The sequence below is a fragment of the Musca autumnalis genome, unplaced genomic scaffold, assembly GCF_047663935.1.
Source record: "Musca autumnalis isolate F117 unplaced genomic scaffold, ASM4766393v1 scaffold_3, whole genome shotgun sequence".
In the NCBI taxonomy this organism is placed as follows: Eukaryota; Metazoa; Arthropoda; class Insecta; order Diptera; family Muscidae; genus Musca; species Musca autumnalis.
The window spans coordinates 207,624,868-207,696,956 of record NW_027411866.1 but is presented as its reverse complement, the minus strand read 5'-3'; the positions used below and the strand labels follow the sequence as shown (position 1 = coordinate 207,696,956).

At 36.7% G+C, this 72,089-nt stretch overlaps 1 protein-coding gene across 1 annotated transcript; it reads left to right on the top strand.

Moving 5' to 3' along the window:
- The first annotated feature begins 31,199 nt into the window (after positions 1-31,199).
- Positions 31,200-55,115, top strand: LOC141397014 (very long chain fatty acid elongase 7-like). Its single transcript, XM_073972799.1, has 4 exons — positions 31,200-31,348; positions 54,059-54,393; positions 54,452-54,557; positions 54,736-55,115. Exons 1-4 carry the CDS (start codon positions 31,288-31,290, stop codon positions 55,050-55,052), a joined length of 819 nt encoding a protein of 272 aa, XP_073828900.1. The 5' UTR covers positions 31,200-31,287; the 3' UTR covers positions 55,053-55,115.
- The last annotated feature ends 16,974 nt before the right edge of the window (positions 55,116-72,089 follow it).

The window sequence follows — 72,089 nt, the reverse complement described above, 5'->3', positions numbered from 1 at the left end:
CTGTAACGATTCGTTAGATAACAGAATTCAAATTTTATATTTTTTGGAGATACTTCCAATTCCGAAGCTATATCTCCAGAGCGACCAGGAAAATCAAAAATTCATATAGCTTATTTCACTTTCATGCGATGTTGCAATATACCCTCAAATTTTCAGGAAGATCTTTTCAGCGGGTTTCGAATCCATAAATTACAAACAAACAAACAAATAAACGTACAAACATTTTTCTATTTTAATATCTAGATTATAATTAGAGATCGGATTTTTGAATATTTTTGAAATTTCAACCAATTGTAACTTCGTTATTATATAGAATTATCCAATGATAGAAATTCCATATCATATTGAACATAATCAATAATACGTACAAAGCTCCAGCTTCTATTACAATTATTTAATAACCGATGTATTTGCATTATAATTTTCAAAAATATGCAAAAATCCTATATTTAATTATAATACTAAAAAATTAAGTTAATAAAATTATAGCATTCCATTATATTTTATGTTAGTCGCGCTAGCGAAGCTCACCGGGTTCAGCTAGTACATTTATAAATATACAGTTATACATTTATTTATAAAACATTTATTTGCATCAACAAATCATATCCTTTGTCACCATAATTTGATACACGGACTCCTTCCATTTGCATAGCTTCACACATTTTCTAATTTTGACAATGACTTGCACATTCCGAAATAAAGTTAAAATACCGAACATACATATTTCAAAGCAAAAAGAAGAAAAAATCATCTACAAATAGTTATGACAATGACATTTTTAACCCAACATAGCATAAATGTTAGTACATTTACATATGTATGCATGTAATACATACTAACATGCATAGAAATGTACATATATTAACGAAAAAATACCGCGCGAATTTTTCCAGCATGTCGTGCACAACATTTTTAACATTCTTTACAGGGAAAAATATCATAAATCATTGTTAATGTAAATCAAACGAACCCTCCGTGCAACGACAAAAATGTCTTATTGAAAAATATTCAAAATAGGAAAAAAGTTTATATCCATATTTTCTTTGTGTCGGGTTAAAGGTCTCCGCGGCTTAGATACAAATAACAACAGTAAAAATAACATTTACCAAAAATCATTCACTTTTGATGACAGTTAAACAAAATATTATAATTTTATATTCTACAAAACCGGCACAAAGGTGAAAACGAAAATGCAAAACGATCCCAAAGCAAGAATACATTGGCTTCTGTGTTTTGTTGGTTGTGTTAAAAATTTGTTTGCAAACAACATAGTGGGCACATGGGAACAGAACGAAAACGAAAGGTGAACAAATCAAAAAAAAAAAAAAAATATGTCAAGGTAAAATATTTCAATGAATAAATAAACAGTTTGAATTTTGTTCATTTTTAAGAGTTCTCCAACCAGTAACAAGGTAGGGGGAACAAGTCTTGTTCAATATTTAAATTGTAATAATTATTTATATATGGGGAATTCTGAGTGAAATCGGACACTTTGAAGAAAAGTAGTTTTTTGAGTTCCTTTATTTATTGCTGTACAAGCCCTAACAACTATTAATTCGTACACAGAGCATATTTCAACAATGTGTTATTAAAGTATGTGTATTAGGGCGACCGGAAAAAAATATTTTGGAGCTCCTACTCCCTAAATTTGTTTTCATTTTATCCAAAATCCTTATATATAAAATTTTACGGCGATCGCTTTACGTTAACCCGTGTCAATCGAGTGATCTTTGTTTCCATAGTAATTTGTACGGGACCAAATGTACATCTCCACAAAAATTCTCTAAAGGCCGCAATTATGGTCCAATCGACCAAAGAACTTTACCACTTCATTGCTGTGACTAAAAAACAATTTCTACTCCACTACATACATATATATACATATATACGCCGTCATTACTGGAAACTTAAGGTGTTATTTTCTGTATTTTATAATGACCAATCCGGGTGCCACCGTGGTGCAATGGTATGCACACCCGCCTTGCACACATAAGGTCGTGGGTTAGATTCCCCGGTCAGGCAACATCAAAACACTTTTCAACGGTGGTAAAATACCCCTCAGTAATGTTGGCGACATTTCCTGAGTATTTCAGCCATGTAAAAAAGTGGTGTCTTAGACACGCCGTTCGGATTCGGCGACAAACTGTAGGTCCCATATCATTGAGCTAATATGAATCGGGGTGCACTCATTGATATGAGAGAAGTCTCCCTTGTCCCTTATGGGATGTATGTGGAACAATTATATATATTATATAATGACCAATCGGGGATTTTTCGCAACATATGATTAAAACAAGTTAGAAAGTATCAGCGAAAAATGTGGAACTTTTGTGGGGATAATTAAAGGAAGGGGTAGACCTTTTGTTTTTTTCAAAATAGTCTGGCTTAATCCCATTGTTGTTGTTTTAATATTTTAAAACAACTATTTTATTAGTGGAAAAGATTTGGCATTGTTCGCCAAGGGGTAAGGCAGGGAATACAACAACAATGGGATTAAGCCAGACTATTTTGAAAAAACAAAATTGCAAACGCTATCCCAATAAAAAAACGCCACAATGCTTCAAATTGAAGACACTGGCACGACGTGTGTTGTTTTTGCTGTAAAGCAGACCAACCAAATTTTGGTGTATGCATTCGTCAAAATTCGACGACACATACAAGTGGAAGAGGTTTGAATTGTTTTCGCAGACACTTTCGTCGGAGTTGTATGAGGTTGCCAAGGAAAAACTTCTCATTGAACTTTTTTCTTTGCTTACCTTTATACTTCGAGCTGACGATTGATGTTTGGGTATAAAAAGTTTCTTGTTGAAGAAGTTATTGAAAAATAACTTCGGTGGAGAATATCCACAAACAAGAAACAAGGGAACTGATGAGATCCAGTGGCGTGGATCGAAACTATAGTATTCCCTGCCTTACCCCTTGGCGAACAATGCCAAATTTTTTCCACTAATAAAATAGTTGTTTTAAAATATTAAAACACCAACAATGGGATAAAGGGGTAGACCGATATGGCTTCCCTTCGAATTTAAAGTAAGTTTGGACAAATTTTACGAAACCTAAAATTTGAACCAAATAGGTGGATTCTTCGAGAGTTATCGTGTGCACAAGCCCGCCAGACCGACGGCCGGACATGGGTAAATCGTCTCCAAATTTTTTGAAATTGATTTCGTCCAAACATACTCGGGGTCTAAAATCATTATTTCGATAATCTCGTTGGCCTAAATGTTGAGGGTATAAACAAATATTAAAATAATTTGTGTTTTAGGTATCGTTCGGCTACAGGCTTTTTTTAAATAAAACTAGTTGTTTATTTCAATTTTGTTTTTATTATCCAATATTTCGATTGGAATCTCCAATCATCTTCAGGGAACTACAAATAATAATTATGTTAATGGATGTAATTACAAAATTATTGGCCGTTAAATTACTTGAAAGAGAGTTTGGTTTAATTGCTTCCAAGAGCTTTCTTCAACTGAAGTTTGTCTCGTCTGTATTTGTTTACCGTGTGTCTATACATTTGAGCACAATTGTCTGTGTCTGCTTTGTAGTTCATTCTAATATCATTTGGAGTGTTTATGATGTGCAACATCTTTAGAGTGTAACGTTTGTTATAATTTGTCTCTTGAGCTAATATATTAATATTGTTAAAATCAGGTGTGTGATTTGTTACGGCACAGTGGGCTGCTAATGCAGTTTTTTGTTCCAGGGGTTTGTTAGTGGATTTTTGGTCTGATCTGTGTCCCGATACTCGGGTCTTAAGCTTACTTTTGGTGGTGCCAACATATACTTTCTGGCATACGTTGGACTTGTCCCCTTTACAGTTAATTTGGTATACTATATTGGATTTATCCTCGTTCTTAATTTTATCTTTTAATTTACTGAAAACATTATGGAGGGTGTTATGGGATTTAAATGCCAGTTCATATCTGGAATCGTCATATATATTGGATGCTTTTATTCTTTCCGAGAAACCCCTTGTGTATGTCATTGTTTTGTAGATTTTTTGCTCCTTCTCTGTGGCTTGCGTTCTGTCTCTTTGTATTGCACGTGCAATCAAGTTGTCAATTTTTTTTTGTGGGAAAATTGTTTTTCCTAAGAATATTTTTAATTATTTTGATGTTCTCGATGTGGAAGTCGTCGTCGCTGATGTCTAGTACTCTCGTTATAAAATTCGTTGCTGTATTAATAATGGTTCTCCTAGGGTGTTTTGAGGTGAAGTTAATTAATCTACCCGATGCGGTGGACTTTTGGTACCAGTTCACTTTAAGTTCATCACCATCTCTTATTACTATTGCGTCTAGGTATGGCAATCTGTTATCTACCTCAGTTTCCATCGTGAATTGGATTTGCGTGTTGAATGCATTTAGGGTGTCCAGGGTTGCCGTTATGTCTCTTTTCTTTATTATAGCGAAGATGTCGTCGACGTATTTAGTGAAAATTCGTGGCTTCGTCTCCATCTTTTGTATTGATGAGTCCAATAACTTTTCCATCACGATGTCTGCCAATACTGGTGAAGCCGGAGAACCCATTGGCATGCCTTTGTTTTGTTTATAAACCTTGTCGTCATAGCTGAAGTATCGTGTATCCTTTATACACAGTGTCAATATTTCCATAAAAAGTTCCTTTGGTATCTCTGTGTGAGTCCGTATAATATCCCATTTATCTTCAATAGCGTTTAAAGCTATATTTATCGGAATACTGGGGAACAAAGATACCACGTCAAATGATATTAGGACTTCGTCCGAGTTGATCTTAATGTTCTTGATTTTGTTATTAAAGTCCTTTGCATCCTTTACATTGTATGTTGAATTGATTGTTAGGTGTTTTAAGATATTGACAATATATTTACATAATCCTATTGCTGGGGAGTTCACTGTTGAGCATATAGGTCTAAGTGGAATTCCGGCTTTGTGAATCTTGGGCAACCCATAGAATCGTGGTGCCACTGCCGTTTTAGTAGTCAATTTATATTTTTCCGATTCAGTGATGATGTTTAATTTAAATAATTTATCAACTAGCGTGTTGTTCTTTGTTTGTAAGTTATATGTAGGATCTTTAGTAAGTCGTCTATACGTGCAAAGATCTCCTACAATTGCTGACATTTTGGCTTTATTTTATATATTATATTATTTTATTATATTATATATTATTATATTAATTTTAGAAAAAGTTTTCAGTGATTTATATCGAATCGATCAATGAAACAAGTAAGCAAAGGCTATAGTCGGACGGGGTCAACCATGTGATACCCTACACCACAACCTCTAGGAATTAGATATGTGCAACCGCCTTGCACGCTGAATGTCCGGTTTCGATTCCCAGGCCTGGCCAAATCAAATTTTCAACGGTGGCAAAATACCCCTTAGTAATGTTGGCGATATTTTCTGAGTATTTCAGCCATGTGGCAACTGAGGGCACGCCTTTTGGCGACAAAAACTAGGTTACATTTCAATGACCTAATATGAATCCATTGATATAAGAGAAGCCTCCCATGCGATGTTTGTAGAATAATTATAAAAATTATACATTTCTAAAACATATGCCAAAATTTGAAAATTCACTTTGATTAGAATCTCCTTCTACATCTTTAAATTGTTTTTAAATATCAGGTTCCTTTTGGAGTAAACCTAGTTTATTGAAGATCTATCGTCCAAAAATTGTGAGTTGTACCTAACATATGCGTGATAATGCACGCAGTTTTGTGATTTGATTTGATTTTCAGGGCATTTCGAAAATAGTTCATTGTGGTTATATATTGTGATATCAAACATATCGTACCGTGTAAAGAACCTTCTACAAATAGACCCTAAAAGGGTCCTCAAACTGCACTTTTCAAAAATTTTGTGTGGGAGTTACTCGAAGGACATAACTGAATGAAATAATAGAATGTGAAAAGTTTGAACAATTTTAGTTAGGATTCTTGTTTGTTTTTCAGGAATTGTCATTGCAATTGTACAATCGTAAAGGGGACCGCAAGGCCAATCTGCTGAAAAAATTCAAAACGATTCCAGAGGACTCTTAAATTTCACTTTTTCGAATTTTTTGATCTATATCTGGAAGGAATAATAATATATGGAAAGTTTAAACCAAATCGATTGCTGATTTCGACAGTTATCGTTCACACAATTTGACAGACAGATTTTGAACCTTTGTTCGGAAGGTGCCAGAAGGAGTGAACCGATATAGCCCATATTCGAAATTAAACTAAGTTTGCGCAAAATATTAGGAAGTGTAAAATTTGGTTGGAATAGGTAGATACGTTCGGGAGTTATCGTGTGCACCAGCCAGAGAGACAGTAAGAGAGCCAGATGAACGGATGGGGCTAAACCGACTCCCAATTGTCTGAAACGAATTTCGTTCAAACATACTTGCGGTCCATTTTCATTGTATGATTTTCATGGGATATTACTTCAGTGGTTTCCCGTTGCCTTCTAAAGGGTTTGGAGTTTTCCATCTCCGTATTCAGCCGCTCCACTGGAGTACAGACGCTGTTTGCAGTCGCCCAATGTGGGAACAGACACTGCAATTTCACTTTTTCTTTTTTTTTTTTTTGTTCGCCCCACATATTTTATTTTTTGCGGTACCCATGATGAGCGTTCCCCTATCCAACACCTGGGGAGGCGTCCGATGGGAGAAAAAAAAACGTGAAAAAAACAACTCCAAACCATTATTCAAACTAATATCGAAGGAAAAAGACCCAGAAGAAGGAAAGAAACAACATGGATAAATAACATTAAAGAATAGACGGGTCTGCAAGAAGAACGAAGCGTTTAAAGCTATATTTATCGGAATACTGGGGAACAAAGATACCACGTCAAATGATATTAGGACTTCGTCCGAGTTGATCTTAATGTTCTTGATTTTGTTATTAAAGTCCTTTGCATCCTTTACATTGTATGTTGAATTGATTGTTAGGTGTTTTAAGATATTGACAATATATTTACATAATCCTATTGCTGGGGAGTTCACTGTTGAGCATATAGGTCTAAGTGGAATTCCGGCTTTGTGAATCTTGGGCAACCCATAGAATCGTGGTGCCACTGCCGTTTTAGTAGTCAATTTATATTTTTCCGATTCAGTGATGATGTTTAATTTAAATAATTTATCAACTAGCGTGTTGTTCTTTGTTTGTAAGTTATATGTAGGATCTTTAGTAAGTCGTCTATACGTGCAAAGATCTCCTACAATTGCTGACATTTTGGCTTTATTTTATATATTATATTATTTTATTATATTATATATTATTATATTAATTTTAGAAAAAGTTTTCAGTGATTTATATCGAATCGATCAATGAAACAAGTAAGCAAAGGCTATAGTCGGACGGGGTCAACCATGTGATACCCTACACCACAACCTCTAGGAATTAGATATGTGCAACCGCCTTGCACGCTGAATGTCCGGTTTCGATTCCCAGGCCTGGCCAAATCAAATTTTCAACGGTGGCAAAATACCCCTTAGTAATGTTGGCGATATTTTCTGAGTATTTCAGCCATGTGGCAACTGAGGGCACGCCTTTTGGCGACAAAAACTAGGTTACATTTCAATGACCTAATATGAATCCATTGATATAAGAGAAGCCTCCCATGCGATGTTTGTAGAATAATTATAAAAATTATACATTTCTAAAACATATGCCAAAATTTGAAAATTCACTTTGATTAGAATCTCCTTCTACATCTTTAAATTGTTTTTAAATATCAGGTTCCTTTTGGAGTAAACCTAGTTTATTGAAGATCTATCGTCCAAAAATTGTGAGTTGTACCTAACATATGCGTGATAATGCACGCAGTTTTGTGATTTGATTTGATTTTCAGGGCATTTCGAAAATAGTTCATTGTGGTTATATATTGTGATATCAAACATATCGTACCGTGTAAAGAACCTTCTACAAATAGACCCTAAAAGGGTCCTCAAACTGCACTTTTCAAAAATTTTGTGTGGGAGTTACTCGAAGGACATAACTGAATGAAATAATAGAATGTGAAAAGTTTGAACAATTTTAGTTAGGATTCTTGTTTGTTTTTCAGGAATTGTCATTGCAATTGTACAATCGTAAAGGGGACCGCAAGGCCAATCTGCTGAAAAAATTCAAAACGATTCCAGAGGACTCTTAAATTTCACTTTTTCGAATTTTTTGATCTATATCTGGAAGGAATAATAATATATGGAAAGTTTAAACCAAATCGATTGCTGATTTCGACAGTTATCGTTCACACAATTTGACAGACAGATTTTGAACCTTTGTTCGGAAGGTGCCAGAAGGAGTGAACCGATATAGCCCATATTCGAAATTAAACTAAGTTTGCGCAAAATATTAGGAAGTGTAAAATTTGGTTGGAATAGGTAGATACGTTCGGGAGTTATCGTGTGCACCAGCCAGAGAGACAGTAAGAGAGCCAGATGAACGGATGGGGCTAAACCGACTCCCAATTGTCTGAAACGAATTTCGTTCAAACATACTTGCGGTCCATTTTCATTGTATGATTTTCATGGGATATTACTTCAGTGGTTTCCCGTTGCCTTCTAAAGGGTTTGGAGTTTTCCATCTCCGTATTCAGCCGCTCCACTGGAGTACAGACGCTGTTTGCAGTCGCCCAATGTGGGAACAGACACTGCAATTTCACTTTTTCTTTTTTTTTTTTTTGTTCGCCCCACATATTTTATTTTTTGCGGTACCCATGATGAGCGTTCCCCTATCCAACACCTGGGGAGGCGTCCGATGGGAGAAAAAAAACGTGAAAAAAACAACTCCAAACCATTATTCAAACTAATATCGAAGGAAAAAGACCCAGAAGAAGGAAAGAAACAACATGGATAAATAACATTAAAGAATAGACGGGTCTGCAAGAAGAACGAAGTCTTCTGAATGCCGCCAGAAACCGAAGCCTTTTGATAATTGAATAAAACATGTCATTTAATTGTGTAATAATATAAACAATTAGTTAAGTTAAATGTGGTAACACTAAATTGTAATTGTATGATCGCTAACGTCCGAATACGGATTGGCAAATAAAGAAGAAGAAGATACTTGCGGTCTAAAACCATTATTTCGATGAGGCACATCTTTGGCCGTATTTTGTATATATTCCCTTTACCCTAAAGGCTGAGGATATAAAATAGTTGGCGAAGCGACCCCATGCTGCAGTATTTGTATAAAAAATCCAATTGGCAAACTGAACTGAAAAATTCTCTGTCATGATAGAGACAATTTGTAGTGTGGGAGGAAATTGTGGTTCTCTACACAAAACCCATTATATTTTACGCAGTAGGCCCGTTATCTAGCAGACATATTATTGCAATTTGCATCAGGGGAAATGTCAGTAGTTATTTTTCCATATACAAGCTACTTTTCCTGTATATGCCCTCCAGGATTTAAAATATGGACCACAATTAATTGTTTTATACATACAAAAGTAATGGTCCATTTCACCCGCTAAATAATATCAGATCATCATGAAACATTGTAGGCATCTTCTTCGACGTAAAGTCTTACCTCGCGCAAAATGTCGTGACTATTGAGCTATAACTGCGACCGTTAGCGTGCTAATGACAACACTACAAACAAATAACTGGATATATTAGGCTGTAACTCTGTTATCTGACCACGTAAATCAACATAATTGGCATTAATGGAAAGGTCAAGAGTTGGCCTTCCAAATATTATTTACAGAGTCGGAATGTGTCTTAAGAGAATAAGGATATAAGCTATATATTAAAATTTTTTTTCACACACAAGTTGTGGTCCATTTAACCAATTAAATATTGTCTGATCACCATCTCAAATTGCAAGCTTCTTCTTTGTCATATACTCTTACCTTATTTAAAATTATTGACTATTATTGCGACCTACAGAGCAGCTACAAAATCGGGTAAAAATTTTGTTTTTGGTACATTTCACCCGCTAAATATTTCACGATCATCACCAATTAAAATAGCGATCTATTCTGATGTGAAACCGACCACCATACCAAATTTCGTGACGATCGGTCTATAATTGCGGCCTGTAGTTTGATTATAATTTATAATGGACAGACGGACACACGGACGGACTGAAACACATCGCTACATCGCTTTATCTCGTCGAGATATGAACAATGGTACGCCACATTGGGGGTCTGCGACCAATATTTCGCTGTGTTACATGAATTTTTCCGAAAACAATCTTATAATACACTTTCCACATAGTGGTGTAGGGTAAAAAAACACTAATATTTCGAGGTACTATTACATTACTTTTTACCAAAGGTATCACAAAAACTTCAAGACCCTATACTGAATTGTAATTTGTAACAATTGTAAAACCTGGGAATCCTTCTTTCATGATTTGATAAGGTTTCTATCATGATTGCGACATTTTGTAACATATAATGTAAATGTAGTTCTATGCAAGAAAATCACAACAATAAAAACAACCTAACCGCTATATTCATGTTGGATTTATTTTCGTAGATTGCCGAAATATGTCTCCTAGAAATAAAATATAGACCAACAATTGAATTTGGATATTTTTCCCACAAAAGTTCACATAAGTACAAATTTCCAAAACTACCTTCATATCTCAATCTTATACTCCAACAGTAATCTTAAATCCAAATTTCAGGATTTCAATTCTATCCGTTTACCCAAATCCAAGTTGTGCAAAATGCAGTACCATTTAGTACATTTCGTACACATAACTATGAATTTTCAAAACTGCCTACATATCTCAATCTTACACTCCAACAATAATCTTAAATTCAAATTTCAAGTTTATAGCTATATCCGTTCATCCAAATCAAAATTGTACCATTTAGTACTTTCCGTACTCATAAGTACGAATTTCCAAAACAATTTTCTTATATCAGCATCACTTCTCATCCTTTGTTCCCTTACCAAATTTCACGATTCTAGCTATAACCTTTCAAAATATAAAATTTGTACTAAATTTGGTAACTTTTAGTACTTTTCATACACTTATAGGTCGAGTTTCCAAAAACCCTTTGGTACAACTTTCTAGCACTCCATCGGTGACCCTTATACCGAATTTCAGAATTCTAGCTCTACCGGTTCACCAAATACAAATGGTACCACGTTTAATACCTTTTAGTACTTTTCGTACCGTTCTAGTTCGAATTTCCAAAAACCCAGCCATATCTGACACCGTTGGACCAAAAGTGACCCTCGCCCAAAATTTCACGATTCTAGCTCCAGCAGTTTAGCCTGAGTGTTGATTATCAGTCAGTGAATCAGTGAGTCGACATTACTCAACTCTTTTCACGGTGCTCTTGAATCAAATTAAAATGGAAGGTGCTTACACCCAGGAAGTTTCTGCGGATTCTGAAACTACAATGTTCATAGATGAGAAAAATCAAAAAAACAAAAAAAATCGCAGGAGCGCTTTTTAAATAAATCGCGATTCAAGTTGACATTTTCAGGGGTTGTTTAAGTTTTTGCGATTTTGCTTGGAAACCGCCTCTACAAGATTGACCTTAATGATATTTTCGTAGGTTTTACAACTTTTTAGATATAGAAGTTGAAATTGGGACAATTCAAATTCAAGTCAATTCTGTATCGTCTCCTTATAAAACAATGTCATGACTGCAGTTTCCCAAATTATACTTATATTTCTAAAAAATGGTACAACCTAGGAAAAAAATACATAAGCCAGTCTTGTAGAGAATTTTCACAGCTATAAGATTTTCTCAGGTTCCATGCCGATAAGACTTGCCGTATTCGAGCAAAATCGCGAAACCCTAACAAAAAAACCTAAAAATGTAAACTGAGCTTCTTTATCTCAATAATGGTACAGCCTGAGAACAAATCATAAACTTCAATCCTGTAGAGAATTTTCACAGCTAGAGCATTTTCTTTAGCTCCATTTCGATTGGACTTGCGGACTCCAAGCAAAATCGTGAAAACCTAAAAAACACCAAAAATGTGAATTTTGACCGCGATTTATTTAAAAATCCCCACAGCGATCTTTTCTTGTTTTTGGATTTTTCTATGAACATTGCTGTTTCAGAATTCACCAAAGCTTCCCCTGTGTAAGCGGTTTTCATTTAAAGTTAGTTAAGGCGCACCCTTCATGACATTGTTTTAAAAGGTGGCGATACAGTCAGTCAACTTGAATCGCGATTTATTTAAAAAGCGCTTCGGCGTTTTTTTTTTGTTTTTTTGATTTTTCTCATCTATGAACATTGTAATTTCAGAATCCGCAAAAACTTCCCAGGTGTAAGCACATTCCATTTAAATTTAATTCAAGAGCACCGTGTTTTATAAGTATATATAATATTATATACCAAAATGTGGATCTATGTATATATAATACATATAATTGTTCCACAACATCCCAGATGGGACAAAGGAGACTTCTCTCATATCAATGAGTGCACCCCGATTAATATTAGCTCAATGGTATGGGACCTACAGTATATCTCCGAGTCCGAACGGCGTGTCTTAAGACTACCACTTGTAGAAAAGTTTTACATGGCTGAAATAATCAGGAAATGTCGCCGACATTATTGAGGGGTATTTTGCCACCGTTGAAAATTGTTTTATGTTGTTTGGCCGGGGAATCGAACTCACGACCTTCAGCGTGCAAGGCGGGTGTGCATACCATTGCACCACGGTGGCACCCGTCTATGTATATTGATTAAATTATGTGAGTAGGTTTCTACCCATTGGGAATCTAAAACATAAAGTTGCAGAACCTTCTATTGGGGGTTACATTGAAATGTACACCCATACCCACAATTCTCTTTAGGAATGTCTTGAATTCCTGTCGACGGTCAAATATCAAATTTCAGTCTTTTAGGTTGCAGAAATACAGAAATTAGTGCAGTATCATTGTAGACTTATAACGACAAATCCTTGTAGGAATGTTTTATACCCGAAGACTAGGTACCTTATCGATACCGAAAATCGAGAGGTACAGTTTTATGGTAACTATATCAAAACCTTTACCCATATTATCCAATTTTGGTGGAGGATATAATTACAAACAGTTCAAGGGCCAGACGAACACACTTAGCTTGTACACTTTATTTAGTCGACAAATGCAGATTGGTATATGAAAAGAGGGGGTATATGACGAATATTTCGCGGTGGTACAAGCATTTTGGGTACATTAAAGTCATAAAATCGTTTCCACACAGTGGTTATTATTATCAGTGTGTCAGTTGGATGAATTTTAAAATTGACGAAAAGAACGGATATTGACGCCATACCATTGATTCCATAGATTTGATCTGCTGATCGTGTTGTGAACTTTGTTAAACTTTGATTGACACCAATATCCATTATCATTCCGATATTGGTTTAACAAATAAAAAACATATCATCACCACCAAATAAATATCTATACAACAAACGTTTTTACTAAGCATTCATATTATTCAATATTCATAAATTCTTAAAGCATTAAAAACGAGTTTTTTATTAAGCCGTTGATTGGTTGTGGGACAAGAAGTGCGTCATTTGAAGGTCAATGCGTAAGCGATACTGTTTATGTTTGATACGAACGATTATGTTAATCAGGTTTGTGTTGCATTGAGTGATTAAGTTTAAGAGTAAGTCAGTCGTGTTAATGTTTAAGCATTAGCATGTATGTTACAACCAGGGCTTCGGAGTCGGAGTCTGGAGTCGGAGTCTAGCAAATTTTGCAGGAGTCGGAGCCGGAGTCGTGAAAAAAAGCTCGACTCCGGGCTACAATCTGTTCTACATTTATCAAAATTTGTCAAATCAATTTAATTTATTTAAATGATCATAGTTTAGAAAAACTCTTAATCTCTATTTTGACTACAAAATGCGAATCGGAAGCATTTTTGGGTCAATTGATTGGAATAATGTTTGCATGCTCCAAATATACTTGGGGAAGATCTTGTAGAAGATTTACAAGTCATTTTAAGGAAGACTCACCGGTCATCTCTTGTTTTTTTTTATTAGAAGCCATTTATGTCTGCTATAAAAGAACCTGTTGGACTTCTATGAAAGACCTTGTAATAAAGGGAAATCATACGGTGCCACTTAACCAAATTTAAATGGAAGGAGCTTACACCTGAGAAGTTTTCGCGGATTCTGAAACTGCAATAGCCGGAGGGCTTTTTAAATAAATCGCGGTCAAACTTCACACTTATAGGGGGTTTTTAAATTCTCACGATTTTGCTTGAAAACCGCAAGTCCTATGGAAATGGGTGTAAAGAAAATGTTGTAGCAGTGAGAATTTTCTACAAGAATGTCCTTCACGATATTTTCGTAGGTCCCATTTCGATACGACTTGCCGTCCTTAAGCAAAATGGTGAAAACCTAACAATAAAAACCTAAAAATGTGACCTAAACTTCTATATCTCAAAAATGGTAAAACCTACGAACAAATTATAAAGGTCATTCCTCTAGTGAATTTTTGCAGAAACAATATTTTCGTTAGACCCATTTCGATAGGACTTACCGTTTTCAAGCGAAATCGTGAAAACATAAAAAAACCCTAAAAATGTGAACCTCAAGTAACCTTAACCACGAAAGTGTATGTTAAGGGAAAATAGGCTATTTTGGTCTTCTATCACGATGCGGTGTTAAAATATCGTTAATTTTCCATAACTCAAAAAATTACAAAGAGTGTTACCGGACAGCAATAATGGTAATTTGATATTTCGAGTCTCATTGGGTACATAAGTCAAATTCGGAAAATTGTAATTATACTCGTATGTTGGTGTTTAGGTAGAGACACCTTGTAACGATACCGTCATATTGCAGTTGCTTTGAAGGGTTTTGCTACATGTTCTGAAGTGTGAAGTATAGTGAAGTGCTTGTTACTTTGTATTCCGTATTGTCAACGAACAATATAGGTCTATGTTTTGGTATCCTCCCAATGTAATGTATCTTGAAAGTTCAAACTGAAATGACTATAATTTAAGGTGTGAATTTATTTTATCTATTTTCGGAGTCGACTCCGGAGTTGGAGTCGGAGTCGAAGTCGAGAAAAAAATTGGACTGGAGTCGGAGTCTGACCAAAAATGGCTCGACTCCGAAGCTCTGGTTACAACAACAATACATAGTTTAACATATTACATAGACCTAATAAAATTTGAAAATATTGATATATAAAATGTCTGAAAAAGACGCAAAAGAAAATGGGAAAATTTGATTCACTTTTTATACAAATTTACATATATGCTATACTAGCAAAGTGTCTACTACTTCGTATACGGAAAGGGAATAAAAATCAAACAAAACAATATTTGATATGGGAATGTTGAAGTATGCAAATTTTGTTGTTAATTGATATTTAATTTCTGTTTAAAATAATTTGAACAGAAATTTTTAGCTGTCATCTCTTTGCGAGTGGGCAGCAGAATGTTGTATGTATTTTCTATTTATTTGGTAATTGAAGATAAGACTTGAAGATCTCACAGGCAGAGGTAGATATTATCACTAGTTGGTTTTGTGTGCGCTGCTGCGGAGTTGCACTTAAGATTTTATGACCCTTTTAATGACACATGCATTGTGGGAAAATTCTTCAATTACACTGTGAACACAAATTTTGGGGCTGAGATAAATCCTTTTGGAGATGAAAGCCCTTGGTGAGTATATTAAGAACCCCGAAGGGCAGATCCGCGTGAGTCGAACTTCCGCGTTATGGCGTGATGAAGTTTTTGCTAGGTACCCTGTAAGCCATCAGGAATTAGCGTTATATTTTTATTCACTGTTGATTTTGCTTATTTTTGAGATGAAATGTCTTCAATCAAATCGAATGAGGATTATTTTCGTAGAGCACTTCGACCTTCTAACTCGCTTCCTTCAATGCCCTTTTCTTATTTTAAGAGCCGCTATAAAAGTACCACAAGATGACGTTTTTCAGCTTCGAAATGATCTTCAAAAATGTCGCTCAGAAAATTTTAGGTACGGCTCTTATTGACAACTAATCGATTTTGTCGCGTTTTCGTGGTCATCTCAATGATAAGCTAAAGCGATTTTTGGTACAGAGGTTAAGGAAAAAATTTTGGTTTCAAATTTTAAAGTATAAGTATCATAGAATATGTGGTAAAACTTTTAAGTCGATCGGAATAAAACTGACTGAGATGTGAGTGTTGGAAGCGAAAAAAATCATTGTGATTTGTATGTAACATGGAAACTAAAAACGCATTTTTCTCGAAAAGACATTTTGAAAACGGTACCAACTATAGCTCAAAAACTAATAAACCGATTGTCAATTAATTTTGTGGGCTTATCAATGACATCAAAAACTAGCTCTTAATTGATCGATTTAATTTTTAAAAAATCTTTTGCCCGTTTTTTGAGCAAAAAACCTCAGTTTTTTTAGCAAAATATTGAAATTTCGATTTTTGGTTCCTCCGTTTCCCTAAAACCTAATATTTTTTTAAGAACAAATCGATCCATGAAGGACTCGATCTTTATGTTCTTAATAAGCATACACAACTGTATAACGATCGGTTTATTAGTTTTCGAGCTAGAATTGGCACCGCAGAACGCGGTCACAAAACTGTGGAATATTTTTCAGCAAGAAAAATTCTGAAAGTAGATTAAGATGTGCTCTTTCAGATGAAAAAAAAACATCTACTAAAAATTTTTCATATTTTTCTTGGAAAAAAATTCATGAAAATGACTTTAATTGGACCTGGTAAATATTATCTGATCATCATGTTAAATTACAAGCTTCTTCTTCGTCGTAAACCTAAACCTTACTTAAAATTTCGCGCCGATCAGACTATTATTGCAAATTTGTAGCATCAAAACCCATTATATAATAGGCAGTAGGGCCGTTATGTAGCAGATACATTATTTGCAATTTGCATCAGGGAAAGGTCAGTACTTCTTTTCCATATGTAGGCTATTTTGCCGGTATGTGGCCTCCAGGAATTTAAATATGAACCAAAAATAAAATTTTGATATTTTTCATAACAAAGTTATGGTCTATTTCACCCGCTAAATAATATCAGACCATTATCCAAACTTGCAGGAATGTTCTTCGACCTAGACTCTTACAACGTGCAAAATCTCGTGACTAACGAACAAAAAAAAACAAAAAAGAAACTCTTACCTTAGTTAAAATTTTGAGGCGATCGGACAGTTATTTCGACCTACAGAGCAGCCACAAAATCGGATAAAATTATGTTTTTGGTCCATTTCACCCGCTAAATATTTCACGATCATCATCAATAACAATATGTATATATTCTGGTCTGAACCCGACCTCCACGTAAAATTTCATGACGATCGATCTATAATTGCGGCCTGGAGTTTGATTACAGTTAATAATGGACAGACGGACGGAAGGACACACATCTCAAAACCGCTTTATCTCGTCGAGATATGATTGGGTGTCTAGGACCGATATTTCGCGGTGATACATGAATATTTCCCAAAACAAACTTATAATACCCTTTCCACATAGTGGTGTAGGGTATAAATAGCACTAGCATCTAAGGCTATCGGCTAATCTTTGGGAGTTATCGTGATCACCATTTTAGGGAAATGATTTGAACTTTTGTGGGAGAGGTACCTGAAGAATTGGAATGATATGGATCATCTTCTAACTTGATCTAAGTTTGAACAAAATATTGCGGGAACCAAATATTGGTCCAAATCGACTGATCCGTTCATGGTTACATAGGGGTTTTTTTGCATCTTTCGGGCTATTTTCTCAGGAAGTATAGACTTTCCATTGATAAAACTTGTAACGTCGTAATGATGTCTGCGAATACAAGTTGTTGCAACAATCAAAGCGATTCAAGAACTGTTGCTAAACTGAACTTTTCCGAAATTGTGTGTGGCAGGTAACTAAAGGAGCGGACCGATATAGTCCACACGATCAATGTCCAGAAGGGAAATGTGATGTACAAAGTTTGGACCAAATTGATTGCTTTCTTCGAGACTTATCGTTCACACCATTTTACAGAAAAAATTTTAGCTTTTGTGGGGGAGGTAACTGAAGGAGTGGACCGATATGACCCATCTTCGAGCATAAACTAAGTTTGGACAAAACATCACGAAGGCCAAATTTTGGACCAAATCGGTTTATCCGGTCGAGAGTTATCGTGCGCTCCATCCAGACAGACAGACGGACATTGCTAAATCGACTCCAAATTGTCTGAAACGGATTTCGTCCAAACATACTTGGGGTTTAAAACCATTATATTGAAAATGCAAACAACTCCTAGTATGGACTTTTGGAAAGTGCATATTTAGACTACAAAAACACTAGTTGGGTTTTGTCCTGTCAGATCCAGTTCGGATTTTATGGCATCATCTAAACCGGGATAAAGCTACACTTTTTTGCATTTATCAGGCCTTTATCTCAGTAAGGAATAGAAATTTGGCCTTGCTGTCTTTAGCAATATTGTAGCCCTAAACTAGTAGAACTTATCTGATGAACAGACCAACTCAGAAAAACTTCGTCTAGGGCATCAAATTCGATCAAATATTGAAAATTTTACATAGTTTCTGGAATTCTGGTCGTTATCAGCTAAACTATTGGGAATTGAACCAAGTAACCTTTCGCAAAAATCATCCAAATAATGTTTTCAGCAATTCTTCAGAACATTCTGAAACTCTAAAAAGCTTATTTCATGTTGTTTCAGCGGTATTTTGTATCATATCTTTTACATCACCTACTTCAAACACTGTTCACACCAACAGTTAAATCGTCGTTAAAAAAATTGCTGAAAACGACGTGATGAAGGCATTTTACAACAGTGGCATGTTCTGAAGAGTTGTGTATTATACATTTTTTCAAAAGAAAACATTAAGAAACAATTAACAATATTTAGCCATGTTTAGATAGGGCCATAAAATCCGAGCTGGATCTGACACGACAAAACCCAACTAGGGTCTTTTATCGTTTGGGTCTGTACTTTCAAAAAATTCTCAGTTCGAATTGTTTGCACAAGATTACCTTAAAAATGTTGCAGAGTGTAATACGAGTATAACCTGAGGGTACCAAAAATATACATTTTTACCCCAATAATTGCAATAAATGTAAAAAAGTGATAAACGAATGGAACGGGACGAGTACTCTCTGGCATCTTTCTGTGACTACTAAACCTTGTTCCATGTTGTTCCCTAAAAGTTCAGCTTATATACTTACTTAGCTGGCCCATTACAGAATATTTGGCCCATAAGCCGAACTAAGAAAAGATCTCCAATGCTCTCTGTTTGTTGCTTCGCTTTCTGGAATACCGCCCCTTTTCATTTCTTCATCCACTTGTTTGTTCCATCTAAGCTTAGGCCTGCCAATTCCGCCTGCACCGCCATGTGGCTCTTTTTTATACGCCTTTTTAGCGGATTTGTCGTCACTCATTCCAACGCAATCGTGTCGTTGTATAGCAGATACAGCTCGTGGTTCATACAACGTCGATATTCACTGTCAACGCAGATTGACCCTTAGATATTTCTAAGAATTTTTCTCTCAAACACACCAATCACTGCCTTATCTGCTTGCGCAAGTACCCAGGCTTCGGAACCATACATTAGCACAGGCAGTATCAGTGTTTTGTAAAGCGTTGTTTTTGTTTGAGGATATGTGGCCTTGTTTTTAAACCGCTTACTTAAGCCAAAGTAGCTTCGGTTGGCCTACACAATTCTTATCTTTATTTCACAACTGATGTTGTTTGTTGTGTTTACGGCGGTGCCGATGTAGACGAAATCTTTTACTGCCTCAAAATTATAGGATCCAACATCCACTGTTGGTCCTAGCTCTATGGACGCATTGCGCGTCGACACCATCAACTTTGTCTATTCGCCGTTTACTGCCACTTTTGCTGATTCTCATTCGACCTTCTTAAGTGTATCAGTTACTTCCTTTACTAATCGTCCCATGATGTCAATGTCATCAGCATAAGCAAGTAACCTGTGGTTGTTGATGTATATTGTGTCATTTCTTTTGACATATGCATCTCGTGTAACCTTTTCCAGCAGGATGTTAAACAGGTCACACGAAAGGCTGTCGCCTTGTCTGAAACCTCTTTTGTTACTGAAGTGTTCGGGGAGGTTCCTACCTATTTTAACTGAGGACCTAATATCAGTTAAAGTCATCTTAAAAAGCCGAATGAACTTTGCGGGGATACCAAATTCAGACGTGGCTTGGGATACCTTTGGGCGTAGGGGGCTGTCGAAGGCTGCCTTTTAATCGACAAAAAGTTGATAGGTGTTGATCTGCATCTCTTGATTCTTCTCCAGGATTTGCCGTAGGTTAAATGGTGTGGGTGGACTTGCCAGGTCTAAAGCCGCATTGGTATGGTCCAATTATTTTATTGACCATAGACTTTAGTCGTTCGCATAATATTCCTGAAACTATCTTGTAGGCAATAGGGTGAAGACTTATGCCTCTATAGTTAGAGCGTACAGTCTTGTCTCCTTTCTTGTGGACGGGACACATGATACGCAGGTTCCAATCGTCGGGTACGCGTTCTTCCTGCCAGATGGTGCCAACTAGCTGATGCATACACCTTATCAGCGCGTCGCCTCCGGTTTTGAAAAGCTCGGCTGGTTAGCCATCGGCTGCCTTATTATTCTTTAGCCGTTTTATTGCTGACTGTACCTCATCTTGACTGGGCGGTATACATCCATTCTGGGATTGGATCTGTGGTATCTTCGTCGTCGTCGCTACTGTTGGACACCAACAGATTGGAAAAATGCTCTTTCTGTATCCTGAGCACACCATCTGTATTAGTTACCAAATTACCTTGCTGGTCTCTACAGGAGGATGTGCCTGTACCCAAGCCATCCGTTTGATGTTTTACTCTTTGGTAGAACTTTCGGACTTCATTATGGCTCCTGTACATCTCGATTTTTTCACCCTCTCACTTTTCCATTTCTCTCTTTTTCCTGCGGAAAAGACGTTTCTCCTCCTTCCTTTTTTCCCGATAGAACTCTCGTGCGCTACGAGTTGCTACTGATTGTAGACTATACGCCGCATTTTTTCCTCGGTAACAGCATAACGCTCCTGGTCATACCATGGATTCCTCGGTGGATGTCTCTGCTATCCAAGTATGGATTTTGCGGCTGTTTGCATGGAATGGGCAATACTTTGGCATTGTGCTGATATGTTATCAGGACGAAGAGAGCTTTGATTAAGCAATTGGACCAGTTGAGTGGAATATGCTGTGGCTATCTGTTGTGATTGCAACTTACCGATGTCTAACTTTCGTGTTGTGTCTGTTCGTACTTTATTCGCTACGTTTAGCCGGGTACGTACCTTTGCTGCAACAAGGTAGTGGTCCGAGTCTGTGTTTGCTCCTCGGAACGAACGTACATCCAACGTGCTCGATGAATAACCCCCATCTATCACAACGTGATCAATTTGATGTCTTGTTTTCTGATCCGGAGGCAGCCCTTATGAATGTCAAATTGCTTAAATCTGGTGCTACTAACTACCATGTTTTTGCCGCAGCAAAGTCTATGAGCCTCACTCCGTTGTCAGATGTTTCACTGTGGAGACTGTATTTACCGACTGCTGGGCCAAAGACATTCTATTTCTAAATTTTAGGCATAAAGTCGCCTAGATTAATTTTATTGTCATGGGCAGGACGCCGCACAGTGGGGTGAGATCTCAAAAGAGGCAGATTAATTCAGGGGAGCATTTGGGTGGCATAATGTTAATATTTTTCGAATGTCTACGCCTTAATCAATATAACGGAACACAGTTTTGGTGCATATCAGTGGTTAGAAGCCCTCATAAATTGGTACGATAAAAATATGAAGTATTTTCACGGCACGGTGCTTTTGAAGAAACTTTAAATGGAAGGTATTTACATCTCGGAAGTTTTTGCGGATTCTGAAACTACAATGCTTAAAGATGAGAAAAATCAAGATTCTCTCCAGTCGCATTTCAATAAAACTTACAGTTTTCAAGCAAATCGTGAAACCCTAACAAAAAACTAAAAATATGACCTGAACATATGTATATCTCAAAAATGTTAAAACCTATGAACAAACCATAACGTTCAATCCTCTAGAGGATTTTCGCAGCTACAACATTTTCTTTAGCCCCATTTTGACAGGACTTGCGGATTCCAGACAAAATCGCGAAAACCTAGAATAAACCTAAAAATTTGAATTTTGACCGTGATTTATTTAAAAAACCCTCCAGCTATTTTTTCTTTGTTTTGGATTTTTCTCACCCATGAAGATTGCTGTTTTAAAATCCGCAAAAATTTCCCAGGTTAGTTAAGGCGCACCATTTATGAACTTGTTTTATAAGGTAGCGATAGGGTCAATGCATTGTCCCAATTTGAACATCTAAATCTCAATAACGGTAAACCTATGAAATTATTATAAAGGTCGCTCTTGTAGAAAATTTTCATAGCTACAACATTTTCTTTAGTCCCATTTCGATAGGACTTGCGGTTTCCAAGCAAAATCGTGAAAACCTGAAAAACCCCTAAAAATGTCAACTTGAATCGATTTATTTGAAAAGCGCTCCGGCGATATTTGTGTTTTTTATTTTTCTCATCTATAAACATAGTAGTTTTAGAATCCGCAAAAACTTTCCTGGTGTAAGCGCCTTCCATTTAAATTTGCTTCATAAGCACCACACAAAATTTTGGAAAAGTTCACTTTAGGACTTTGACTTTTGTTTTAACAACTTCTATTCACTGTCCTCTATACGACAGTACAAATTTCATCAAGGGCAAGTTCATACTTCCTGAGTAAAATGGTGCAAAAATCCCTATGACACCGTGTGTAGTGGTTGGAGCACAAGATAACTCTTGAACGGATCTGCCGATTCGGTCCAAACTTTGGCCTTCGTAATATTTTGTCCAAGCATAGTTTAAGTTCGAATATAAGCCATATCTGCCCATTCCTTCAGCTACCAACAACCCTCCCCTCTCCCTCCCAAGAGTTCAAAAATGTTCGGAAAAATTGTGCGCATGATAACTCTTGATGGTGCTGACCGATTTGGTCCATATTTTACACATCCCAAAATATCTACCAAATATATATCAGGTTCGAATATAGACTATATTTGTCCACTCCTTAGGGTACCTCCTACACAAAATTTTGGATAAGTTCATTTTAAGAACTGCTCTGGAATTACTTTGATTTTTGTTGAAGCAACTTTCATTCGCTGCCTCAATTACGGCGGTAAAAGTTTTTTCAGGGGCAAGTCCATACTTCTTGAGAAAACAGCCCGAAAAGTGTAAAAACCTTCTATAGCACCATGTAGTGGATGTAGAGCACGCCAACTCTCGAACCAAATACTGAGTTGATCCGCACTTTGCATATCGTAATATTTCTTCGACGGTGGTGCTCCTTCCGGTACCTCCCCCACAAAAAATATTAGATAAAATATTACGCGCAATATCTCATAAACAGAGCAACCCAGTTAAGGGTCTGTGCGAGAATCCCTTGAAAAATTTTACCTAGTGGTCCTGTTTGCAGCGATATCATGTTTTTCGTAGGCAAGTGCATGCTTCCTGATATAATGGTCCAAAACCTGTGAATTATATGGTGACCAACTGAAACGACAGGTGGTCGCGATATCTATCGAGGGGAATGACACCCAAAGTAAGAGCCACTTTCAAAATGGAATATGTCGGTCCATTCCTTTTGATACCTTCCCCGCAAAACTTTTTGAGCTTCTATCCAAAACCATATTTTTGTCGGTTCATACGCCCAAAATTTTCAAAACCCTATAAATATATACTTTTTTGGGAACAAGTAAGAACTTATCAGTCAGCTGTGCTGACGGAGAAATACCCTCAGCCACTGACCAAGAACAAAACAACAAAACCAAACCAAATACAATAATTATGCCGTATATAAAATATATTGATTTTATATCACGAGTTTGCTTTAAAATCTGTATGTACCGTAACGTGGGCTTATACCAAATCATTAACATACACCAAACATTTTTGGCAACAAAACTTCCTCATAAAGGACTCAAAAAATTATATTATGTTAAAATAATTTTGAAAGAAATTTTTGAAAAAGTTTTAGAGTTATTTTGCACAATATCCGACAGGGTTTGGAGGCTTTTGGGTCATTATCTTATGAAGTATTGACTTAATCCGGAACAAAATGTACAATTGTAAATGAGGCCGCTCCAACAATCTCCTGAAAATAGTCAAAACGATGCGAGGGGAGCTCCTAAACTTCACTTTATCCGAATTTTGTGTGGGAGGTACCCGAAGGAGTGGACCGATGTAGTCTATATTTCCATCCCATACTGGATTGGATAAAATAATACGATGCGCAAAGCCTGCATCAATCAAAAACTCTCTGCGAGGATTATCTTGCGGATTTGCCATTTTGGTTGGTGCCGTCAGCGTTTCTTGGAGCTTTTAGGCCAATATCTCAGGAAGTATGGACTTCCGCAAGAAAAAAATTATACCATCATAAAGGGAGCCGCAAGAAAAACTTACTGAAAAAATGCAAAACCATCCGAAATTGTCTGAAAACCCCCACAAAAAACTACAACTGAATTCCTCATAATTTTCAAAAAATTATGCTTTTTTGTTTTGTTCAATATTTATTTTGAAAATTGTGAGAAATTCAGTTATAGTTTTTTTGTGGGGATTTTCAGACATAAACCACTATAACTTAGCCATTTGTTAACTGATTTAAAAAAAAATAATAATTTGTTCGAAAGATATTATTCATCCTTTTAAAAGGAAGAAGGATCAATAGAAATCCGTTGTGAAAAAAGAAGATATGCCCTTTTACCGTTATAAAAAAATAAAACGAAGTGAGCCAAACAAACATTTTCGTTGCCCATGGATCCCAACGAATCGATAGAATTTTGCATCAGAACGCTGGAGTATTTTTCTGGTCAACTTTTGTAGCACAATGTCATTTATCGATATTTGCCGACAAATGTGCACTTTATCAAGGAAAAAACTGCCTGAAGGAGCATTCCAATAATTTCGCGATGTACTAGAGAGTTCTTAATTATAGTGTTGGCTACCATTTTGGCCTTTCTGTTGGGCCGCAAATCTCAATGGTTTGGCTGTTATATGCCAAAATATCCAAAAAACCCCAATAAAAAACTAAAAGTCAAAATCGGGAAGCTTGATTTTCGCGGTAGACATATGGTCCAGTGGACTTTTTTGCTCAGTTCAATCCCAGGAATCAGAAACGCGAAGGGCTCATTAAGGTTTTCAAATCGCCCCGGCCTAGTATATACCCTTCTAGCCTAAAGGTTGAGGGTATAAAAAAGTGTTTCAATTCACATAGGCTGAGGGTATATCTCTGTCGGCAAAGCCGACTTATCCTTTTTTGCTTGTTAGCATATTTCTCTGCATATTAGAATTTATTGTTCTAAGTGCCTATGAGTTCATCTTGCAAAATATTTTCCATATAGGCTAATGTTTCGTAATAGACACCATATAGACGTGCAGTCAAATTAGGGGGTTTTCGAATATTTTAGGCACATATTGCAACCAAAGTTGATCAAATTGTGAATTGTGCATTTTGAAGGGACTAAATACGGGTGCCACCGTGCCACCGTGGTGCAATGGTATGCACGCCCGCCTTGCACGCAGAAAGTCGTGGGTTCGATTCCGCGGCCAGGCAACATCAAAAATTTCAACGGTGGCAAAATACCCGTCAGTGATGTTGGCGACATTTCCTGAGTATTTCAGCCTTGAAAGACTTCTCCACAAGTGGTGTCTTAAGACACGCCGTTCGGACTCGGCGATAAACAGTAGGTCCCATATCATTGAGCTAAATATGAATCGGGGTGCACTCATTGATATGAGAGAAGTCTCCCTTGTCCCGTATGGGATGTTGTGGAACAATGTTTGTTTTAAATATGGTTTTACTAAACATCGCACTATAGGTAATTTGGACATGTTTTTAGGCAAAAAGTCGATTTATGAACTTTTAATAACGCAAGTTTTCTAATTTGATTCGAAGAAAGAACATGTCAAATTATGTGCATGTGCAATTTGTTTTCAAAAATATTAAGAACTCGCGGCATAATTCGAAGTTAAAATCAAAATTTCGAAAATAAAATAAAAAATATCAAAACTCAGAGCAGAATTTAAAAGCAATTTGTAAGAGTTTGGTAATAATCAAATACATAAATATGACAGTCTGTGGAATGGTGGCGGTGTTTACTTTCTGTTTTAAGAAATAATGTTCTTCAAAATGTTTGTTACAGCGGAAAAACCCGTCATATAGGGTAAAACTAAGAAAACAAAATTATAGTTTTTACGTTAGACTTTTACAAAATTGTCCAACTTTTATTGAAATTCTGACACCGGGAATATCTTCAGAAAAGGGTTCTGAATACACTACATTATATACCAAAGTGCGATTTTGTGCGTTTTTTGAGTTATATGACTTTTTTTGAAGGTGGTCTCCTTGAAGAAATAATATATTTTTTTTAAATTTTGATTTGAACTAAAAATAAATTTTCTTTAAAGACAAGATATATTCACCATGTGTTGTAAAAATGTACAAAAATATAGACCACGACATTTTTGTTAATTATATCTGTAATACGTTCTACATAGGGATCATGAGTGCGCGGTTTATCTAGTCTTTTTAAAAAATAATATTTTTAAAGATCTCTTCGCGAATCAATATTTTAAACATATCAATGTTTATAAATTTTTTTTGCCGATCAATATTTTAGTTCATTATAACCTTTTTATAGGTTTAACCGCGTTCATTGTGTTGGAATGAATAAAATAGGTAAAATACGAATAGGTGGTAGGAACAACAAAATTTGTTCCCTTTATCCGCGTTCGTTAAGACCGTGTTCGTCTGTAATATTCTTATTAAAGCTTACTTTTAAATATTATATATTAAAATATTTAAAACAGTGCTTAACTTCGTCGCTATCCGCTTGTGGTTAAAAACGGGCCAGTAAATCCTTACAAGTTGTAAGAAATTCTACTCGCGAGGTGACAATTTTTGTTCGTTATAATCGTGGTCGTTTTAAGAAGTTGAATGTGTGTAAGAAGTTGAATGTGTTATAAACGTAGTTTCTTATAACCGATTTTCGCTATATCCGAATACTACTGTGTAATTCTTTGTTTTAGCTTACTTTTGCATATAAAGCATTAAAAATATTTAAAAAGCCCAAAAGTCCTCCGTTATCAATTTTTGCCTCAAAAACAGGCCAAATTACCTATAGTGCATCGTCCCATATATTTTCGTTTTGGAATAACCTTTATATATGGGAGCAGTAAATTTTGACATATTTTGAAGATCTCACCCACGCATTTAGTAGCATTTTTAAAAATTGTGGTTAAGATATCCAAAAATTACAGTTAAACATGTTGTTATATTGGTGCCTTTATAACCACCATTCACTCAAAAATTTTCGAAGTGTGTGAAAAGCATTTTTGGTGGTTCTATGTACATGAATTGTTACATTTTCTAAAATGAAATTATTCTAACTTTTCAAACAACAATATCGCCCTTACAAACAAAAATGTTGTCGTAGGTAGAGTAACAACAAAATACTAAGTGCTGAAGAACAATCATAAGTCCAATAACGAGGAAAAAATTTTCAAATGTCCATAATTACCTCATTTTTAATACACGACTATTTTCACCATTCCTTCAATGAAAACATAACAACAAAAAATGGCACGCGTATGAATTAATTTTGAAATAAAACACTCTACACTAAAATACAAAATTACAATTTTCACACCTCTTAGATATAATTTTTTACAACTCAATGTACTTTTCGAAAATATGGAAAATATAGACACATTTTTACTTAATTTTAATTATAGTTTTACACCATATTTTTCTGAAATGTTAATAAGTAACTGTATTTCAATCTTTCATTCTAAAATTTTCACTTTTGATCCGCAAAACCAAAAATATTTCACTTTAAAAACAGCAAATTTTATTTTTTTGCAGCTACTTTTGAAAATGCGAATAAAAGTTCAACTTTAGCACAGCGTAACTGTGAAAGTTAACAACATATGGCCTTTTAAGGACCATGATCTACGAATCTGCACATGGATTGTTCGCACTCTTTATAGAGAAGATGCAGTTTACGCATTGGCAGATGTACTGGAAAAGTACAAGGCCGACATTACTGCCATACAGGAAATACGATGGAATGGGAAAGGCGTCACAACAACACCTAAAGGTGACGCACTGTATGTAGCTGCCATGACATAAAGCATGAGATTGGTTGCGGATTTGTAGTTGGTCGGAGGTTAAAACACCTGGTCTCCAGCTTCACACCAGTGAATGAAAGACTTGATACAATTCGAAGCAAAATTCTTCAACATCAGCTTTATTTGCGCTCATGCACCCACTGAAGACAAGGATGAATTGACCAAATGTATATTTTATGAGCGCTTAGAAGAAACATATGACCGTTGTCCTGCCCATGACATTAAAATTATTCTAGGCGATTTTAATGCCAAAATTGGAAAGGAAAATATCTTTGGCCCAACAGTGGTATGAGGCTGATAGACTTTGCAGCGGCAAAAAACATGGTAGTTAGCAGCACCAGATTTCAACATCTCGACATCCATAAGGGCACATGGCTGTCTCCAGATCAGAAAAGAAGAAATCAAATTGATCACGTTGTGATAGATGGAAGACATTCATCGAGCGTTTTGGATGTGCGTTCGTTCCGAGGAGCTAACATAGACTCGGACCACTACCTTGTTGCAGCAAAGGTACGCACCCGGTTAAACGTAGCAAACACAATACGAACAGACACAACACGAAAGTTAGACATCGGTAAGCTGCAATCACAACAGATATCCACAGCATATTCCACTCAACTAGCCCAATTGCTTAATCAAAGCACTCCTCGTCCCGATAACATATCAGCGCAATGGCAAAGTATTGCCCACTCCATGCAAACAGCCGCAAAATCCATACTTGGATACCAGAGACCCCCACCAAGGAATTCATGGTATGATCAGGAGTGTCGTGCTGCTACCGAAGAGAAAAATGCGGCATATAGGGCTACTTTACAATCCGTAGCAACGCGTAGCGCACGAGAGAGATATCAGGAGAAAAGGAGAGAGGAGAAACGTCTTTTCCGCAGGAAAAAGAGAGAAATGGAAAAAATCGAGATGTACAGAAGCCAGAATGAAGTCCGAAAGTTCTACCAAAGAGTCAAGCATCAAACTGATGGCTTTGGTACAGGCACATCCTCGTGTAGAGACCAGAAAGGTAATCTGGTAACTGATACAGATAGTGTGCTAAGGATATGGAAAGAGCATTTTTCGTAACTGTTGGTATCCAATAGTAGCGAAGTCGTGAATGATACCACTGATCCAATCCCAGAAGATGGTATTGAATGTATACCGCCCAGCCAAGATGAGGTAAAGACAGCAATAACCGGCTGAAGAATAATAAGGCAGCAGGAGCTGATGGCCTACCAGCCGAGCTGTTTAAAACCGGAGGCGACACGCTGATAAGGTGTATGCATCAGCTAGTTGGCTCCATCTGGCAGGAAGAACGAGTACCCGACGATTGGAACCTGAGCATCCTGTGTCCCGTCCATAAGAAAGGAGATAAGACTTTATGCTCCAACTATAGGGGCATACGTCTCCTCCCTATCGCCTACAAGATAGTGTCAGGGATATTGTGCGAACGACAAAAGCCCATGGTCAACAAAATAAAAACCCATGGTCAACCATTGACCAGATATTTACCCTGCGGCAAATCTTGGAGAAGACCCAAGAGATGCAGATCGACACCTACCACCTTGTTGTCGATTATAAAGCAGCCTTCGACAGCCCGCTGCGTTCAAATGTATTCCAAGCCATGTCTGAATTTGGTATCCCCGCAAAGCTCATCCGGCTTTGTAAAATGACTTTAACTGACACGAGGTCCTCAGTTAACATAAGAAAGAACCTCTCCGAAGAGTTTTATACCAAAAGAGGTTTCAGAAAAGGAGACAGCCTTTCGTGTGATCTCTTCAACATCCTGCTGGAAAAGGTTATACGAGAGGCAAACGTCAAAAGAAGTGGCACAATCTACACCAATAGTCACATGTTACTTGCTTATGCTGATGATATAGACATCATGGGAAGATCAGTAAAAGAAGTAACTGATACCTTTATGAAGGTCGAAGGAGAATCTGCTAAAGTGGGTCTGGCAAGAAGACCAAGCTTATGGTGTCGACGCGCAAAGCGTGTATTGAGATCGGACCAACTGTTGAAGTTGATTCCTAAAATTTTGAGGTAGTAAAAGACTTCGTCTACCTCTGCACCTCCGTAAATAAAGAGAAGAATTGTATTGGCCAACAGATGCTACTTTGGTTTAAGTAAGCAGTTTAAAAGCGAAGCCACATCTCGTCAAACAAAAATTACGCTCTACAAAACACTGATACTACCAGTGCTGATGTATGGCTCCGAAGCCTGGGTACTTGCGCAAGCAGACATGGCAGTGCTTGGTGTGTTTGAAAGAAAAATTCTTCGAAAGATCTACGGACCAATCTGCGTTGACGGTGAATATCGACGTCGCATGAACCACGAGCTGTATCTGCTATACCACGACATCAATGTAGTTAAACGTATCGAGATGCAGCGATTGCGTTGGCTCGGCCATATCATAAGAATCAGCGAAGATGAACCCGCTAAAAAGGCGTATAAATACGGACCGCTTGGCGGTGCACGCAGAATTGGCAGGCCAAGGAATAGGTGGGGCAAACAAGTGGATGAAGAGATGAAAAGGCGCGGTATTCCAGAGTACGAAGCAACAAATAGAGAGAAATGGAGGTCGTGTCCTAGTTCGGCCTATGGAACAAATGTTCTGTAATGGGCCAGCTAAGTATTGTTTTCAACAATACTCGTTATCACATGATTTACTTTAATCCAACTAAAAGATGATGTGCTTATTGGAGTCAAAAGAGTAAATTAATCTGTCTCAAATGCAACTAACAACGTCAAACAGAAAACATTATTAAAATATGTATATCACACATTAAATGTTCCCATTGCATAGCGTCCTATATAACAGACGGTCTTTAAAACCTAAAATAAATTATAAATGCTAAAAGTTGTTGCTGAATTCCTTTGATTTTCTTTGTCTTATCCTAAAACAAGCAAAAAGTATGAATAAAAGTCGTCAGGCATTAATGGGTAAAAAATGACACCGTTAGCACGCATTTTTTGAGTGCACTGTATTGGTGAACCTTTTTTTTGTTTTCTAATAATAATTTATTTCATTTGTATTTACATTTTTAAATATGTACATGATTACAGAAAATTGCCAGAAATGAACTGACATTGCAACAAATGCAAAAACCAATAATCAGTTCATAAATTTTCGCGAACCTAACAATAGCGTTGTCTATATTTCAAAAGAACACAAATTTAATAAAAAATATTTTAAATAAGCAAAATGGAGTTTTTGAGACTTTTCTATCAAAACATACAATCCGCTTTAAGCACATTACAAATAGGTATGTTGTAATTGCATGTGAAAACGAAATGAGTAGTGTTAAGTGTTTTTATGGATGGATGAATAATTTTTAAGACCATACCTCAGTAAAATTAAAAAAATGAAATAATAATAATGGAACACATAATATTATTATTTTTATACCCTCAGCATTTATGCTAACGAGGGTATATACACTTTCATACAGGCAAAATGTGCCTCATCTAAATAATGGTTTTAGATCTCAAGTATGTTTGGATGAAATGTGTTTCAGTCAATTTGGAGTTGACTTAGCCATGTCCGTCCGTCTGTCTGGCTAAAGCGCACGATAACTCTCGAACGGATTAGCCAAATCGATCCAAAATTTGGGTTTCGTAATATTTTGTCCAAACTTAGTTTAAGTTCGAATATGGGTTATATCGATGCACTCCTTCCGGTACCTCCCCCACAAAAGTTCGAAAATGTTCGGAAAATTTGTGCGCACAGTAACTCTTGAAGGGAGCAACCGATTTGGTCTATACTTTGCACATCGTGAAATTTCTACCAGACTTAGATGAGGTTTCAATATGGACTTAATCGGTAAACTCCTTCGGGTACCTCCCACACAAAATTTTGGAAAAGTGCAATTTAGAACCTGTTATGGAATCGCTTTGATTTTTGATTCATTGTATTCATTGCCCCCATACAACTTCACAAGTTTCGCCAGGGGCAAGTCCATACTTTCTGAGAAAATAGCCTGAAAGTGCAAAAAACCCCCATGACACCATGTGTAGTGGTTGGAGCGCAAGATAACTCTCGAACGGATCTGTCGATTCGGTCCAAAATGTGGCCTTCGTAATATTTTGTCCAAACGTAGTTTAAGTTCGGTCCACTCCTTCAGGTACCTCCCCCACAAAAGTTCACAAATATTCGTAAAAATTGTGCGCACGATTACTCTTGATGGGAGTGACCGATTTGGTCCATACTTTACACATCCTAATATACAGTATAGTCTCGATAATCCGGACACTCGTTAATCCGGACAACGCAGTAATCCGGGCACTATAATTTTTTACATTACAGACTCGGTAATCCGGACATTTCATATTTTTATACCTCGGTAATCCGGGCATCAATATTTTTTTCTATATTTAGCATGCGATTCTTATTTATTTCATTGACGTTTTCGTTCTTGGCTATAGCAATTGGTGTATAAATAAGAAAAAATAAGGTTTTCAAAGTTTTCGGTCCACATCTCGACTTTCTGGCTAGCCACAGTTATACAGTCAATATGGAATTAACTATTTGAATTTGTCGAATGATTTTTCTACACTTCAACCATTGATGTCTAAATATGATAAGCAACAGTATTCTCAACCCTGTGTTGGGTAGTCTAGTTCCCTTAAATATCGATGTTGGGTGTTCTTTTTCTCTGAAGGTATTACTTCTTTAGGCTTCCGATTAGTGGGAAAATCCTTTGTAACTGTGTAATGTATTCCAATGACGTTTTATCTAGAAATGTTTAAAACACTTAAAGCGTTGGAATTAATAGCTTACTTTTTAGATATTTTAGATTCTCCAACTCATATTTCGAGTTACCGACAAAAATCGGTAAAGTTAAATGCAAAATTATGAATGAAAAGTGTAAATAAAAGTTAACAGTACTCTTGCTATAGGCAGAACTTAACGACTACTTTTTTGTTCACTAACTTATTGAAAAATATCGTTAATTACCGAAGTTATAAACAATTTAATTTTGCCGATTTTTCGGTACCGCAAAAAATGAATTGGAGAATAGCACTTCTTGTATAGAAATTGCAATAAATTATTTAAAAACGCATGGCTCTTTTTATTTTTATACTTTGATATACAAAAACACCCGCAACTACGGATTGTTGTATTGTATTCTCGTACTTATACAACCAATAGATTTGAATTCCGTTGTCTTCAATATTTATATACAATTTTGTATAAAACAATACTTTTTTAGTTTCGACGACAATTGATGTTCATAGAAATTACTAAAATATATTAACCATAATGAGATGAGTACATTTGAATTCTGAAGTTATATCTCAAGTCGTAAGAGGCTCATGTCCCATGGACACTGAAAATCAATATGTGTACATGGGCTACGAAGTTTATATGCTTGAAAAAAATTTATAAATATACACCAATTGTAATGAAGATTTAGAATTCAAAAATACACAGGATATGACACCTAAATTACGCTAGAGGAGTAAAATTAAGAAGTAAATTTGGTAGCCATGAAAGCTGATTAAAATGGTCGCAACCAGTGATATTTTTTTAATATGAATTCGGTTACCTTAGATGTCAGGTTATTATCTAGTAAACCTCCGTATTAATGATGCTAACTTACAAAATTATGTGTTTTTGTGACTACTCGGTAATCCGGACAATTCGATAATCCGGATAATCCCTATGGCACCATACGTGGCTGGAGAGCTCGAACCGAATACTGCGCTCGTCCACAGTTTGGATATCGTAATATTTGTTCGAATATTTGATGAAATTTGAAGATGGTGCTTATAGGTCCACTCCATCCGGTACTCCCCCCAAAAAAGTTCAAAAATATTCGCTAAAATGGTACGCGCGATATCTCATAAACATAGCAACCGATTTGGTCCAGACTTTGGATCTCAAAATATGTTCAAACTTAGTTTATGTTCAAATCCCTGTTCAATCCCTGCGGTACCACCCACACAAATATTCAACATTTTTGTGCGGTTAAGGGTCTGTTCGAGGATCCTTTCGACATTTTTACCGAAGGTTTTCTTAGTGGCTCTGCTTACAGCGAAAAACATAATTTCCGTAGGCTAGTATGGTACAACATTTTTGAGCTTTAATCCAATTTGGAAAAAAAGTATTTTAATCCACACATGCTGAGGGTATATTTCTGTCGGCAAAGCCGACTGATACTTTTTTACTTGTTCCTAATTAGTGTATGTTAAGTGCGAACATCATCACTGATACATATGTATAATATATGAAGAAATTTTTATAATATTTAATGAAAGAAACTCTTTTTCAAAGTCTGACACACCTTCAACTAACCATGTGGTAAACAACCAGCTTTATTGACATTTCAGATATTCAAAACAACGCAACTAAAACTAATGTTTAAAACTAAATCATAACAATAAACATAAAATGTGGTTTATGGACACAGTGCAGTACAAACGCGGAAACAAAGGCTACAGACGGGCGGGGCCGACCATGTGCTACCACACACCAGTTCCCCTGGGCATTAGCTTTCCGCGGATTTTATTCCGTTCCGTTTTTATTATAAGTTTTTTTTTGAAAATATAATATACCAATATACCGAAATTCACATCTCGCCGAAATAAACCGATTTTGACATGTGTGTCCGTCCGTCCGTCCATTTAAAACTGTAATCACGCTACAGGCCGTAATTATGGACCAATCTTGAAATGGACCAAAAACAATATTTTTATTACATTTTGTAGCGGATCTGTAGGTCGCAATGATAGTCTGATCGCCGCAAAATTTAATGTAAGATTTGGATTTATGACAGAGAAGTAGCTTGCAATTTAAGGTGATAATCAGATAATATTTTGAGGCTTAAATTGACCAAAACTTTTGTGTGAAAATTGGTATAGGTTTTAGTCAAATGACTATATCTTAATGCCTGGAAACTACGTTACTTATATTTAGAAGAGGAACGCTTGACCTCTCCATTTATGCTAATTATGTTGATGTACGCGGTCAGATAACAGAGTTACAGCCTAGTATATACAGAGATCCCTCAGTTTTAATTGTGGGTAGTGTAAACTTAATCACGCTAGATGTCGCAGTTATAGTTCAATACTGACAAATGGTTGCACAAGGTAATAGTTTTGGTCAAGGTAGTGCCAATAATTGTTGATAATGATCGGATAGTATTTAGCGTGCAAAATTGATCATAACTTTTGTGAAAAAATACCCAAATTTAATTTTTAATCAGTAATTTAAATTCTGGGGGCATTGTTTCGATGCTTTACAAACTTTTTGGCCAAAACCAACTTATACTACCCTCCCCACATAGTGGTGTAGGGTATAATGAAAATTTGTATTAAGAAAACAAGTGAGCAAAAGCTATATTCGGGCGGGGCCGACCATGTGATACCCTACACCACTACCCTTGTGGCTACCACCAAACATATTATGCCTCTTTCTCTCTGGGAACCCCATAAGCAACCCCATAAGCGTCTTCCTCTGCGGAACCCTCATCAACTCCCAAAAAATTCGTGACGATGCGATCAAAATTGCGACATGTAGCGTGATTACAAGGTTTAGATGGACGGACAGACGGACACACATAGCCAGATCAGATAGCTCAGCTCGTCGAGACATTCACATTGGTATATATATGTATGGGTCTACGACCATTATTACGATGCGTTACAAACTTTTTGACCAAAACCAATTTATAATACCATCCCCACATAGTGGTGAAGGGTATAACAAGAGAAGACCAATCATTGTGCACCATGACAATGTGAGCCCTCACACATCGATTCAAACCAGCACAGTTTTGACCAGACAAAACATAGAATTGATGGATCATCCGCCATACAACTTGGAACCCAATGACTTCATTTGATTCCCGCACATCAAGAAAATAGGTGTAGTCATCGATTTTCCTCGCTAGAAGATGCTGTTGAAGCGTTCAAAAACCATGTTTTAGAGGTGTTTCAGTCGGAGTGGAAAAAGTGTTTTAGAAATTGGTGTGAGTGCATGAAAAACTGCATAAATCAAACTGGGGACTACTTAAGAAAACAATAAAGCTGTTATTGATGGTAAATATTCGCGTCTTCATTATTAGGCCAGAAACCTTTCTAGTTCCCCTCATATCTTCACCAAAATTGTTAAACGGTACTAGACGATTTCTAGTATTTTCAGGTGTTTATTTACATTTTCGGCCTAAAGTGTCTATAATGTGGTATTTATTGTTCTCAGTGGTTAAGAAGTTATCCACCAAAATTGTGGACTTAGATCCAAGAATGTATGAATGTATGTCTGGTATAGCCCTCATATAACGGCATAGCTCGGTTTTAGGTCAATTTTTTCGAATAGCCCTATATAACAGCATCACTCGGTTTCATGTATTTTGACGTTTTTATACCCTCAGCCTTTAGGCTAAGGAGGGTATATACACTTTGATACGATGAAAATGTGCCTCATCGAAATAATGGTTTTAGACCCCAAGTATGTTTGGACGAAATGTGTTTCAGACAATTTGGAGTCGATCTAGCCATGTCCATCCGTCTGTCTGTCTGTCCTGCTGGCTGGAGCGCACGATAACTCTCGAACGGAAGAACCGATTCGGTTCAAATTTTGGCTTTCGTAATATTTTGCCCAAACTTAGTTTATGTTCGAAGATGAGCTACATCGGTCCACTCCTTCCGGTACCTCCCCCACAAAAGTTGGAAAATGTTCGGAAAGTTTGTGCGCACGATAACTTTTGAAGGGAGTGACCGGTTTGGTCCATACTTTGTGTAGTGTAAACTTTCTAGCAGAGTAATATGAGGTTCCAATATGGTCTCAATAGGTCCACTCCTTCGGGTACCTCCCACACAAAATTTCGGAAAAGTTCAGTTTAGGACCTGGTCTCGAATCGCTTTGATTTTTGTTTTAGCAACTTGTATTCACTGCCCTCCATACGACGGTACAAGTTTCATCAGGGGCAAGTCCATACTTCCTGAGAAAATAGCATGAAAGTTGCAAAAAACCCCTATGACACCGTGTAAGGTGGTTGGAGCGCAAGGTAACTCTCGAACGGATCTGCTGATTCGGTCCAAAATATGGTCTTAGTAATATTTTGTCCAGGGTGACGTAGGGGATGGATGATACCAAGCAACGGTCCTGACCGGTTTTAACATGGCAAAGCCCAGGATTTATCTTGGTCCCTCTTTCATCTCAAGTGGACACTGACCTCCCCGTGGTGTCACCTGGGGAACTGCCTTTAACACCCGTTAAAGGTAGTGAGCTAACATGTGCCGCGCGTTCTCCCATAAGAACGTTAAAAACATGGGTTTGGGCGTCGGGCTAGTAACCCTCCCCTAGAAAAAAGCAGCATACTATGAAAAAACGAAAGAAAAGAAAAACAACCCCCTCTAAAGTTGACGAACCCCGCAAACGTTTTAAGGACCATGATCTGCGAATCTGCACCTGGAATGTTCGCACTCTCTATAGAGAAGGTGCAGTCTTCGTATTGGCAGACGTACTTGAAAAGTACAAGGCCGATATTACTGCCGTACAGGAAATACGATGGATTGGGAAAGGCGTCACAACAACACCTAAAGGTGACGCACTGTATTATAGCTGCCATGACGTAAAGCATGAGTTTGGTTGCGGATTTGTAGTTAGTCGGAGACTAAAACATCTGGTATCCAGCTTTACTCCAGTGAATGAAAGACTTGCTGCAATTCGAATAAAAGCTAAATTCTTCAACATCAGCTTTATTTGCGCTCATGCTCCCACTGAAGAAAAGGACGAACAGACCAAAGATATATTTTACGAGCGCTTAGAAGAAACATATGACCGTTGCCCTGCCCATGACATTAAAATCATTCTAGGCGATTTTAATGCCAAAATTGGAAAGGAGAATATCTTTGGCCCAACAGTCGGGAAATTCAGCCTCCACAGTGAAACATCTGACAATGGTATGAGGCTGATAGACTTTGCAGCTGCAAAAAACATGGTAGTTAGCAGTACCAGATTTAATCATCTCGATATTCATAAGGGCACCTGGCTGTCTCCAGATCAGAAAACAAGAAATCAAATTGATCATGTTGTGATAGATGGAAGACATTCATCGAGCGTGTTGGATGTACGATCGTTCCGAGGCGCAAACATTGATTCGGACCACTACCTTGTTGCAGCAAAGGTACGCACCCGCTTAAACATAGCAAACAAAGTACGAACAGATACAACACGAAAGTTAGACATCGGTAAGCTGCAATCACAACAGATAGCCACAGCATATTCCACTCAACTAGCCCAATTGCTTAATCAAAGCACTCCTCATCCCGATAACATATCAGCGCAATGGCAAAGCATTGCCCACTCCATGCAAACAGCCGCAAAATCCATACTTGGATACCAGAGGCCTCCACCAAGGAATCCATGGTATGATCAGGAGTGTCGTGCTGCCACCGAAGAGAAAAATGCGGCATATAGGGCTACTTTACAATCCGTAGCAACGCGTAGCGCACGAGAGAGATACAGGGAGAAAAGGAGAGAGGAGAAACGTCTTTTCCGCAGGAAAAAGAGAGAGATGGAAAAGCGGGAGTGTGAAAAACTCGAGATGTACAGGAGCCAGAATGAAGTCCGAAAATTCTACCAAAGAGTCAAGCATCAAACTGATGGCTTTGGTACAGGCACATCCTCCTGTAGAGACCAGCAAGGTAATTTGGTAACTGATACAGATAGTGTACTCAGGATATGGAAAGAACATTTTTCAAAACTGTTGGTATCCAATAGCAGCGAAGACGACGAAGATACCACAGTCCCAATCCCAGAAGATGGTATTGAATGTATACCGCCCAGCCAAGATGAGGTAAAGACAGCAATAAATCGGCTGAAGAATAATAAGGCAGCAGGAGCCGATGGCTTACCAGCCGAGCTGTTCAAAACCGGAGGCGACACGCTGATAAGGTGTATTCATCAGCTAGTTAGCACCATCTGGCAGGAAGAACGAGTACCCGACGATTGGAACCTGAGTATCCTGTGCCCCGTCCACAAGAAGGGAGATAAGACTGTATGCTCTAACTATAGGGGCATAAGTCTACTCCCTATTGCCTACAAGATCGTGTCAGGGATATTGTGCGAACGACTAAAGCCAATGGTCAACGAAATAATTGGACCATACCAATGCGGCTTTAGACCTGGCAAGTCCACCATTGACCAGATATTTACCCTGCGGCAAATCCTGGAGAAGACCCAAGAGATGCAGATCGACACCTACCACCTTTTTGTCGATTATAAAGCAGCCTTCGACAGCCCGCTGCGTTCAAAGGTATTCCAAGCCATGTCTGAATTTGGTATCCCCGCAAAGCTCATCCGGCTTTGCAAAATGACTTTAACTGACACGAGGTCCTCAGTTAAAATAGGAAAGAACCTCTCCGAAGAGTTTGGTACCAAAAGAGGTTTCAGACAAGGAGACAGCCTTTCATGTGATCTCTTTAACATCCTGCTGGAAAAGGTTATACGAGAGGCAAACGTCAAAAGAAGTGGCACAATCTACACCAATAGTCACATGTTACTTGCTTATGCTGATGATATAGACATCATAGGCCGATCAGTAAAAGAAGTAACTGATACCTTTATGAAGGTCGAAGGAGAATCTGCTAAAGTGGGTCTGGCGGTAAACGGTGAAAAGACCAAGTTGATGGTGTCGACGCGCAATGCGTCCATTGAGCTCGGACCGACTGTGGAAGTTGGTTCCTATAATATTGAGGTAGCAAAAGACTTCGTCTACCTCGGCACCTCCGTAAACACAACAAACGACATCAGTTGTGAAATAAAAAGAAGAATTGTATTGGCCAACAGATGCTACTTTGGTTTAAGTAAGCAGTTTAAAAACAAAGCCACATCTCGTCTAACAAAAATAACGCTCTACAAAACACTGATACTACCCGTGCTGATGTATGGCTCCGAAGCCTGGGTACTTGCGCAAGCAGACATGGCAGTGCTTGGTGTGTTTGAGAGAAAAATTCTTCGAAAGATCTACGGACCAATCGGCGTTGACGGTGAATATCGACGTCGCATGAACCACGAGCTGTATCTGCTATACAACGACATCAATATTGTTAAACGAATCGAGATGCAGCGATTGCGTTGGCTTGGCCATATCATAAGAATGAGCGATGATGAACCCGCTAAAAAGGCGTATGAATACATGCCACATGGCGGTGCACGCAGAACTGGCAGGCCAAGGAATAGATGGCGCAAACAAGTGGATGATGAGATGAAAAGGCGCGGTATTCCAGAAAGCGAAGCAACAAATAGAGAGAATTGGAGATCTTTTCTTAGTTCGGCCTATAGAACAAATGTTCTGTAATGGGCCAGCTAAGTAAGTAAGTAAGTAATATTTTGTCCAAACATAGTTTAAGTTTGAAGATAAGCCATATCGGTCCACTCCTTAAGGTACCTCCCCCACAAAAGTTCAAAAATGTTCGGATAAATTGTTCGTACGGTAACTCTTGAAGGGAGTGGCCGAATTGGTCTATACTTTACACATCCTAATATATCTACCAGATATAGATCAGGTTCAAATATGGACTATATTTGTCTACTCCATCCGGTACCTCCCACACAAAATTTCGGATAAGTTCACTTTAAGACCTGCAATCGAATCACTTTGATTTTTGTTGAAGCAACTTGCATTCGCTGCCTCATTTACGATGGTAAAAGTTTTTTTAGGGGCAATTCCATACTTCTTGAGCAAAAAACCGAAGAGTGTAAAAACCCCCTATGGCACCATACGTTGCGGCTGGAGATCCACTTCCATAACGGTCAATGTCGATCCATTCCTTTTAGTATCTCCTCCGCAAAACTTTTGATCTTTAATCCTAATCAACATTTTTGTCTGTTCAAACGCCCAACATTTTTAAAACCTCCTAAATACATACGTATTTTGGGAAAGAATTGTTTCAATATACACAGGCTGAGGGTATATCTCTGTCGGCAAAGCCGACTGATACTTTTTTACTTGTTAACTACATTTTCAAAACAAATTTGCTACAATTTTGAATTTAACTTCCTCATTGTGGACTTTTTCCCTTTATTTATTTCACTTGGGAACATAGGGTATCTACAAGTTCATTCCATTTTATTTTGTCGTGACAAATATTTTTAATTTCATTATATCACAGGTTTATTTTTGCGATGTCTCTTGTTAGCGTTCTTCGCCATGTGTTCTTAGGACGTCCACGTCTTCTGTTGCCTTGTGGATTCCATTCCAGAGCATACTTTGCAATGCTGTCCACTTTCTTTTCATTATTTGTTTGCCAATGGGTACTTCGTTTGACTTCCTCCAGAGTTCAATATTGGATATTGTGTTAGGGCAGAAGATCCGCACAATTATTCATAGGAATTTGTTTAACGAAGTCAATTTCTACATTATCTATATTGAAATTTCGTGTGATGATGCCGTTTATTTGCATGGCTTAGATCTTAGGTCTACGTTTTGGCAGAGCCCCCATATAATGGTACCTGTTAGGCATTTTGAGAAATTTAGCCACATTATGTAATTTGAAATTTGAGATTCCCAGCAAATATAGTGAACATGGGTTCGTTCATCCATGTTATGGCATAGCGTCATATAACGCTACCTTCCACTTTCACATATTTTAAGGATTTTACGTAAATTTTTTAACCGAACTAGCTGTAATTTTACAGTTGAGTCTCGCAGTGGTCAGAAAACTTCTCCATCAAAACATATAAGTATAACTGTATTTTGACGAGTTTACCTTATTTTTTAACGAAACTGTAATTAAGCTTTTGAAATGTGTATCTATACACAAAGACATAACAACTGTGAACGATTCACATTGTTTTCTGCGATTTTTCTTATTAACTCGTATTTTTAAATACTAATGTTATCTAAACCGTAAATCCAACTAATACGAAAATTTCCAATTAATTTGCATTAACACCCCGAAGTTTGACACCTTGTTCTAGGCATACACTTCGTACTTAACTTTGAACTGACGACACCTAACAATGAACTTGACATTCAAATTTTCATTTTTAAAAAGAAACCATTACCTGAATCTAACAACATTCAATGAAATGCATAAATTCATTTATGAACCGGTTCTTTGTCGTTGGACACATGCACACAAATACTTTAAGCAGCTGTCTTCGCTTTGGCCATCCCCAACAACAACAAGAATATGAAAACAAGAAACAAAACGAGCAGCAAGAATTTGGAATTAATTGCCACAAAATAGAAACTAGTTACTTATGTATTAGCCCAACATTCAGTTAGTTAATAGAAATATTATCTCTAAATCTATCAATGGATTTTGACAGATCGTGCAGTATGATTGTGTGAAGAACTTGTTCCATTCCAAAGAAACTAAGCAACCAAAGGTGGAAAGATTTTATGTATTTTTCGGTTAAACATCCTAAGTGTTTGGAAGGCATCAATAATAAAATTGATGTCTGCAGTAAAATCTAATTACATTTTAATGGTCTAACTTCAGTGGATATTGGCCCATAATGTGGATGTCAAATTGTATTGAGTTAAAATATGGATTTCATGTCAATGAACTTCGTTTTTTATATCGGTATGTTGTATTAAAGAAACACGTGCGCCGATAATTCACATTTATGGGTGATAAAAAGTTTTCATTCAAGTGCCGCACGGCGCAAAATATGGGAAATGCCAAATAATAGGTAATTCCATTAGAAACTTTAACTAAAAACGTCAAACGCTATAGCAAAACATGAACCTATGCCAACAATTTTTTGCAGATACGTTTTTTGGCTACTAAGAACTTTAAATCAGGGCTTCGGAGTCGGAGTTTAGCAAACTCAGGGCAAAATTCTTTTTTTCTGAATTTATCGAAAGAATTTTTATTTTTTAATTATACCCTACTTCACAATGTGGGAAGGGTATTATAAGTTTGTTTTGCTAAAAATTCATGTAACACCGCTAAATATTTGTCGTAGACCCATTTTTCATATCTCGACGAGATAAAGCGATATATCAATGTGTGTCCGACCGTGTGTCTGTCTGTCCATTATAAATTGTAATCAAACTCCAGGCTGCAATTATGGACCAATCGTCACGAAATTTGGTATGGAAGTCGGTTTCACATCAGAATAGATCGCTATTGTTATTGGTGATGATCGCGAAATATTTAGGGGATGAAATGGACCAAAAACAAAATTTTTATCCGAATTTGTATCTGCTCTGTAGGTTGCCTGGTTTTTGTGATTTTTGTACGTCAAAAATCACCACAAGTAGCAGGAAAACCAGCAACTTGGCACCCCTGCCTAGAATATACAGAAATTCCACAGTTTTAATTATGAGCATAGTTACCATAACCACGCTAGAGTTCGCAGTTATAGTTTAATATGGACAAATTTTTACACGAGGTTAGAATTTTGGCCAAGGAAGATGCCAACAATTTTGGATAATGAGCGGATAGTTCTTAGCAGGTTAACTTTTGTGGGAAAATATCCAAAATCTATTTTTGGTATATGTTTTTTGGTATATATTTTATATCTAGGAGAAATATTTCGGCAATCTACGAAAATAAACTTGAAACCCAACATGAATATAGCGGTTAGATAACTGAAATACTGCCTAACATATAAGTGTTTTTTTATTGTTGTGATTTTCTTGCATAGAGCTACATTTACATTCTATGCTAAAAATGTCGCAATCATGATAAAAAAGTTTTCAAACCATGAAAGATTTACTATGCTGTACGGGGTCTTGAAGTTTTTGTGATATAGTACCTGGAAATATTGGTCTTTTTGTATTGATCTATTCGATAAAAATCACCGAAAACTATTTCTAAAATTTTTTTAATATTTGTTTATACCCTCAACATTTAGGCCAACGAGATTATCGAAAAATTATTTTAGACCCCAAGTATGTTTAGACGATATCCATTTCAGACAATTTGGAGACGATTTACCCATGTCCGTCCGTCTGTCTGGCTGGCTGGTGCGCACGATAACTCTCGAAGGATCAACCTATTTGGTTCAAATTTAATGTCCCGTAAATTTTGTCCAAACTTAGTTTAAGTTCTAAGATGGACCATAATGGCTAAGATTATCCGCACGATAGTTCAAGAAGGGACTAATCGAATTGTTCCAAACTATGGATGTGGAAATATTACTTCCATGCATATATCCGGTTCGATTATGGACTATATCGGTCCACTCCTTTGGTAAAAGTATAGTTTATAGTTAACATGTTCACCTTGCGGCCCCTTCTACGACGGTGCAATTTTTTCGGAACAAGTCCATACTTCCTGAGACGACGCCAACTAAAATGATAACCCTCGAAGGGAGAAACCGGTTTGGTCCTAATTTTGTACATCGTGTTGTTTCTTAGAGACTTGGATTACGTCTGAATATGGACTACATCGGAACACTCCTTCGAGTGCTCCCACACAGATTTTGGAAAGAGTGCCGTTTAAGGACTCCTCTCGGATTGTTTTGTCTTGTTTTCATTTTTTTGTCTTTGTGGCCCTTGTTACGGCTGTACAATTTTTTTTTTTTGGGCCAAAGTCCATTCTTCTTGGGAAATTGGCCCAACATAAAAAAACCATAGAGACGCTATAAGTATTGAATTTACTAATTTTATTTGTGTCCGAGGCTGAGTGTATATCTCCGTCGGTACAGCTGACTGAAACCTTCTAACTTGTTTTAATAATATGTAGCGAAAAAGCCCCGATTTGTATAACCCTCTCTTACTTGTTTCTTCATTATACCCTCAGCATTTATGCTAACGAGGGTATATACACTTTAATACGGGCAAAATGTGCCTCATCGAAATACTGGTTTTAAACCCCAAGTATGTTTGGACGAAATGTGTTTTAGACAATTTGGAGTCGAATGAGCAATGTCCGTCCGTCTGTCTGTCTGGCTGGCTGGAGCGCAAGATAACTCTCGAACGGATCAACCGATTCGGTCCAAAATGAGGCTTTCGCAATATTTCGTCCAAACTTAGTTTAACTTCGAAGATGGGTTATATCGGTACACTCCTTCCGGTACCTCCCCCACAAAAGTTTGAAAATGTTCGGAAAATTTGTGCGCCCGATTATTCTTGAAAATGTGTAACAGACTTAGATAATGTTTCAATATAGACTCAATCGGCCCACTCCTTCGGGTACCTCCCACACAAAATTTGGGAAAAGTTCAGTTTAGGGCCATCTCTCGAATCGCTCTGATTTTTGTTTTAGCAACTTGTATTCACATGCCCTCCATACGACGGCACAAGCTTCATTGGGGGCAAGTCCATACTTCCTGAGAAAATAGCCTGAAAGTTGCAAAAAACCCCTATGACACCGTCGTGTGAGGTGGTTTGAGCGCAAGATAAGTCTAGAACGGATCTGCCGATTCGGTCCAAAATTTGGCCTTAGTATTATTTTGTCCAAACATAGTTTAAGTTCGAAGATAAGCCATATCGGTCCACTCCTTCAGGTACCTCCCCCACAAAAGTTCAAAAATGTTCGGAAAATTTGTTCATACGGTAACTCTTGAACGGAGTGGCCGAATTGACACATACTTTACACATCCTTATATATCTACTAGATATAGATCAGGTTAAAATATGGACTATATTTGTCCACTCCATCCGGTACCCACACAAAATTTCGGATAAGTTCACTTTAAGACCTGCTGTCGAATCACTTTGATTTTTGTTGAAGCAACTTGCATTCGCTGCCTCAATTACGATGGTATACGTTTTTTCAGGGGCAAGCCCATACTTCTTGAGCAAACATCCCGAAGGGTGTAGAAACCCCCTATGACACCATATTTAGTGGCTGGAGATCCACTTCCATAATGGTCAATGTAGATCCATTCCTTTTAGTATCTCCTCCGCAAAACTTTTGAACTCTAATCCTAATGAACAATTTTGTCGGTTCAAATTCCAAAATTTTTAAAAACCCCTAAATACATACGTTTTTTGGGAAAAATTGTTTCAATATATACAGGCTGAGGGTATATCTCTGTCGGCAAAGCCGACTGATACTTTTTTACTTGTTTTCTTAATTGTTTGGTGTAAAATAATTTTGGCGGTTCGTGATAAAAGTGTTTGTCTGAAAAATCAATAAAATATCGTGAATTTAACTAGCGATTAAGATTAAGGTATATAATTTTAATAACAACAAGTATAAGCAAAAAAATATACAATTCTATATATATAATGTCTAGTTTCACCAAAAATCTTGTCTGGGGCGGTTGACAAGAGTTGTGGTGAAACTAGACATTTAGGGGAACATTTAGTGAAGATTGTGGAGCGTGACGAATATTTTTTTATGTGCATTCTTTTCAGCTCTTAGATGTTTTATAAACATTCAACGAATCTCCTGATAAAACGTTAAGTGCAGCAGGAGAAGAAATATTTTAAGCAGACAATTCGCACCAAGTCTTATTTATGGCCAAGAAAATAAAAAAGGCGATGCTATTTCTGACAATGAAATGATTTTAATGTTTAGCCAGCCTTGAAAACATTGGCTTTATTTATGCGGCCCACATAAAATTGTTGAACTTTTGTGGGGGTAATTAACGGAAGAGGTAGACAGATATGGTGCATCTTCGAACTTAAACTAAGTTTGGACAAAATTTACGAGACCTAAAATTTTAACCAAATAGGTTGATTCTTCGGGAGTTATCGTGCGCACCAGTCAGTCAGCCATACAGCCAGACGGACATGGGTAAATCTACTCCAAATTTTCTGAAATGGATTTCGTCGAAACATACTTGGCGTCTAAAATCATTATTTCGTTGGCCTAAATGTTGAGGGTATAAACAAATATTAAAAGAATTTTAGAAATAATTTTCGGTTTTTTTATCGAATCGATCAACGATTTGCTAAAGCCCCCGTGGCACGGTACCTCCCGAATTTCGGTATTTTGAAGGTTAGCCACATTGTTTAAGGAAACTAATTGTTCCATTTTACTTTAATACAACTCATGGTGAAAATTAAAACAAGCTCGGCCTGGCCGAACTTAACGCCGTTCTTATTTGTTGCCGGTTATAAAGCAGACCTCCACAGCCCCCTACGTTCTGAGCTATTCCAAACCATGTCTAAATTTGGTATCCCCGCAAGCTCAATCGTATTTGTAAGATGATATTAACTGATACTCGGCTCTGAAGAGTTTAGTACCAAAAGAGGTATGAGAAAATGAGACATTCATTCGTGTGAAGGTTATACGAGATGCAAGTGGAAGTCGAGACGCGACTTGATTTCCAAATTGTAGAAATAAAGCAACAAATAGAGGGGAATGGAAATATGTTTTTGTTGGGCTTGTTGGAAAAATGTTCAGTAGAGGACCAAGTAATTAGTTTGCCTATTTTACTTTAGGCGATGTTGTAATATACTCTGATATGTTCATGAAAATCGATTCAGCGGTCTCATTAATTATAAACCAACAAATCAACAAACGTAGAAACATGTACCTCTTTTATAAATATAGATGCGCCTAATTTAGGATTTTACTTTCCTCCAAACATTTACAATTTGTCACATATAATATAAAATTTTGCAATTTTCCGATAGAATGTATAATTTGTACGCTGCACAGTGGTCCCACTTGTATGGGAAGGTGCGACAAAAATATTTATAATCGTCGGATCAATCTGATTTTTTCAGTATATGCTAAAAATAAGTAAATAATACTTTAGCCAAAAAATCATCAATATGGGTCCAGTTTTTCCGATAGCCCCCATGTAGCGGTACGACCCGATTTCAGGTATTTTGAAGCTTTTATCTACATTTTCGGCCTTAATTGGCTGTAATTTGCTATTTGGACTTTTCAATGATCAAAAACCTTGTGCGCCAAAAATTGTGGTCTTAGGTCAAGGTTTCGGTATAGCCCTCATATTACGGTACCTCCCGATTTCAGGTATTTTGAAGATTTTATCAAAATTTTCAGCCCGAATTGGTTGTAATTTGCCATTTGGAGTTCCCAATGATCAAAAAGCTTCTGCGCCAAAAGTTGTGGTCTTAGGTCCAGGTTTCGGTTTAGTCCTCATATTACGGTACCTCCCTATTCAATTTCTTTATCTACATTATCGGTTCGAATTGGTTCTAATTTGCTATTTGGAGTTCTTAGTGGTCAAAAACCGTCTCCGACTGGCATCATGGACAGGAAAGGAAACGAAGTATTCCATTTGAGGTAAGAATATTTCATGGTAGGAGATATAATAAAGTTCGGTGCGACCGAACTTTACATTTTGACTTTTCATATTATATGTAGCATCATACATATATCAAAAATACAGAAATGTAAAAAAATACACTAGTAAGTAGATCCCAAAACAAAAATGTCTAAATCTTTAAAGAAAAAAAACCAAAACAAACAATTAAAGCACAAAACAAAGAAGAAACTGAGAATACAGTAATACAGTATATTCACTGAAACGACCAGAGGCATCGTCAGTATTTTTAATGTCACACACGGAAATGCAAATATATGCAGCTGGAACCAATTTTTTTGTAAACTTTATACTATTTCGAACATTCTTCAAAAAAATTTGGAGAGTGGCAAAGATGGTAAAACTCAACTTCAATTTTTGGGACTTGGAAAAAAATTCACAAAAAAGTATTATAAAAAATGTGATTTCCAGCACATTTTATGCGAATAATGTGCACAAATTTTTATGTAAAAGTAATTAGAAAATCTTGTACTAAAACTTCCATTTCGAAAAAAATTATTTTATCCTTTCAATTTTGAGTTACTTGCCTTGTAAGAAGTAACTACCTTACTGATGTTTTAAAAGTTTTTAATAGATCATACGTAAATGTCAATTTCTTCTGTTTTCTTTTGTTAAATACCGTTATCAATTACAAAAACATTGCTGGAATATTAAAATATGATATGTTTAGAGACAATTTGCTGAATTTTTCGATTTTTGTCGCGGGTTGGGACCAGTGTGCGCTGATATGAGAAACCTAGGTCCGCTTCCCTCCATCCAAATTTGTAATTTTTTTAATTATATACCCTAATTTTTCGAAATAAATACTAAACTCCATTCAGCTAAACTTGTAGGTAAAATAAAAAACTTTCTTTTATTTATATTAATGTCCATTAAGACAACGAAATTAATGTCCAGTAAATTTCATCGAAGATAATTAAACTCACTTTGCATCTTCAAGGTGAAACAGAAAGAATGAATATTGAAAAAAAAAAAACAAATTATTAAATATATATATTTCTTAATTTATTCAATTTTAGTTTATATTGATTGCATTAGCTTTATAAAACAAAAAACACGTACCTTAACTTTATTCGGCAAATTCTCACCTTATATTTCTTAGAAACTGGTATTTACTAAAGTATGTCGGTTGTTTCATTTTCGGAAATATACAATTGTGCTTAACCCTCCAAATTAAGTTGACATACCAACAATATTTAATGTTTCCAGTTGTGGACTATGTGAAACTAATTTTGCAAATCATCATAAAGCCAAATCAGTTGAAATAATACTGCGAATCTTAACGGAACTAAACGGATATTAAAAATGTCAATAACGTCGAGACGTATTTATCAATTCGGTGTAGATATGTTCGTTGGTTTTGATATAGGCATGTATTTTACATTAATTAACATGTAATTTTGTTATGTCAAAAATATAAGGAAAATAAAAATATTTAAATATTCTAATTATTATATAAAACAAAAGTGAAGCCACAGAAATAATGTGATAATTTTGATAACACTAAAAATTTGTTTACAATATTAAAACAGATATTTGACAAATTATGATTGTGCAAACGTTTTCTACAACATTGAAATATTAACTGAATATTGTAATTGGAATTTAAAATAAATAATTTTTAATTAAAATATTATAAACAACAAAATTGCATTGACAAGTATCTTATGTGAACTAAACTGACTATAAAGAAATAATAAAAATTGAAACATGGAAAAAATGGAAAGAAATAATAAAAATTAAAGAAATTATAAAAATAATAAAAATTGAAATTTGGAAAAACTGAAAAGTTGAGATTGTTTATCACCTTTTCTGATTTCCTTTTGGAATGCATAGAAACAAAAATATAAGCCTCTATACAAAGTTATATTAATTTAAATATTGTCCTAAAATTGGCATTTGTACCATACGTATGGTTTTCAGCGTATTTCGAATTTAATTCATTGTGGGTATATTTTGTGACATCAAAAATATATTTTATACCGTAAAAAATAAATAATAACGAATATAAATCTAAGTAATATACATGCAAAAAATACACACATTACACCTTCAGAATCTGTTTTTTCCTGGTCAAAACTGTAACTTTTTTTATTCGGCAGATAATGTGTTTGATAATAAAAAATAAAATAAAAAAGTGTTTGATAATAAAAAATAATTAAAACAATTAATTATTTAATTATTTTTAAAATTTTAGTAAATAAAATTTTTTGACCACTGAGAACCCCATAACCAAATTACAGTGAATGTTGTAGATACATGGGGGGCTATACCAAAACCTGGACCTATGTCCACAATTTTTGGTGGGGAAGTGTCTATACCACTGGGAACTCCAAATTAAATTAAGAAAGATAAAATCCGCAAAATATCTAAAATCAGGTGGTACCGTTATATAGGAAAAAATGGACCCATATTGGTTTTGGTTTCATTTTAATGTATTGTCATCCAAATCTGGAATGTGTGAAAAGTTTTAGTTCGATTGGTCAACTGCAACTGTGTTAAAAATGAGTTACTAAATTTGAACTAAACAGACAGAAAACAAAGAAAGTTAAATAAAATAATGTAAAAATGCAATCACCAATAAAAATATGAAAAATTTAAAAAATTACAAGTGAGCAAAGGCTAGCAAAGGCGGAGACGTCTATGCGATTCCTACACCAATAACCTATGCATAACCTCTTCACTGGTAAACATTTTTTAGAGCGATACTAAAATTGTCAGCCACACTGGCATTTGTACCAAATGACCTAGGGCTAACTGAACCACAATAATAAAAAAGCCAGGACCACCCATGGCTAAATCGGTGCAAATCTGGGATATTCGACATTACCATTTAAATAAAAAATGGAAAATGAGACGCATTATCGACTATCTGCCCTTCTTCCATTGACGGAATATCCATTCCGACCGCTGAACATTATCCGACCGATGAAAATTGCGACCTGTAGCCCGATTTAAAAATATGTAAACATCGGATGCATTACCGAATATTGCGATATCGCTGGCATTGATGATCTTTTCATTTTTCATCGACAGGCTTTCCTTTTGGAATATCCCTACGAGAAGTGGAGATACTCCTATATAAACACAACGCTTTAGAATAAAACGATGATTCGGGCTACAGGTCGCAATTTTCATCGGTCAAATATGTTTTTTTTTTGCCATTCTGACTCCTGATTACTATCCGACCATCACCAGAATCAATAGGCTTCTTCCTCTCCGGAACCCCCATCAATAATCAAAATTTGGTGACGATCCGATCAACCTAGTATCAGTTAAAGTCATCTTACAAAGACGGATGAGCTTTGCGGGGATACCAAATTCAGACATTGCTTGGAATACCTTTGAATGTAGCGGGCTGTCGAAGACTGCTTTATAATCGACAAAAAGGTGGTAGGTGTCGATCTGCATCTCTTGAGTCTTCTCCCGGATTTGCTGCAGGCTAAATATCTGGTCAATGGTGGACTTGCCAGGTCTAAAGCCTCATTGGTATGGTCCAATTATTTCGTTGATCATTGGCTTTAGTCGTTCGCACAATATCCCTGACACTATCTTGTAGGCGATAGGGAGAAGACTTATGTCCCTATAGTTGGAGCATAAAGTCTTATCTCCTTTCTTATGGACGGGACACAGGATGCTCAGGTTCCAAACTTCGGGTACGCGTTCTTCCTGCCAGATGGTGCCAACTAGCTGATGCATACACCTTATCAGCGTGTCGTCTCCGGTTTTGAACAGCTGGGCTGGTAAGCCATCGGCTCCTGCTGCCTTATTATTCTTTAGCCGGTTGATTGCTGTTTTTACCTTATCTTGGCCGGGCGGTATACATTCTACACCATCTTCTGGGATTGGATCTGTGGTATCTTCGTCGACTTCCCAACAACAGTTTGGAAAAATGCTCTTTCCATATCCTTAGCACACTATTTGTATCAGTTACCAGATTACCTTGCTGGTCTCTACAGGAGGATGTGCCAGTTCCAAAGCCATCAGTTTGATGTTTCAGTCTTTAGTAGAATTTTCGGACTTCATTTTGTCTCCTGTACATCTCGATTTGTTCACACTCCCTCTTTTCCATCTCTCTCTTTTTCCTGCGGAAAAGACGTTTCTCCTCTGTTCTTTTCTACCGATACCTCTCTCGTGCGCTACGCGTTGCTACTGATTGTAAATATATGCCGCATTTTTCTCTTCGGTAGAAGCACGACACTCCTGGTCATACCATGGATTCCTTGGTGGAGGTCTCTGGTATCCAAGTACTGATTTTGCGGCTGTTTGCATGGAATGGGCAATGTTTTGCCATTGTCCTGATATGTTAAGGGGACGAGGAGTGCTTTGATCAAGCAGTTGGACCCGTTGAGTGGAATATGCTGTGGCTATCTGTTGTGTTTGCAGTCTATCGATGTCCAACTTCCGCGTTGTGTCTGTTCGTGCTTTATTTGCAACGTTTAGACGGGTACGTACCTTTGCTGCAACAATGCAGTGGTCCGAATCAATGTTTGCGCCCGAATCAATGTTTGCGCCTCTTCCATCTATCACAACATGATCAATTTGATTTCCCGTTCTTTGATCTGGCGACAGCCAGGTGCCCTTATGAATATCAAGATGCTTAAATCTGGTACTGCTAACTACCATGTTTCTTGCAGCTGCAAAGTCTATCAGGCCAATACCATTGTCAGATGTTTCACTGTGGAGACTGAATTTCCCGACTGTTGGGCCAAAGATATTCTCCTTTCCAATTTTGGCATTAAAATCGCCTAGTATAATTTTAATGTCATGGGCAGGGCAACGGTCATAAGTTTCTTCTAAGCGCTCGCAAAATATATCATTGGTCTGTTCGTCCTTGTCTTCAGTGGGAGCATGAGCGCAAATAAAGCTTATGTTGAAGAATTTAGCTTTTAATCGATTTGCAGCGAGTCTTTCATTCACTGGAGACCAGATGTTTTAAACTCCGACTAACTATAAATCCGCAACCAAGCTCATGCTTTGTGTCATGGCAGCTATATTACAGTGCGTCACTTTTAGGTGTTGTTGTGACGCCTTTCCCGTTCCATCGTATTTCCTGTATGGCAGTAATGTCGGCCTTGTACGTTTAAAGTACATCTGCCAATGCGTAAACTGCACCTTCTCTATAAAGAGTGCGAACATTCCAGGTGCAGATTCGCAGATCATGGTCTTTAAAACGTTTGCGTGGGTCGTCAACTTTTGAGAGATTTATTTTTCTTCTCTTTCGTTTTTTCATAGTAGGCTGTTTTTTTAGGGGAGGGTTACTAACCCGACGCCCAAACCCAAGTTTTTAATGTTCTTATGGGTGAACGCGCGGCACATGTTAGCTCACTACCTTTAACGGGTGTTAAAGGCAGTTGCCCAGATGATACCACGGGGAGGTCAGTGTCCACTTGAGAGGAAAGAGGGATCAAGATAAATCCTGGGCTTTGCCATGTTAAAGCCGGTCAGGACCGTTCCTTGGTATCTTCCATCCCCTACGTCACCCATAAAGCGTTTAAAAAGTTAAAATATCGTTTAATTCCACCGTTATTAATTTTTGTCTCAAAAACTGGGCAAATTAGCTATAATGCTTTGGTGGAGAATATCCACAGAACAAGAAACAAGGGAGCTAATGAGATCCTGTGGCGGGGATCGAAACTAGTCTTTCCTGCGAACTTTTTTCTACAATAAGCATTAAAACGCACTTTCATCGGACGGTATTAAAGGCAAACACGTTATACCAATACTCATATAAGTATGCATTAATTAAGATGCTTTTAAAATTTAATTTATGTTATAACAGCTTACTGATTTACTTTAATCGTATTTTTTCCCACAGACAAGCGCATTACAACAAATCCCATGTTGGGCAGTCCGATGTTTATGGTTTTAATTTTCGCCACATATCTTTTCATTGTACGCAAATGGGGACCAAAATTCATGGAAGATCGTAAACCCTTCAAAGTCGAAGGTCTTATGAAGCTCTACAATGTTATGCAAATCTTTTTGAATGCATTCATATTCTATGAAGCAGTGCGTTATAGCTACTGGCGATCAGATTTCAGCTTTAAATGTCAAGCTCATGATCCAACTGATATGAGCCTTGAAACAATTAAAGGAACTCGACCAGCCTACTTATATTATTTAACAAAATATTTGGATCTATTTGATACGGTAAATGAAGATTGTATTTATTATATCTTACAAACTATTTATTCTCTTTTCTTTGTAGATATTCTTTTTGTTGCGCAAAAAGTACAATCAAATCAGTTTTCTACATGTCTACCATCATGCTCTTATGATTCTTGGTACACATTTGTATGTCTCGAAGGCATTCGGTAAGTATTTTTGCTAATGTTAAAACTTTATCATGCTATGCTTCCAAGCATATGGGACCCGAATTATCGTTAAATCGTAAAAAACTGGTTTTGGCCATTATGGTTTTTGGGATTCTACTATATCACTCAGTTAATGCCTTTTCAAATAATCAATGCAAAATTCCCTTCTTTATTTTAGGATCGCACCTGACCCTAATCGGAGTAATTAACTCATTCATACATGTCGTTATGTACACCTACTACTTAGCTGCTGCAATGAAAATCAACATTGATTTGAAACCCTGGAAAAAGACAATGACCACCATGCAACTAATACAATTCGTCGTACTATTAATTCATCAGTCCCTGCCGTTGGTAGATAATTCATGTAACCTCAATAAATGGCTAGTGTTATTGTCGACAACACAATGTGTTTTTATGATAATACTATTTGGTAATTTCTACTATCATTCATACATTCGTACAGATAAGAAGAAAAAATTAACGTTAATTTAGGATCTCATTAGAAAAAATAGTTTGGCAATATGTAAATAAATTATGATAAATTAAAAAAATATATTTATTTATCCAGTGTTTTATTGTCAAAAGGTACTGAGTTATATATCGTAACCGCCCTGATCAGTTTAAAACACGTCTTTTAAAATATAGACTTATTATTTGACATATCGATGCTTTACTTTCTTTACCTCATCCCGATAATATATCAGCGCAATGGCAAAGTATTGCCCACTCCATGCAAACAGCCGCAAAATCCATACTTGGACACCAGAGACCTCCACCAAGGAATCTATGGTATGATCAGAAGTGTCGTGTTGCTACCGAAGAGAAAAATGCGGCATATAGGGCTACTTTACAATCCGTAGCAACGCGTAGCGCATGAGAGAGATATCGGGAGAAAAGGAGAGAGGAGAAAAGTCTTTTCCGCAGGAAAAAAGAGAGAGATGGAAATCGGGAGTGTGAAAAAATCGAGATGTACAGGAGAGCCAGAATGAAGTCCGAAAATTCTACCAAAGAGTGAAACATCAAACAGATGGCTTTAGTACAGGCACATCCTCCTGTAGAGACCACCAAGGTAATCTGGTAACAGATACAGATAGCGTGCTCAGGATATGGAAGGAACATTTCTCCAATCTGCTGGTATCCAATAGTAGCGAAGACGATGATACCACAGATCCAATCCCAGAAGATGGTATAGAATGTATACCGCCCGGCCAAGATGAGGTAAAAACAGCAATCAACCGGCTGAAGAATAATAAAGCAGCAGGAGCCGATGGCTTACCAGCCGAGCTATTTAAAACCGGAGGCGACGCGCTGATAAGCTGTATACATCAGCTAGTTAGCACCATCTGGCAGGAAGAACGCGTACCCGACGATTGTCAGGGATATTGTGCGAACGACTAAAGCCAATGGTCAACGAAATAATTGGACCATACCAATGTGGCTTTAGACCTGGCAAGTCCACCATTGACCAGATATTTACCCTGCGGCAAATCCTAGAGAAGACCAAAGAGATGCAGATCGACACATTTCACCTTTTTGTCGATTATAAAGCAGCATTCGACAGTCCCCTCCGATCAAAGGTATTCCACGCAATGTCTGAATTTGGTATCCCCCGCAAAGCTCATCCGGCTTTGTAAGATGACTTTAACTGATACTAGGTCCTCAGTTAAAATTGGAAAGAACCTCTCCGAAGAATTTTGTACCAAAAGAGGTTTCAGACAAGGAGACAGCCTTTCGTGTGACCTATTCAACATTTTGGTGGAAAAGGTAATACGAGATGCAAATGTCAAAAGAAATGGCACAATTTACACACATAGCCACATGTTACTTGCCTATGCTGATGACGTAGACATCATGGGACGATCAGTAAAGGAAGTAACTGATACCTTTAGGAAGGTCGAAGCAGAATCTACGAAAGTGGGTCTGGCGGTAAACGGCGAAAAGACCAAATTGATGGTGTCGACGCGCAAAGCGTCCATAGAGCTCGGACCAACTGTGGAAGTTGGTACCTACAATTTTGAGGTAGTTAAAGACTTCGTCTACCTCGGCACTGCCGTAAACACAACAAACAACATCAGTTGTGAAATAAGAAGAAGAATTGTATTGGCCAACAGATGCTACTATGGTTTAAGTAAGCAATTTAAAAACAAAGCCACATCTCGTCAAACAAAAATAACACTATACAAAACGCTGATACTACCCGTGCTAATGTATGGCTCCGAAGCATGGGTACTTGCACAAGCAGATAAGGCAGTGCTTGGTGTGTTTGAGAGGAAAATTCTTCGAAAGATCTACGGGCCGATTTGCGTTTACGGTGAATATCGACGTCGTATGAACCACGAGCTATATAAGCTATACAAAGACATGCATACAGTTAAACGTATCGAGATGCAACGAGTGCGTTGGCTAGGCCATATCATGAGAATGTGCGATGATGAACCCGCTAAAAAGGCGTATGAATACATGCCACATGGCGGTGCACGCTGAATCGGCAGGCCTAAGCTTCGATGGAGCATACAAGTGGATGAAGAAATGAAAAGGCGCAGTATTCCAAAAAGTCAAGCGAAAAACAGAGAGGAATGGAGATCTTTTCTTAGTTCGGTCTATGGAACAAATGTTCTGTAATGGGCCAACTAAAGGGCTGTTTACACCATCTATCAATGTCATATGAGCTGTCATTTCTTTCACCCATTCGACATTCCCTATGTTTGTCAAAATTGACGTCATCCATACAACTTTCAATTTGTGCGTTCATACCTACAAGTGTTATTTTCGTATGACATAACCTATAAATATAAAAACAGCTGTTTTTGTCATTGTTTACATTTATTGTTGAGTTACAAATTTGCGCAAATTTTTAATTTTGGTTGAAGGAAAATGAATATCTAGCATGTTTGTTGTGGTAGAATAGGTTTTTGGGGGTTATAGAGGCATTCATGTTTTGCCACAAAGCAATAATTTCCAACACTGCTCCTTTCGACCAATCGATCTAAAAATAACATTATAAACACCCTTTATTTACTTTTTTAAATACTTAAATATACATAACTTTCCATTTTCTTTTTTAAAAGATTTGTTTTTCAATTTTTTTTTGAGAATGCCAGAAAACAGCTGATAAATTTATGTTTACATACGAAAATGCCGTATCAAATAGAGCGCTCCCTAAATGAAAAATTTACATATGAGTTGCCAAATCATTTTGATAGATAAAAATTTTCATAGTGGTCACACTATGTGTACAACATTCGCAGGTAGAAAATTTGACATCTCATACGACATTGATAGATGGTGTAAACAACCCTTAAAAGTAAGTAAGTAATTTATATCCCCAAATGCAAAAAATATTCCATAAAATGGATCCAAGTATGTAATGTGGCTAAACCATAGCGCAAATTTGATTCCTCAACTGGCAAAGCTAAAACTTCGTCCAATTTATTGAGCTGTTTAGACGTAGCGTTACACAGATAGCAACGCATGTTTGACTTCGTAAGAGTGATATTATTACGAATTTTGCCATCAATCATGGTAAAAAGTAATTTGTATGCAATTATTATATCTTTTCCGTTTATGTGAGTAGAATATGGAACAAGAACTTCTATTTGTTTATCGATATACATTTGCTCTTGAATAATCGAATTTTGATCTTCACGAACATATTCCACCTTATTGGACTGAAATAACGAGTAGACGACGGTTTTGGATTTTGCCAAATTATTGAATTTTGATTATCAATTTCGGACAATCATAGTGGTACAAGCGATGACAAAAGTATGCTGCCGTCCGACGCATTTTCGTCTTCAAATTTTTGCTTGTATTGACTTTGGCCGGAAGAACCGTCAAATCCGTATTTTACAGTTTTGATAACATCATTTTGTACAATTAAAAGTCTGCTTGAAATATGATTCAATAGAGACTGTAAGGGAACTTCTGCTTTAGTTTCACTTACTGTGATTCCCGGTAGATAACAACGACTTTTTGCCTCCATTACTTTTTGGTATGGGGGATAAACATGAGTCCTATTTTGCGATTCCCGTTTTCTTATAATTCGATATGTATGTGCCGTCATTTTACCTTGAATAACATCGGAAAGTGCAAGATCACCAGAAATTTCTGTTGGCTGCGGTAGAGATACTGATTTGAAAGCAGATAGATATTTGGAAGCTCGATTAGGTGATGCATTCGTGATGTCCTTCAGAACATTTGCAGCTTTGGAGGCTCCATTTGCGCGTAAGGTCATCTGCGTTGCAAACACTAGTTCCGATACGCTATGTGAATCCCGTAAATCTTTTGTGACTCTACGTTTGGTTCTTTCACTCGCTTTTTCAAATTCTTTAGAAGGTCGACCCCTTTTTTGTTGTGTCTGAATCTATAAGTTTATATAAATACAGTCAATTGCTTAACTCTTAATTGACAAGTTTACTTGATGCATACCTGGAATGTTATTACTTTTTGCAACCATTTTCCATTGTTTGTAAAAAAACGTTCAGTTATTCTATAGCTTTCAGTCCATTTTTTTCTATGGTGTGCAGTAGGACTTTCAATTCATTTTTTTGATCTGATCGTATTATAAGTGAACGTTTTCCTTTCTTCGAGAGATAATTCTCCAAGATCTTGATTTTCTCATTTAGTTGTAAATGAAATTGTTGAAACAATGCATTGAAAATTTCATGCCGAGTGCACTCTATACTATTTTCTGTCATTTTGAATCACGAAAATCTGTAAGTAGTCCGTAATACTTGAAACACGTCTGTTTCAATCGATATATTTTTTAAAACTGATTTATGTATCTTATAAATTGACATATTTGACAACGCTATGGTATGGAATATTCTAGAATGTATACAATATATGATATTAATATTGTAATACACTCCTGAACAGACTGCAACATGTATATGAGGAAAAGTCAAAAAATTTAGTTTTTCGACGATCCGGATCATATAAACCATAGATCTTAAAAATCCATTCACTAGAAGGAGGAAAGGCTACTGCAAAAATTGAAAAATTTGCGAAAAATGTTTTTCAAAATATGGCGGATTAATTCAGGTTTTCTGTGGAACGTTTCTTTTTCAGTTAAGAAACCGGCACGCCACTCGCGTTTTTGCGGAAACAGCGGTTTGAAAAATTTAGTGGAATGGGAACTGTATCCGATTTATCCCAAAAATACTGTGTGATGCTACATCCACGATTCTTGATGGATTTTACTAAAATAAGTTTAGATCGATGTATTTTTTCCAGTGTTCGAAAATAAACACTATGGTATCGTACCGTACCGTTCTGTACCGTACCAAGGTGGATAGGTACACTACGATAGTGTACCGCTCCGGAACACAAACACTAAAAAATATTTTAGTGATACTGTACCGGAACACAACGATAATCGTAGTGTACCGCATGCCGGAGCACTAAAAATCGTAGTGTTCCGACTGCCGGAGCACTAAAAATCGTAGTGCTCCGACTGCGGAGCACTAAAAATTTTAGTGTTCCGACTGCGGAGCACTAAAAATTTTAGTGTTCCGTATGAATTTATTATGATTTCTGAGGAAATTAAATACTTTATATATATTTTTAATAAATAAAAATTAAAAGAAAATGTGAAAAAAATCTGATTTGGTGTTTGGACAATGGAGCACTAAAAATCGTAGTGTTCCGACTGTTGGAGCACTAAAAATCGTAGTGTTCCGACTGTCGGAACACTAAAAAATAGTAGCGTACGACGAGCCGAAACGCTAAAAATAATGTTAAGATAATCGTCAGTTCATTATGTGAGGAAAATTAAATATTTTATGTTTTTATTATAAACAAATATGTATTTATTTATTATTTATTAAATTATTATTTAATAAATAAAAATTAGAAGAAAATGTATAAAACATCAGATTTGATTTTTAGACAATGGAGCACTAAAAATCGTAGTGTTCCTACTGCCGGATCACTAAAAATCGTAGTGTTCCTACTGCCGGATCACTAAAAATCGTAGTGTGCCGACTGCCGGATAACTAAAAATCGTAGTGTACCACGTGCAATACAATAAGGTAATGTACCGCACATGAGTTTATTATGATTCGTGAGGAAAATTTAATATTTTATGTTTTTTTTAATAAATACACTACGATTTTTAGTGATCCGGCAGTCGGAACACTACGATTTTTAGTGCTCCGCAGCCGAACACTACGATTTTTATTGTTCCACTGTTTCGATTTTTAGAGATCCGGCAGGCTGAACACTAAAATTTTTAGTGATCCGGCAGTCGGAACACTACGATTTTTAGTGATCCGGCAGTCGGAGCACTACGATTTTTAGTGATCCGGCAGTCGGAACACTACGATTTTTATTGTTCCGACTGCGGAGCACTACGATTTTTAGTGTTCCGACTGCGGTACCCAACGTTTTTAGTGTACCAAAATGTGGTACACTACGTTTATCGTTGTGCTCCGGAACTGTATCACTAAAATATTTTTTAGTGTTTGTGTTCCGGAACACTAACGCTAAAAATATTTTAGTGATACTGTACTCGGAGCGGTACACTATGTTAGTGTACTGTTTATTTTCGAACTCTGATTTTTTCACGGCTGATAGCGAAATCGGATGCGCATAAATAGTGTATGCACTTTGTGCAAATTATAGGCATTATACAGTGTTTTTCACACTTAACAGTAGACGATGCTACATCGCAGCCGCCAAAGTAAATCTTGTTAAAGGTATATAAATGAAAAGTCAACAATTTGTTGTATTCGGAAAACGCATGCGCATAAAGCGATTTTAAGGATTTCGCGATTTTCACGCATTTCAAAATGTATATTAACTGATACAGTTTTCCTTCCAAATTATTCCCCATTTAAAGGAACCCAACATTTATATGAAAGTTTTCCATATTTTCCGGAAGGTGTAAGCATGCATTCTGAAGTGATTACAATAACAAATGTGCGTTTTTGCGTGAATTTTACCCAAAATAGATGAAGAACTCCGACCTATTTTTCCTATATTTTCGTCAACTAACTCAAAAACTACATTCGAAAATATATTTTTTTTCTTTTTTTAAATTTGCCCAATACGGTTTTTGTTTTTGCTATAATATGCGAACCGCTAAACAATTTTAGTTCCATTTGAATCTTCGCGTTATTTAAATTACGCTCATATTTTTTAAATATTTTAAGGATGCATGAACAGGTTGAATTTTATTAAAACAAGTTGCAAACTAAACTTTTTTTTATTCTTTCTGATTTTCGCGAAATTTACAATTTTTTTTACTAAAGTTATGGCACCTCAGTAATCATATAGTACGTAGGAAGCCATTAGTTAACACTGTTTCTCAAAATAGTAGCGTTCTTTTAAGATTTTTTTCTTATTATCAGAATTGAATCCGCCATAACTTTTGCGCGCAATAACCGAAATTAGTATCTCGAACAGATTTGAGAAAGGGAATGTTTTCTCAATCCATGTACCAAAAATTTTTCATGTAGCTTAAAAAAAATTTTTAATTTTTGTCTTTTCTTCATGTACCTGAAAGACAAAATATCACATAAAAACGAAAAGTGCAAAAATGTGCAGGATGTTTCGATGGAAATTGGTAAAAAACTCTTCCCTTTTTATGAAATGATAAGTTACACAGCCCAACTCGATCTTACTCATAACTATTTTCATTATTTTTTGTGAAAATTGATCTTAAAAAAATTAACAAGTACGGACATCAATTATTAAAGAACGCACAATTCATTGGTGACACTGAACATCATAAATACATTTCACATACCTTTCATTACAATTACGAAAAGAAAATTTTTAATAACCGTTGTTTATTTCGCATATTATCATAGATTTATAAACATTGGCGATGTTTACCAATTTTTTCCACTAATAAATTAAAGTTGTTTTAATAAAATATTAAAACAACGACTATGAGATTAAGCCTGACTATTTTGAAAAACAAAATAAGAAGTCGTCATCCCAAACAAAAAACGCCAACCCTCCTAATTGTGAGACCGGGCACCGTCAAATGTTGTTTATTGCTGTAGTATGCAATACCAACAAATTAGTTATGTGCTTTTTCGTCTAGAATCGACGAACGCATGGCAGTGGGAAAAATTTGGTTTGTTTGCAAGTGAAGTTGCTAGAGTTTAGGTTGTGCCAAAGAAATTCTCGATCAGAGTGTTTCTTTGTGCACGTATCTATTTGAGCTAGCAATTGACACTTGGGTATAAAAAGTTTCTTGTTGAAAAACAAGAAATAAGGGAACTGATGAAGATCTGTGGCGAGATCTGAAACTATAGTATTCCCTGCCTTACCCCTTGGTAAACATCGCCAATTTTTCCCTCTAATAAATTAAAGTTGTTTTAATGAAATATTAAAAGAACGACTATGGGATTAAGCCTGACTATTTTGAAAAACAAAACATCTTAAATATTAAAAAAAAAAAATCCAAATAGGGTCACTTTGACCTGGTTTTATACCCACTTATTAAACAAGAAATGTATATATTTTTTTATAAATACACGCACTGGGATCCTATTAACAATATCTGACCCTTTTTAGTGTAAATTGATAAAAACAAATTTTCGATTTTTGGCCAGGTTTTTCGAAAATCGAACACTGTGCGTTGGTTCCTATAATTTTGAGGTAGTAAAAGACTTCGTCTACCTCGTCACCGCCGTAAACACAACTACCGACATCAGTTGTGAAATAAAAAGAAGAATTGTATTGGCTAACAGATGCTACTTTGGCTTAAGTAAGCAGTTTAAAAACAAAACCACATCACGTCAAACAAAAATAACGCTTTACAAAACACTGATACTACCCGTGCTGATGTATGGTTCCGAAACTTGGGTACTTGCGCAAGCAGACATGGCAGTGCTTGATGTGTTTGAGAGAAAAATTCTTCGAAAGATCTACGGAACAATCTGCGTTGACGGTGAATATCGACGTCGCATGAACCACGAGCTGTATCTGCTCTACAACGACATCAATACCCATCAAAAAAAGTCCTCCCAAAATCATGGGTTTTGTAAGGGATTTTTGGCAGCCGTAACAACTCGCAAACCCCCTTTCTTCCCCATTATTTTTACAAGGGCATGTCGCACTCAGTTTGTAGTTATTTTATGACCACTACAATAACTAGTTATTCTGTGGGCCACTAGAAGTTGAAAAGTAAGTTGAAAAAAATTCTATTTTTAGAACAGTTAATGTAGAGATTTTTTTTTAATTTCGTCACACTTCTTACTTTTATGTTACTTTATTTTATTTCGCTCGCTGTGGGAGTTGAACACACGAACCCTCTGATTTCTAGCCAAAGACACTACATACTATGCCACGCACACGAACATTAAAGGTTGCTTAAGAACTTAAATGTGCAGTGCACATGTGCACCACGAACTGTTATTATACCCTATACCACAATGTGGGAAAGGGTATTATAAGTTTGTTTTCGTAAAAATTCATGTAACACCGCGAAATATTCGTCGGAAACCCCCAATGTGGTATACCAATCTTCATATCTCGACGAGATAAAGCGATTTTGAGATGTGTGTCGGTCCGTCCGTCCGTCTGTCCATTATAAATTGTAAACACGCTCCAGGCCGCAATTATGGACCGATCGTCACGAAATTTTGGAGGTCGGGTTCAGATCAGAATAGATCCCTATTCTTATTGGTGATGATCGTGAAATATTTAGCGGGTGAAATGGACCAAAAACATAATATTTATCCAATTTTCTAGCGGCTCTGTAGTTCTCAATAATAGTCCGATCAACGCGTAATTTTAAATAAGGTAAGACTATATCACAAAGGAGAAGCTTGCAATTTGAGATGGCGATCGGATAATATTTAGAGGGTTAAATAGACCAAAACTTTTCTGTGAAAATTGTGAAAATTTTAATATACAGCTTATATCTTAATTCCTGGAAGTGACATTCCGGACAAGTGAGATATACTTGAAAGTGGGACGCTTGACCTTTCAATTGATGCCAATTATGTTGGTGTGCATGATCAGATAACAGAGTTACAGCCTAATATATTCCGTTATTTGTTTGTAGTGTAATAATAAACTCTCTAGAAATCGCAATTATACATCAATAGTCACGAAATTTTGCACAGGTTAAGAGTATAGGTCGAAAAATATGCCTACAATTTTGAATGATGATCTGATATTCTTAGCCGGTGAAATGGACCATTACTTTTGTATGAAAAATATAAAAATTTTATTTTTGGTCGATATTTTAATTCCTTGAGGACATATATATTTCGCAAAGTATATATATATATAAATATACATATGGAAAAAAAAACTACTGACCTTTCCTCTGATGTAAATTGCAATAAAGTGTTTGCTAGATTATGGGCCTACTGCCTAATATATAATGGGTTCTGTGTTGAGAACCACATTTTTATGCCATGCTACATATTGTCTCTCCAAAAGTTTATGTAACAGCACGAAATATTCGTCCTAGACCCCTTATTTGGTATGGCAAAATTCATATCTCGACGAGATAAAGCGATTTAGCGATGTGTGTCCGTCCATTAAAAATTGTAAACAAGCTTAAGGCCACAATTATGGACCGATTGTAACGAATTTGTAAGGAGGTTGGGTTCGGGCCAGAATAGAAATGATTAGTTTTTGGTGATGATCGTGAAATGTTCAGGGAATGAAATGGACCAAAAACAAAATTTTAACCAATTTTGTAGCGGCTCTGTAGGTCAAAATAATAACCCGCAAAATTTTAAACAAAGTTTGAGTTTATGATGAAGTAGAAGCGTACAAACCAACGTGAAGATCAGATAATACTTAGGGGTTTAATGGACTGAAACTTTTGTGTGAAATTGGTAAAAATTTCATTAACGTAGCGGTTATACAACGGAAGTAGTAGTACTACATAAGTGGGTTTCATTACATTTTAGTTTGTGTGAACTAAATTTTCCTTTCCTGCTACAAAAATGTCTTTGTCATGCTAGATAACTTTTTGGTTTTGGTCATAGGTATTATACATTATATCTCTGATATTTGATAATTAAATTTTCACAATCATTAAAAAGAAGTTCCGTGGAGAGCGATTGTCCAGGGATAGTGATAAAGGGTATCCCATGGTCGGCTCCGTCCGACTATAGACTTTTCTTACTTGTTTATACCCTCCACCATATGGAGGGTATAATTAAATTTGTCATTCCGTTTGTAACACATCGAAATATTCGTCGGAGACCCTATAAAGTATATATATTATTGATCAGCATAAAATTCTATGTCGATTTAACCATGTCCGTCTGTCCGTCCGTCCGTCCGTCCGTCTGTCTGTCTGTTGAAATCAAGATACAGCTCGCAATTTTAAAGATAGAGAGTCAATATTTGGCACAGAAGTTTTTATTACTTGCAGGATGATTGGTATTGAAAATGGGATATATCGGTCCACGTTTTGATAAAGCCCCCATATAACGGTACCTCCCGATTTTCGGTATTTTTAAGGTTTTAGCTTCATTATCCTACCAAAATGGCTGAAATATGGTACGTAGTCTTCTTTAGGGGTATAAAACTTTCCCCCAAAATTTTGTCGGTATCGGTCCACGCCTTCATATAGCCCCCATAGAACGGTACCTTCCGATTTTCGGTATTTTGAAGGTTTTAGCTTCATTATCACACCGAAATGGCTCAAATTTGGAACTTAGTCTACGTTGGTGGTATACAACTTTCCCCCAGAACTTTGTTCGTATCGGTCCATTCCTTGATATAGCCCCCATAGAACGGATCCTCCCGATTTTCGGTATTTTGACCGTTGTGGCCTCAATATTCCACCGAAATGGCTGAAATTTGGTATTTAGACTTCGCAGGGGGTACCTCCCGATTTTCCGTATTTTGGAGGTTGTGGCTTCAATATTCCACCAAAATGGTTGAAATTTGGTATTTAGTCTTCGATGTGATATAAAACTGTTCGCCAGAAATTTCTCTGTACAGGTCCACGCTTTCATATTGCCCAATTTCCGACTAAAATTCGTCGGTATAGGTCCACGTTTCGATATAGCCCCCTTATGCCCGTAATTTCTAGCCCTAGGTAACCGGATAGGTAGCTACCTATTAGTTATCTTTACCTACACGTTTGGTAATTTCTACGTGCCTTTTACCGACGCGTGTGAATTTTGAAAACATGTGGTAACATTGGTGATTTTCATTCATGATTTCGTAAAAACATTGCCACATATAAGTGTTTTACAATTTTTAACACATTGGCAACCATCAACCAGGCAAAATCCATGGTGTAAGCAACACGGCTGTTTTCGACCCGGTAACGTTACCTATGGATTAAAATTATGAAATTTTGCTTACACGGGGGATATCTATGAACTCATAGATAACTACGAGTAGAAATTACGGGCATTAGAACTGTACCTCCCGATTTTCGTAATACTGAAGATTGTGTCGTCAAAATCCCACCGAAATGGCTGAAATTCGTTATTCTTCCAAGAGTTGTAAAATATTCCAGGATAGTATTATAAGTATAGGTCCACGTCTTTTTATATCCCCATAGCAGCGTGCTTCTTGATTTTCGGTATTTTTTAAGTTTTAGCCACATTCTCTTACCGAAATATAGGAAATTTGGTATTTAGTCTTCTTTGAGTCTAAAAACTTTCCGTCAGAAATTTGTCGGTATAGATCGACGTTTTGAAATAGCCCCCATAGAACGGTGCTTCACATTGTTTTACCGAAATTGCTGAAATTTAGTATTAAGTCTTCTTCATACACGAAAGGAAACTAATTATTCCATTTTACTTCAATACAGCTTGTGGTGGAGGGTATAACAAGTTCGGCCCGGTCGAACTTAACGCCCTTCTTACTTGTTTTTTAATTAAAAAAACTCGCGTGCCGACAGTGAGCGTTGAACACACCACCCTAGGATTTATAGTCGGACACACACTCACTGTGCCACCGTCGTCATTACTTAGTGAGGAGCAAAGTAAGTAGGTTTGCCTTGTAATTTTTTTTAAGAAGTATCCCATTACTTTTCAGATTACTTGTAATGGGAAAATAAGCTTGTTTATATTACATTGTAATGGGTTACGTAATGACTAATGGATCCGAATTTTTGCTGGGTATTGTTAAACGTATCGAGATGCAGCGATTGCGTTGGCTAGGCCATATCATAAGAATGAGCGATGATTAGACAGCGGAATCCTATGCAAATACATATATGGTTAGGATGGTCGTAGAGAAAATCTGATTAGACAGAAACTCGTTTTATTACAAAATAAAACGAATTAGGCCCAGAAATTTTTGCATATTTTGCATATCGTGCATATTTTGACATATTTTACATATCTGCATAAAATGAGCATATGCAAAACCATAGGCAAAAATATATTCAAGGATTTGTGGTCTAAATATCCCACCGAAATGGCTGAGATTTGGTATTAAGTCTTCATTAGGGGTATGCAACTTTACAACTGAAATCTGTCCGCATAGGTCCACGTCTTCATATAGCCCCCATAGAAGGGTACCTCCGGATTACTGGTATTTTGAAGGTTGTGCCATCAATATCCCTCCGAAATGGCTGACATTTGGTATTAAGTCTTCGTTGTATGTATAAAACTTTCCACCTGAAATTTGTCGGTATAGGTCCACGTCTTCATATAGCCCCCATAGAACGGTACATCCGGATTTCTGATATTTTGAAGGTTGTGCCCTCAATATCCCTCCGAAATGGCTGAAATTTGGTATTAAATCTTCGTTGGGGGTATAAAACTTTCCACCTGAAATTTATCGGTATAAGTCCACGACTTCATATAGCCCCCATAGAATGGTACCTCCCGATTTTCGGTATTTTGAAGGTTGTGGCCTCAATATCCCACCGAAATGAATGAAATTTGGCATTTTGTCTACGTTGTGGGTATAAAACTTTCCACTTGAAATTTGTCGGTATAGGTCCACGTCTTCATATAGCCCCCATAGAACGGTACCTCCGGATTTCTGGTATTTTGAAGGATGTTCCCTCAATATCCCTCCGAAATGGTTGAAATTTGGTATTAAGTCTTCCTTGGGGGTCAAAAACTTTCCACCTAAAAATTTTCGGTTTAGGTTTAGGCCTTCATGTAGCCCCCATAGAACGATACCTCCCGATTTTCGGTATTTTGAAGGTTGTGGCTGTGGTTATACATTTCTCTATTTTATTGACTTGTCTGAAGAGAATTTTAAACAGAAAAATTGTCCACGCAAACATTTTTGTATCTATTATTGAAATATTTGTTGCATAAGAAAATATGTAAAATACATAAATTTTGCATATGCAAAAATGTATGCATTTTGCATAATTTTGCATATGTCATATGTTTCGATTGCATTGCAATCAGAAGCCAAAAATATGCCCAGTCCCAAAATTTGACATGAATCGGACCAAAAATAGGGGTTGCATAAAATTCCGCTGTCTAGCGATGATGAACCCGCTAAAAAGGCGCAAGGACAACCTACTAAAATAAAATTTCAGAATGATCCGAGAGGAGTTCTTAAACTTCACTTTATCCAATTTTGTGTGGGAGGTACTCGAAGGAGTGGACCGATATAGTCCATATTCGAACCCGATATATATCTAGAAGGAGTATTACGATGTGCTAAGTTTGGACCAAATCAATTGCTCCCTTCGAGAGTTATGGTTCATTATAGGAACGTTTTGAGCTTTTGTCGGGGAGGTACCGGAAGTAGTGGACCAATATGGCTCATCTTCGAACTTTAACTAAGTTTGGACAAAATATTACCATTCCCAAAATTTGGTTCGAATCGGTTAATCCGTTCGTGCTCATCAGCCTGCCATACAGACAGACCGACAGACAGATAGACGGACGGACATGGCTAAATCGACTCCAAATTTTCTAAAACGAATTTCGTCCAAACATACTTGTGTTCTAAAACCGTTATTTCGATGAGGTACATTTTTGGTCGTATCAAAGTGTGTATACCCATTCTAACCTAAAAGCTGAGGGTATAAATAAATCGCGATCAAAGACCAAATTTTTAGGGTTTTTTTTTCGGTTTTCACGTTTTTGCTTGGAAATCGCAGGTCCTATCGAAATGGAATTAGAGAAAATATTGTAGCTGTGAAAATACTCTACAAGATTAACCCTTATGATTTTTTCGCATTTTTGAGATATAGAATTTCAAATTGGGACAATTCACCTGTTGACAATTTTTGTTAGAGAAGTGTTGAGAATACAAAGAACTTCAAATGTTAAATTGAAGTTAGTCGGTTAAAAGTTATAGCTAAACTCTTCAAAGTACTGAAAAATTGTACTGATATAGCCCATCTTCGAACTTGATCTTCCATGGAAAAGAGCCCTCCTAACTCAATGTTTGTGGATGTTAGAGTGAATGCAACAGACGGACATGGCTAGATCGACTCAGAATCAAGAATATGTATATACTTTATAGGGTCGCAAACGATTAGTTCAATGCACTACAAACGGAAAAACAAAAAACGGAAAAACAAATTTAATTTAATATATTTAATATGGAGGACGGTATAAAAACAGAAATAAGGCTGTTAATGAAGAAAACGTGTCCACCCTTTGGGTTAATATATTACTTATGCTAAATTTATTATTTATTTCTTAGCAACTTGCAGTTGTAACCAGAGCGAGACGCACAGGTGGAAGTGGAACAATTCTTTTGTCATTCTTATATATTTGCATAAGAATATGATTGTCGTGACGTGAATCCAGCAAGAAAAAATGTTTGCAGGTTTGCCCAAATAAACAACACAAAATAAATGTCAGAAAATCAAGGTCTATACAAGGTAAGCCAATAAACCCAAATGATAATAATCATTTGGGTTTATTGGCTGGCCTTGTATAGACCTTGATTGCTGTCAAAATACATTATTTTCATTAGAAAAAAATTTAATTTACCTGAGAACAGTTTCGTCGAATTATTTTTCACAAATTTCGATGTGAATAATTGCAGCAAAAGTGCATCGATCAAATCTATGTATGTCAATAAAGGATCATCCTATAGCACTAAGAGAAACTGTTTTAATGAATTCAATCGTGGCCAACACTTGCTAAACAAGTAAAAAGTATCAGTCGGCTTTGCAGGACAGAGATATACCCTCAGTCTGTGTGGATTGAAATATTTTTTTCCCAAAAACTTATGTATTTAGGGGGGTTTCCAAAATTTTGGGCGTTTGAACCGACAAAAGAATGGATAGGATTAAAGCTGAAAAATTTGCGGGGATATCGCTAAATAGCGCTTTTTTATCACACCAGCTTACGAAAAACATAATATCGCTGTAAACAGGGCAACTAGGAAAACCTTCAGTAAAAATGTCCAAAGGATCCTCGAACAGACCCTTAACCACAAAAAAAAAGCGTTTGTGTGGGTGGTACCACAAGGATTGGACAGATAGGCCCAAATTTGAACATAAACTAAGTTTCGACAATTTTTAGAGATCCAAAGTTTGGACCAAATCGGTTGCTACGTCTATGAGAAATCGCGCGTACCATTTTAGCGAATATTTTCGAACTTTTGTGGGGGAGGTACCGGAAGGGGTGGACCTATAAGCACCACCTTCGAATTTCATCTAATATTCGAAGAAATATTACAATACCCTAAGTGTGGGCGAACGCAGTATTCGGTTCGAGCACTCCAGCCACTACAAATGGTGGCATAGGGGTTTTTTTACAACTTTCGGGCTGTTTTCTCAAGAAGTATGGACTTGCCCCTCTAAAAACTTTTACTGTCGTAATTGAGGCAGCGAATGCAAGTTGCTTAAACAAAAACTAAAGTGACTCGAGAGCAGGTCTTAAAGTGAATTTATCCAAAATTTCGTGTGGGAGGTACCCGAAGGAGTGGACGAATATAGTCCATATTCGAACCTGATATATATCTGGTAGATATATTAGGATGTGTAACGTATGGACCAAATCGGTCACTCCCATCAAGAGTTATCGTGCGCACAATTTTTTCCGAACATTTTTTAACTTTCAACGTTTAAAAGATCGTCACTGACGAATCTTGGATCTATGCGTATTAGCCCGAAATAAAGCAGCAAACGACCGTACAGGTCTTCGAATGCGGGCCAACTCCAACGAAAGCTGTTCGTGAAAGAGCAAGGTAGTACGGTTAATTCTGAGTGGTGCACTACAATTTGTTTGCCTAGAGCCACCTGAGATATTCAAAAACGAACAAGAGAACATCAAGAAAAAATGCGAGATCAATGATTTTCGTCGCCAGAAAATGCCGTTGAAGAGCATAAATGCATGTTTTGAAGGTATCTCAGTCGGAGTAGAAATAGTGCCTCAACAATTGGTTTAAGCGCATGAAAAGGTATATAAATCATGCTGGAGACTACATAAGAAAACAATAATACTATCTTTGATGGTAAATACTCGCGTTGTTATGGTAAATCCAGAAAGTTATCGTGCAACCCTCGTACACACGTTCACACGATTAATTCGCAATTACATTTCATTAATTTTTTCCGTCTGTTAATTTACATTTAAAACAAATGAAATAATTTTTTGCTTGGTCTTGATGTAACTAAATGCCGTAGCCGATGGCATTATTCCATTG

Bases quoted from the DNA above. Each gene is read 5' to 3' on its own strand.
- LOC141397014 (XM_073972799.1), top strand. From the start codon at position 31,288: ATGGAGTTTTTGAGACTTTTCTATCAAAACATACAATCCGCTTTAAGC. The intron at 31,349-54,058 runs GTATGTTGTAAT...TTTTTCCCACAG, and splicing joins TTTAAGCACATTACAAATAG to ACAAGCGCATTACAACAAAT. The intron at 54,558-54,735 runs GTAAGTATTTTT...TCTTTATTTTAG, and splicing joins GTATGTCTCGAAGGCATTCG to GATCGCACCTGACCCTAATC.